At 36.7% G+C, this 72,089-nt stretch overlaps 1 protein-coding gene across 5 annotated transcripts; it reads right to left on the bottom strand.

Annotated features, from left to right (window-relative positions):
• Nucleotides 1–28,374: 28,374 nt before the first annotated feature.
• LOC127806668 (lipid phosphate phosphatase 2-like) lies at nucleotides 28,375–54,048 on the bottom strand. 5 transcript variants are annotated; one of them, XR_008024465.1, is made up of 10 exons: nucleotides 53,810–54,047; nucleotides 52,898–52,955; nucleotides 37,836–38,060; nucleotides 37,633–37,720; nucleotides 37,425–37,534; nucleotides 37,223–37,316; nucleotides 30,874–31,062; nucleotides 30,685–30,768; nucleotides 28,642–28,951; nucleotides 28,375–28,504 (listed from the first exon to the last, which is right to left on the bottom strand). XR_008024465.1 is itself a non-coding variant. In XM_052344088.1 (10 exons), the coding sequence occupies exons 4-10, from the start codon at nucleotides 38,049–38,051 to the stop codon at nucleotides 28,743–28,745; spliced, it is 990 nt and encodes a 329-aa protein (XP_052200048.1). In that variant the 5' UTR covers nucleotides 38,052–38,060; nucleotides 39,787–39,883; nucleotides 52,898–52,955; nucleotides 53,810–54,048; the 3' UTR covers nucleotides 28,375–28,742. The 5 variants fall into 5 exon arrangements, 4 of the variants coding, with proteins under 4 accessions (XP_052200048.1, XP_052200047.1, XP_052200050.1 ...); XM_052344088.1 differs by adding an exon at nucleotides 39,787–39,883 and having other exon boundaries at nucleotides 28,375–28,951; nucleotides 53,810–54,048; XM_052344087.1 differs by having other exon boundaries at nucleotides 28,375–28,951.
• Between the last annotated feature and the right edge of the window lie 18,041 nt (nucleotides 54,049–72,089).

Below are 72,089 nucleotides of genomic sequence, written 5' to 3'. Positions count from 1 at the left end.
GTGATGTGGAAGTTGAAGGTGATAAATTCAAGATAGATATGATCTTGATGGAGATACAAGACTATGATGTAATCTTAGGCATGGACTTTCTTTCTCGATATTGTGCTAATATGGACTGTTTGAAGAAAATAGTGAGGTTGGGATGCCCAGGAGGAAAAACTGTGGAATTCAAGGGACAGTTAGTAGAAAATCGAGTCAAGTTTGTATCAGTATTGGAAGCAAGTAGATTGTTAGAAAAATGAGCGTATGGCTACATAGCTCATGTAATAGTTGCAGATGAGTTAGAAAAGAAGCCGAAAGATGTGGAAGTAGTTAAGGAGTTTATGGATGTATTTCCTGAAGACTTGTCCGCGTTACCCCCAGATCGAGAAGTGGAATTTACCATTGAATTGTTGCTGGGAACAAGTCCAATTTTCATACCTACTTATCGAATGGCACTAGCTAAGTTATGAGAATTAAAAATCTAACTTCAAGATTTAGTGGATAAGGGATTTATCTGACCGAGTACTTCACTGTGGGGAGCTCCAGTTTTGTTTGTGAAGAAGAAGGACGGTAGTCTATGATTGTGTATAGACTATCGAGCACTTAATAGAGTGACGGTGAAGAATAAGTACCCGTTACCGAGGATCGGAGAGTTATTTGATCAATTAAAAGGTGCCAGGATATTGTTCAAGATTGATTTGCATTCGGGGTACCATCAAATGAAAGCTAGGGCCGAAGATATACCCAAAACAACATTTCGTAACAGATATGGTCATTACGAGTTTTTGATAATGCCATTTGGTCTAACAACTGCACCAGCAGCCTTTATGGATTTAATGAATCGAGTGTTTAAGCCATTCTTAGACCAATTTGTAATCGTCTTCATAGATGATATTTTGGTATACTCACCTAGTGAGGAGGATCACCGCGAGCACTTGGGAATAGTGCTGGAAACCTTGCGTAGAGAGCGATTATATGCGAAGTTTTCCAAATGTGATTTTTGGAAGAAAAAGGTGGCATTTTTAGGCCATATGATATCAGGAGATGGAGTACCGGTTGATCCAGCCAAGATTGAAGCCATTAAAAATTGGCATCGAACGAGGTCGGTGTTTGAAATAAGAAGCTTCTTAGGGTTGGCCGGATATTATCATCAATTTGTTAAGGGGTTCTCAAAGATCGCCTTACCATTAACGCAATTGACGCAAAAGAATGTGAAATTTGTTTGGGACGACAAATGTGAAAGGAACTTTGAGGAACTTAAGAAGCGATTAACCATAGCGCCAATATTAACCCTACCTGAGGGGTTGGGTGGATTTGTGGTTTATAATGATGCTTCTGGTTCAAGGTTAGGATGCGTGCTGATGTAGAAGGGTAAAGTGATAGCTTATGGGTCACCTCAACTACGATTCCATGAGAAGAATTACCCCATTCATGATTTGGAATTGGCTGTTGTTATCCATGCCTTGAAAATTTGGCGGCATTATCTCTATGGGGAGAAATTTGAACTGTATACGGATCACAAGAGCCTAAAGTGTATCTTCTCCCCAAAAGAGTTGAATATGCGGCAATGTCAATGGATGGAATTCTTAAAGGATCCATTATCATCCGGGGTGAGCGAATGTTGTGGCTGATACCCTTAGTCATAGGGATCTGACGGTCGTTGCTGGGTTGATGATGCGGGAATGGCAACTGATTGAGATGTTAAGTAGACTAACAATGAGTGTAGTGCCTGGGAACGGAGCATCCATAATAGCAAGCCTGCGAATTCAGCTGGGTTTGTGGGAAGAAATACGACAAGCAATGTGGAAGAACGAAGATTTCGCCAATGGGTGGATGAAAATGGAAAACCAATAAAGGATGGGTTTGAATATAAAGATGGAATTTAGAGAATGAATGGGAGGATTTATGTGCCTAACCGCGAGGAATTGAGGCAAAAGATTTTGGACGAAGCTCATAGATCGAAATACACTATTCATCTAGGGGCAACCAACATGTACAAGGACTTGCGGGAAGTCTATTGGTGGCCGGGAATGAAGCACAGTGTGGCTCGTCATGTGGTACAGTGTGACACGTGTCAACGTATCAAGATCGAACATCAATGACTAGCGAGGTTACTTCGACCGTTAGAAATTCCAGAATGGAAGTGAGAGCACATATAAATGGACTTTATTGTGGGGTTGCAGAAGACATCGAGGAAGAAAGACTCTATATGGGTTGTAGTCGACAGGCTGACAAAGTCAGCACATTTTATACCTATTAGAACTGGTTAAGGGGCAGAAGAACTGTCACGAATTTATATCTAGGAGATTGTGCAACTACACGGAACACCGGTTAGCATTGTGTCTGTAACGCCCCCTCTCCTAGAACTGCTCGAGAAGAGGTGCTATGGGAAAAATAAAATAAACTAACTGATAATCTGAAATCTGATACCATAAATGAATATCTAAATCAATTGAAATAAAAACTATGAGTCAATACAAACTGAAAAGCATAAACTCTGACTAAGGGACAATCCCTCAATTGAAATGTAAAATAGATCTAAACTGACAAAACACTACAAAACTCAACAGACTCCCAGACATCTTTTATCTTGAGCGGCTCCACGTACACACACTATAGACCACTACTGCTAGGCCCCACTTCTGGTACTCCCCCTCTAGGACTTAGAGAGGTGAAGAGTACAAGGTAAGCTACAAAACTCAGCAAGTAATAAACTAGAAAGAATAATTGAAGCTGAATTGAAGAATATCGATACTGATAAATAACTCACTAAACTTGTACTGTATAATTACTGTCTATTTGCATTTATAAAAATGTAATTCACATAAATTGTAAACTAAATGCAAGTATGAAACTTTGGCTCATAGGCCCACATAATATGATAAAACATACCTGACTGATCTGAATTCTGTAAACAGAAAAAAACTGTAAGCACATACTGTGGGCAAAGCCCCTAGCCCCCTGGTCATCACTAGGCGAGTAACTCATAAACTGAGTTATAATTGAAACTGATACTAGTGGGATCCTTGCGGATTAAGCCGCTTGGCACGCATAATGTAATGCTCATATAAATGCTGGCACACGATATGTAGTGCTCCATATAAAGTCATGCTCAATGCTCATACCAAGATGTATGCACATAATCTCATGAAATAATGCTGAACATGCCATAATAAACACTAAACATGTAATCTCATCTTCAATATATTGGAATACAAAAATTCTATGAATTATGTATTATGGTATGGGTATGATTAACTTGTTATATTCTGGCATAAAATTCAATATTTGGAGGTATTGAATATCTTTATTTGAATAAAACTTGAATTAAAACATCACTAGAAGTTCACTTGGATTTCTGGAAAAGCCATCCGGATATTAGGGAGGATATTCAGATATGAGGAAAGACATCCGGATAGAAAGAAGGCTCATCCAGATACGCTGGCCCTCAAATAAGAAGCTATTCAGATATGCTGGGATATATTCAGATGGAAACTAGGACATCCAGATACGATTCTGGACATCCAGATATCTCACAAGGCACTAGGATATATATATCAGGAGACTTATTTGAATATAAAATTCAACTTTGGAGAGAGGCATCCGAATACGGAAGAAGGCATCCGGATATGCTAAACCTATCTGGACAGAAGAAAGGGCATTTGTGTTGGAAATGTATGCCCTAAAGACACGTTTAGTTTAATTTATGGTAATGATGTTTCTTTTATTCAGTTTATGGCACATATATTATTTGCATTTAATTGTTGGAAAGGTGTCCATGCTATTAAGTAAGTGATTCATGTGATGGGTCGTTCTTCACAGTTAGGCATGAATCATGGGTACTTAATAAGCAAGAAAATATTACTCTTGATCTTTTGATAGAACTGGGCATTCTATCATGATAAGATCATTGTGCAATAGATCCTAATGGAGGATGGCTTGCCTTAGCCAGTAAACAGTCCGTTTACTCTAATTGTACAAGCGCATTTGGAATGCGTAGAGTGGACCTGTGATAGAAGCTAATGACAAAGTACTAATTATCATGGAGCTAGTCTATCACTGCTACTACGTGGACGAGTACTCTAATACTTGAGTATTAGTTGGTGGTCTAGTGAACCTAGAGCTATATTCTTAGATTCATTGTAGGTGAGGTCTGTCAAAGATCAATATCCTTTTGAGTTGGGAGTATGGTTTCTAATTAGCTAAGACAGACTAATACAAGATAGTTTCTGTGATTCACCCCCTTGTGATTGTCCAAGAATAATCGAATAATCCAGGGCCCTGGGAACGTGACTTAAGAGTGTGTGCTTCTGGGTAGCTCCCAGTGATAAGCAAGTACATTCGAGTAGTCACGGATTATTGGACTAGTGATCTAAGGATGGTAGAAGTCATTTAGAAAGGTGTTAGTACATTATTCCTTTCTAAATGATGGGTGTTACGCAGAGGGGTATTTTCGTCATTACACTAGTAGGTCAAAGACATGGCATATGCAAAATTATTCGTGGGGTCAGTGTTACCATATGGTGATAATTGGAACACTTAGAATGACAAAATATAGCTACTAGGTAGCAGGGATATTTTGGTCATTTTAGTAGCCGTGAATAATTTGTCTTTTGGTCCCCGGGGTAGCTCGATGTAACTCATGTATTTTTTAATACATTTGGCTTGTTGGATGAATTACATTGAGAGAGAATTATTTTATTCAGAATGGTCCATTGGGCTAGAATAAAATAATAGTTCATTAGGGTTTTTAATTAATTAATTGGGCTAACCCAATTAGAAAATTAATTAAAAGGTCTTGACCCATTAGGGTTTGGCCCACTAGGGTTTTAACCCTAGGGTTCTCCCTATATATATCTCTCTTTAGTTGTTTTTTCATCTAAGTTGTTTTTCATTCTTCTTCACCGAAGAAAGGCCACGAGTTCGAGTCATACTCCGGAAGATCGAAAGGGTGCGTTTGAGTTCTGATGCGACGAAGTCGAAGGCTAGCAGGACAGTCGTCGTCTCCACAACGCGAAGAAGCTCCCATCGCTCCATTCCGTCCGGTAATCCGCCGCAAAAGTAAGTCTCCTAGATTCTTATCAATACGAGGAACGGTTTTGATTTTAAACCGCTTCCGCTGCATGCTTTGTTTCCTCGTTTATGATCCTTCAATCTGGATATGAGCTATCCGGATGTGCGAAGAACCATCTGGATATCATACACAGGGAACTTGGAACTCATCTGGATATGAAAAGACCCATTCGGATATCTATAATTAAATTTGACGAACATGAACACTAACAAAGACTGAAATCTGAAACAAAACTTAATGATTCTACACCATTTTGAATAAAATCTTGGGAAAACGAATCCCAATCGATATGAAACAACTTTAGGATGATTTAAAGATAACATTTGATTGAATCACTATAAAGATCATGCATATATGAGAACTTGCCTCTAAAAGAAATAAAAGGAGAAAGGAACTTGCAACTCAAGAGAAAGAAGAAATAATAGGACTTGCACTCCAAATGGGAAAATGAGTAATAGAACTCACAATCCAAAATGGAGAAGGATTAATAGAACTTGCAATCCAAAATGGATAAGGAGTAATAGAACTTGCAATCAAAATGGATAAGGATTAATAGAACTTGCAATCCAAAATAGATAAGGAGTAATAGAACTTGTAATCCAAAATGGATAAGGAGTAATAGAACATGCAATCCAAAATGGATAAGGATTGATAGAACTTGTAATCCAAAATGGATAAGGATTAATAGAACTTGCAATCCAAAATGGATAAGGATTAATAGAACTTGCTCATAACTTCACTGTTATACGCATATATATATATATATATACGTCTCTTCTTACTGATATAAATCTGAAAACTACAATGAAGAACTGGAATAATCTAAAAACGAAACTAATAAGAACCTGTAATGGAAGGGATTATAGGAAAGATACTTGCCACGATAAATCTTGATCGACTCACACGATCTCAACCAGAAATCTCCTATGCAAAGCAACTTTTGCAACTCACAGACTTATTGGGTCTCTGCTTCTCATACGGCATGAAGAAATCTATGGTTTATGTGCCTTTATATAGAGAAAGAAATAGCCTTAGAAATTCATCTCCTTCTCCTTTTATAATTTGGAGTCCTTATTCTTAATTAACTTGGAATTCTCCTCCTACTACAACTAGGAGACTCTCAATCTAAATCCATCTCACTCATGGATTCTCACTCTCCCTTAAATACATAATCTCACTTAATTAATAATAATACAAAAATTATTATTAAAACTCTCAAATAATAATAAAACTCCAGAATTAACTTCATGCCCTTGCATTTAATTTCCACAAAATAAATGCCATTAAATGCTATTTAAATACTATTCTCTCAATTAAAAATTACTAGATTGCCACCTTGGCAAATTCTTTTAACTCCAAAATTAAATAGAATTAAATACTATTCTTTTTCTTCAAAATATCTAATTGCCACATTAAATAATTAATTGAAAAAATCTCTTAATCAAATACTTCAACAATTAATTAAATAATTCTTGAATAAATACTGGGCCCCCTAATGGGTCGTTATAGTGTCAGACAGAGATTCGAAATTTCTATCTAGATTTTGGGTTTGTTTGCAAGAAGAAATGGAAACGAAATTAAATTTTAGTACCACGTATCACCCTTAGACGGATGGTCAAACTGAACAGGTGAATCATATTTTAGAAGATATGCTTCGAGCATGTGTTTTGGAGTTCAAGGGAAATTAGGATGAGTTTCTACCCCTGGTAGAGTTTTCATATAATAATAGCTACCAAAGTAGCATTGGCATGGCATCATACAAAGCTTTATAAGGGAGACAATGTCGATCACCCTTATGTTGGCTCAAAGTGGGTGAGAAGCGATTGGCCAAGACTGATTTGGTACACCAAGCTTCCGAGAAAATTGAAGTAGTAAGGAGATGTATGAAGATTGCTCAAGATCGTCAAAAATATTATGCTGATCATCAATCTCGGGATTTAGAGTTTCATGTGGGAGATAGGGTATTCCTCCGAGCGTCGCCTCAAAGGCCAGCCATGAGAGATCGAAGACGTGGAAAGTTAAGTCCAAGGTATTTAAGGTCATACCGAATCATTGAGCATGTGGGACCCCTGGCTTATCGATTGGCTTTACCCGAGACTTTAGCAGGAGTGCACGATGTATTCCACGTATCCCAATTACGAAAGTTCATTCCAGATCCAAGATTAGAAGTATTAGGAGACGAAGTGGAGGTTCGTCAAAACCTAACTTAAACAGAGCAACCAATAAAGATTCTGGATAGTTGGGAGAAAACATTGAGAAATAAGACAATTCCCTTAGTAAAGGTCCAGTGGAGTCACCATTCTGATAAAGAAGCGACATGCGAGCTAGAGGAAGAGCTGAGTCAAGAATTTCCTGAATTGTTTGATGATGATGTAATGAAAGTGAGATCTTGTGTATCCATGTTGTACCTATCATGTGTATTAATGAAAGTGAATTTTGAGGACTAAATTCTAAGAGGGGTGGGATGTAACACCCTAGGTGTGAGTGTGAATTAATTAAATAAATTATGAAAATAGAGGTATGTGGCGTTCCAGAATTGTCCTAGGTTGGCTAATGGAAGTTTATAAATTTGAGATGTCTCTAGAAGGACAACATGGTAATTTAGATATTATCCTATTAAAAGAGAATTATTATGGGTGAAAATATGTAAATAAATTATATGTGAAGGATTTAATTTTGATTAACTTATTGAGAAATATTGGATGGTCAAGATTGTGGATTAGGGGCCAAGTACGTGTCAAATAGTGACACTTGGCAAATTCTCAATTAAGAAGATGAGATATTAAAGAAATAAGAAATGTCTAAATTAAGTGTATAGGTGACACTTGGCAAGATCTCATTAAAAGAGAAGTGAGATTTAATTAAAAGAAAAAAAAAGAAAGAAAATGGGTCATTCTTGCCTTTAATGAGAGCCATCATTTAAGGTGTCCATTCAATTATTGTTGAAAATGGGAAGAATTAAAATAAATGGGAGAAAAATTAAAAGTTTAAGATGGATCCAATGGATGAGATGTGGTTCTGGAATGGGAGTTGATCTAAGGGCCACAAATGAGTCTTAAATATTGGCATGGATTGCTAATATAATTAAAATTAATTTTTAAGAGATTAGAATGGATGGTTGGGATAACTCTTGGGTAGGAATCAAGGGCTTGGATGGTGTTCTCTTTAAGCACATGGATTGTGCTTCTTTGAAGGGTAGAGATTCAATCTCCATTTTAAATTCATGGCTAGGATTAAAACTTTTTTTTACCAATGATTGTGTTTCTTCTCAAGGGTAGAGATTGAATCCTATGTGATCAAAGGATGAGATTAAAAGTTTATTAAGCACAGGGATTGTGCTTGTAGTGAATGGTGGAGATTAGTTCTCTCAAACCAATAAAATCCAAGGGTTTAGATTAAAGCTAGGAATAGAAATAATTAAAGAAAAAGGAAAAGATAGGTAATATAAAGAGGAAGAAGGAATAGATGGCCAAATTTCTTGGCCAAGAGTACAATTAGAAGAAGAAGAAGAAGAAGAATAGAAGAAGAGAAAGGAAGGTAAGATTCTTGTACTTGATTTTTCTTAGAAAAGAAAAGAAGAAGTCTTCTTAATCCTTCTCATCTCTTAGTTTTAGAAATCTTCTAATGTTCGAAGAAATTCTCTTTAGGTTGTTGGAAGCAAAGAGGTACTTGAAAACAATCGTTTGAAAAACATCTAAGAGTTAAAGTAAGGGATGACCCCATGGGTGGCGGTCTTGCATATTTAGCAAATGTTTGTCATGAGTTTCATGTGTTTGCAAGAATATATGCATTTGTGTACTCTAGTGGACCTTTGTCCATAAAGAGGGCTTGGAGTTGGGAAAAAGGGACTGGTTGAAGTTTCCACCTTGAAAGGTTGTGAAGGCTAGGAAGACTACCCATATTGCATTACATCTCGCATTACATGGTTACTTATGCTCTCATTTGTTTTGCATTGCACCCTTATTGAGTCATAGCTCATAAGGTCATCTTGGACCTCTTTGTAAGTGGTGAAAGCTCCAAAGGAAAGGGCATCTTAGAAGGGGTAAGAGCTATGAGTATGGAAGACTAGTTGTGTAACCTTCATATTTTGTAATGGTGTTTAAGAGTTTGATGGAGTTTAAACTTGAATATCTATCCTAATTTGGTGTATGTTGTGTGAGTACCTCATGATTGTATGGCCTTATGTTGGGGTGAAAGTGAGGGATTTATGTTTAAATTTATGTAAATTAAATTTCTGGAATGTATGGGATTAAAAAGAAAAGCCAACAGGCGTGAGCGCGATGTGCGCGTGTGCGCGCGGCTGGGTTGCTGCTGCCTTTTGATGTTGTTTAAATTTTTTTTATTTTATTTAAAATATTCCTAGAATTTTTGGAATAAAAGCAAGTTTATGTAAATAAATAAATATGGGTTTGAGCCTCCAAAATATTAATTAAATTAACATAAATTTTGGGACATTTTCAAAAAATTCCTATATTTTGGAAAATAAAATAAAAGAGTATTTTCCTTGAATTTTGAGAAAAATGGATGAGAAAACTTGATGTTTGAATTTCAAAACTTACTCCTTGAATGATGGAAATTTGGGGTAATTTTGAAATAAATAAAGGAAAATAAATAGAGGTTTGGCTAAGGAAAAATTTATTAAATTTTTCAAGAGGAGTTTAACCCAATTATTTTTTAAGGCTATGGAGAATGAGAAAATGGGTTATTAATTAGGCCAAAAATTATTTTCTAATAATTAGGGCCTTGTGCCATAGTTAAATTAAGCGAAGTGTGGTTAGCTTATTTTTGTCGAATCCTAGGAAAGGTCACCCTTGGCTCTTCATTAAGAGCTGAAAAAGGGTAACGCTTCACCAAGGTTTCGGGTTTTATTTTCGTGAGGTCTTTTCAATATGTCCCTGAATCCTTGACTGAAGTAAAGGAAGGGCGAAGCCTAGTTCCGACCTAGGATGTTTCTTATTGAAACATAGTTGTCTCTTCATTATTACCTTAGTGAGTGAATAGTTAGTTGATTATTCTCTAGTAACACCCGTAAGTGGGAGCGGGGCGTTACAGAGCAGGAGAAAGGGAGAGCTGGTTAGAATTTTTCCAACCAGCTGGGGAAGTAAATGGCACCATTTTGAAGCGCGAGGCGGTGCCTATGCACGCGGGCGCGCACGGCTATACACGCGGGTGCGCGCGGCTATAGATGCTAGCCGCGCGCCCCAGGCCACGCCGTGTGGCGTAGCTATGTGCCACCCTTCCCCTCTCTACTGTTGCCACGTAGTAGCCTATGAGGGGTTTCCTTTTGACACCCAGCCCTTGTGTCTCCTTCACTCGAGCCTCTGGCGCCTATAAATAGCGGCATTTTCTACCGTAAACATTGTGAATTTTGGAATTACTGAAACTCTGCTTGTGGATATACGCGAGGTATAAAAATATTTTAAATTTATTTATTTAATAATGTTAATTAAAATTAATTACGTGTTTAGCTAAATTATCTTGTAATGTAGCAGCGATAATTAAAATTAACTGTGCACCTAATTATTTTATTTTATAGTTATATAGAGAATTGAGGCACGGAATCGGCACGAAGGAAGCGACTAATACGTTGTAAGGTTTAATATGTTGTGTGTAAATTTATGTTGGCATGGCTTGTATTAGACGGTTGGGGAAGTGACTTGGCATGGGGCTATAAATTTGGGCCGTGTAAGTCTCAAGATGGGGTCCTAAATGAAATTGGTGGGGCCACCAAAATCCGGACTAGGGTGCGATGGGCAGGCCTACATGCATGATACACTTCACATCTTTCTATAATTGTTATGCATTTTAATTTATAGCATCTCATATTACCTTTACTGAGTCCTCGAACTCACCCCTATATTTCCCCACTAACCGTACAGGCAGCTCGGGGACGAAAAAGGGAAAGGCAGTTGTAACGCCCCACTTTCAATTACACAATGAAGCAATAAGATATTCGTTATATGTTAATAATGACCTCGAGAATTATTGGAAATCCTTTATCAACGGAAGCAATGATCGAACTTGAGTATGCTAAATAGTTAGGATTTCCACAAGTTTAAATAAAAGTCCATCACGCACCCACATATCAGAAAGTTATAACAGCTTCACAAATACATAAATTTTGCGATACAGTCACAGAACCGCACACAAACACCATACATTCTTAAGTATCTTAACTGCTATTTACATTACAATATTGGGATTACATGGGTACACAAATAAATCCAACTCTAAATCAGCCAAGCACCACCTCTGAATCCTTGCTCGCGTTGGAACCTGGAGTACCTAATAAGCTTAACATACCTGGAACGTTGAATGTTCCAGGGGTATGAAACACCCGAGTTAGATTATTACATCTAAGTGAGTGGTACAAGGAAAGAAACTATGCGTGCAAGAGCAATATGCAGCTTTGCCAGGAGACATGCAGAAATAAGAACGAAATCTCCTAAGATCATAGCTCACTGCTAGAGCACGAGGTCTAGGCTCACCGCAAGAGCACGAGATCCCCTGTGATGTCCCAACAACTAGCCACAAATACAAATATCGAGATGCATATAAAATATGCAAGATTTGCTTAAAAGCAATAAAACATGAGATGTAACCTCTCGACCCCCTTACATAGGCACGAGATATCCTCCTTACTTGCCATGTATGAACCCCTCGGCCCCCTTACACAGGCCCTCGTGGTAGTTCACACACGGCAAGCCACCAACTAGCCACAGTCACTAAATGACAAGATGTATAATAAAGCAGAAGGAATATGATATGCAAGCCACCAGCCACATACGAAAGCTGTCAGGGTCAAACCCGATACAACAAAGTAGAAAGGATATGCTCGAATTAAAGGGAACATAAGACGTAAGTAACAAACCATCCACAAATGAAACCAAGAGTGATCATGGAAAAGCAAGAAGCATGCACAAGAACCACTCACCTTTAAGGTTTACCCTAAGAAGCACTGTTTACGACGAGCAGGAATGGTTTTCTCGTGGTTTTTACATCTTTTGGCACGACCTATGGTGGCAGGCCAAACTTTTCGACGAGGCCTTTTCTCCCTTGTTCTTAACGGAATTTTCTCCCTTCTTTTGGGAGTATTCTCCCCTTTCTCCCAAGAACAAGATCCTCCCATTTGATTCCCTCAATTTGGCATAAATTCACCTTAAACTTACTTCGAATGGTTTGTGATCAACCTAGCCCCTATTTATAGAATTTTCTAACCAACCACGTGTCACCACCTCAAGGGTCATCATGAGTCCTTAACTTAGCTTCCAAGTAGTCCAATAGTTGCTTTCCATTTGTCCTTGAAGATAAGGTTTGGAGACTTTTGGAGGCTTAAGTAATCTTGGAAGCTAAGCAAAAGACTTGGAAAAAGACTTAGGGAAGACTTTGAAAAGACTTTGGAAAAGACTTAAAGAAGACTTACTTTAACAAAGACTTGGAGAAGACTTACTTTAACAAAGACTTAGACTTGGACTTCAAAATGATCCAACGCTCCATTTGATTTGAGTTTGAAATCCAAGATATTTTGAAGCGATATTTTAAGGTTTCAACAAACAATACTTCGGCCCAAATTTTTCACGTAACTGCACTTAGACCCTTTACAACTTAGTCCCCGGCCCATTTTTTAATTTCACTTTTTGGTCCTTGGAAAATGGATAAATTACACTTAGCACCCCAAGATTTTAGATAAATTAGACTTTTACCCGACTTCAATATTTACGATTTTGCCACTGGTTCAGAAACTGAATTTTTCCCTCAAAGCTTCCTTAATTCCTTCAAATGACCTATTTTCTCAAGTATTAAAACCTAATAACCTCAAGTATCACCTCATATTTGAGTTTAAAAATCTAGGGTATTACAGTAATGCTAGTGGATGAGACGCCAGCTGGCAGTGATCATGGACAGTGAGAATATGGGTTAATCTCCTGTGTTAATTATGTAATATATCTGTTGTGTAATAACTACGAGTGATGGTTGTGGTTTAACTAGAGGTTGACTCAAACAAGTTAAGGCTCCTACTATGAGTAATTCAGAGTGTGTGTGTGAACCGATCTGTTGCGGTCGGGTTTATAAGATATGCTTGACTGTTAAAGTATTTTACTAAGCAGGCTAGTATTTATTTTATTTGGAGTCGAATTTGTATATTAAGGGCTTAATCGGATACGAGAATCGGGTGAATTTTTGCTACCTATGCATTTTACTCCTGAGTTCTCGATAGACGAAGGCAGCAAAACCTGGACCCCACCCAGGGCGCCCATATTATTTTAATGATTATATTGGCAGGGCATAACCGACCTTCGAGTTAGGTTGGGATTGTAACTACAGGTTATAGTGGCACCCGGTAATGGGGCCGGGGTGGCACAAGCTCCTTTGCCACAAGGTCTTACCCACTAGCTCTTTTGCCACAATGCTTCGCCATTAGATCTCTCGTCACAAGGCTTCACCACTAGTTCTTTTGTCACAAGGTTTTTACCACAAGGCTTCGCCACTAACTCTCTCATCACAAGGCTTCATCACTAGCTCTTTTTCCACAAGGTTCCGCCTTTGTCACAAGGTCTTGCCGCAAGGTTTTTCCTTCACCGCTAGGTCTCACCACAAGGTTTTGCCTTTGCCACAAGGATTTGGTCTTGCCATAAGGTCTCACAGGATTTGGTCTCATCGCAAAGTCTTGCCCCCAAGGATTTGGCCCTGTTGATGCTCAAAAAATGGGTTAGAAGACTCGCGGGAATCTTTCCCCTCGAAAACCCTCCAATGCCAAAGTCAGTCTCGAATCCCAATGACTATTTATCTAAACAGTAAAGATGCATTCAAAATGTCTAAATTTTATCGAAATTGGAAGTCCCCATTAATGTCCTATAGCTGGGTATTTATAGGGCATGATTCTCAATTATGGCTAGTGCTGACACGTGTCGATTACTGAATGGGGTCAAATTCAACATAAAAAATGGGAGAGATTTCCACAAAAATGTCACGAGGCTGGCACTTGCAAAGGGCTGCTGCAGAGCTGGCTGTTAGGTTGGCCATTGTGGCCAGCTTTGTCACAAGGCTGGCACTTGCAACCAGCCATGTTGCGAGGCTTGCCCTTGCGGCTAAACTTTATTATTTTTTTGGAAAAATTTCTCACTTTTTTGCCCCATTTTTTCCTAGCACAATAGAGGACAAAAAAGAGGTAAACTAAACCCAAGGTACATCGGTCCATATGAAATCCTGGAAAGAATTGGATTTGTAGCTTATAAAATAGCATTACCAGTAGCTTTATCCAATATCCACAATGTGTTCCACGTGCCTCAATTGAGGAAACACGAGTTGGATCTTACGCAAGTCCTTTGGAACGAGACCATTGAGATCCAAAATGACCTAACTTACCCGGAAGAACCTGTTCAAATCTTGGATCGAAGAGAACAAGTACTAAGGAACAAAGTCATTCCTTTAGTAAAAGTATTGTGGAGAAACCATAGTGAGGAAGAAGTCAAATGGGAACGTGAAGAAGAGATAAAGATCTCTTATCCGTATTTATTTAGTCCTAGGAAAGAATGATTTCGAGGTTGAAATTTCTTTTTAGAGGGAGAGGGTGTAATACTTGAAATTTTAAATTAAAAGTATTTAAAGAATCTTTTGGGTTTAAATGCAGTTTATCATACTTTCGGGCTAATGTGTAAATTTTAAAACATGAACCAAAAGGTAAGTGACCGTACCAAAATGATACTTAGAGGGTAAAAATGTCCGAAGAGTCGGGGGTTTTCAAAAACCAAGAGATTCTAGGAAATTTAGGATCAAATACATGATTAGGGGCATTCGGGCCAAAGTGCAGAATCTAAAAGTTGACCGAGGGTGGTTAAAATAAGGGTTTATCTAAACTTTCAAGGGTGTAATAAGACATCCTAAACTTGTGGGGTCTAATGGAATAAGAGTGAAATATCAAAAGTTTGGGGGTGAAAGTGTAAATAACGAAAAATAGGTGTAAAACTTGCAAATCACCGGCCAACTTTGCAGTGGTCATCAGTGAGGCTTCCAAGGGGGTCAGGATTGCTTTCCATGCCATCATGACTTGATTAGGCAAGGGTTTTGGCTAGGATCGACGATGATTAGACAAAAAATCAACTTTGAAATAATCAAAAATTTGGCCAAAATTTTAGAGGATTTTTCATCGTCGTTTAACTTGATTCGAGGCTTGTAATGATTAGATTCGAAGCTTAGGGTATAGGAAAACCTGTTATTAGATGGAATTTTGGTGGAAATCGGGTATAAATAAGGTTCACAGGGCCAAGGGTTTCATTCAAAAATTGAGGGTCATTCAAGGTGTTTAAGTGAGAATCGAGCATTAAGAGCATAGGGATTTTGTTCTTTAAGTTCTTAGGAGTATTTCTGGAGAATTTCAGAGGGTTTGGTGTAGGATTTAAAGGGTTTTAGAGAGGTCGCCGAAAAATTGGGCTTCGCCGGAAGCCGAACCTACAACTAGTCGTTCGGAGCTTTTATAGTGGCATTTTCGGGCAACTCAAGGTACCCCTAGGATCGACTTGAGAAAGGCTACAAGGGGATAGGATCAAATTGGTCATCGGAGCATGAGGCGCGTGATCAACACACGCAAACCTCACTCTCAACCATGCACTTGGAGCGTGAGAGCACGTGACCAACACGCGCGGACCTCACTCTCAGCCATGTAGTTGGAGCGTGAGGGCGCGTAAGGCACAATATTTTTTTGAAATTAATTTTAGAATTTTTAGAAAATTATTTTAGGAACATTTATGTAAAAAAAAAAAAAATTGGTTAAAATAGGTGTTATGTATTTATTACACATTTTCAAAGAGAAAGGAAGTTATGGAAAACAAAGAAAAATAAGAAAAATTGAGAAAATTAGGAAAGCAATAAATATTGATTTCCTTGGATAATTATTGGCTAAGAAAGGATCACTATAAAGTATTGGGGTTTTACACACTAATCGAGCTTGACACATTTTTCGAGGAACACGTCGAATTACTATCTAAGGTAAGTGAGTAGTCTCTTCCAAACCTAGTATGACTTATGTGGGTGGTTCGGTTCAAGGTCCGCTTTATGATTTCACCTTGGGGTGGTTGATTTCATGTGGTTGTGCTGCCTTTTTATTTATAAGTATACTATACATATCAAGTTATTTTTACGTGATGCATTAACTAGATATGATTTGTGAAAATGCATGGCAAGTGATTTTCATTACATTGTTATATTTGAATCAAGTCATGTTTTGGTGGGACGGGATAGGCTCTTCTTGAGAATGAGGCAAGGTTAATCTATGTTGATCGGGTGACGATGAAGTGCACCCTGAGGTTAAGTATGTCGTGACAAGGTCAATCCTAACTGTATGATGTGGAATGGATTTTCCACAGGAGGTTGAGTATGCTAAGGAGATTTCTCAAGGTTGACGTGCCGTGTTGTTTTGTATATGCCATGCTTTTATGTTCATACATGCATTCTATAAAACTATTTTTGTCCCATCACTTAGATGATTTAGCATCTAATTTGGGTTCTGCCCCTAGAACATTCAAACATTCCAGACGAGGGTCGCAACAAGAATGAGGACGTGGTTGGATAGAGACGATAAAGTACGAGCAATATAGATGTTATTTATGTTTTTGCAGTTATGTAATCCTTATTTTGTTTAGAAGATGGTTTGTATGAACGGTTGTAGTATCCTACGTTATCAAGTTATGTTATTTCCGTTGTGTGAGGTTATGCCTTGTTTAGTTTAGATTTATTGATTTTAACAATTAAAAAGGTTAAACTGGGGTTCTGGGATTTTGTTACGTGTGTGGATCTTATGTATAGCGAAAATCCCAGTAACTCCTTATAGTGACATGCCCAATGAGGCGGGCTATTACAGGATCTGTCACTCTCGTTGGTAATTGATAGGGTGAACATTCTATGTGATCTACTGTTAGTGTAATGGGACAATCCCTGACTAGGGCAGATTAAATGTCAGGAAAGGAGTTTCCTAAGGTGTCATCTAATCACATTAACGAGGTCAAACACATAGTTATTGAGTTTGTGAGTTTACCATTCCATGGCTCTCCCTTAGTCGGGACATTAGGTGATAGAAGGATTATAGCACACGGTAATCATCAACTGTAATAAATTCACTTGAAGTGAGATTTTACTGCCACCTATATTGTCCTAAACCGCTGCTACGCATTATTCAAGAACTCTCATATTGTCATTAGGATATAGAGAAATTTTGGTGATGGGTCAAGGGGTTGGCCTGTACTGAAAAGGGTTTTGTTGTTATCCGATTTGTAACACCCCACTTCTCCGAAGCGTCAAGTAACGTAAGATTCCGGGGATATAAAATTTTTTTCCAAATAAAAACCCATCACAAAAACCGTTCCCCGAAGATCCCGTTACACCTTCTCAGTATATCAAATATGAACCATCAATAAACTAAGATAGGTACATCATCTCAAATGCGGAAGCTAGATCGAAACCTCAATAAACCATAATCGAACTCACTTTATTTATATTATAAAGTCAACCATAATGTAAACTATCCACTAATCGTCGTCACTCCTCGACGATCCCTTTCCCTTTTGCACCGTTACCTTCACTCGGAACGTTTGAATATCCCAGGGATAAAGTCCATATTAGATTATGAATCATCTAAGTGAGAGTTCGAACACATTTTTCATGAATGAATGCAAGACATGAAATAAACCAATACACCCAGTAAGCCCTAGCCCAAGAGAATCCCAAACGCTTAACCCTACCACGGGAAAAGAGCAATCTCTCTAACAGCTATGCCACCATACCGACTCGACGACAAGACACGATTCTAGCTTAAAAGGGGCAAGCCAACGCATCTCTCCAAATTACGCTTCCACTCTAAGCATCCGGGAACCACCATACAATCCCAACTCCAAAATTTCACATGGACCATCTAGTCATCCTAGTGCAACTTCCCTAACCAAACGACCTAGCACGGAAACCAAAGCGGTTATCCTGACGCGCACACCAATATCGGATACCCCTATTATTCCGTCATGCCCTTGGAGAATTACGACTACACTATCCAGACAACATCCTAGGCTAACAACCCACATAAACAACACAATATGAACCACCTAGTCATCCTAGTGCAACTTTTCTGACCAAACAATCTAGAACGGAAACCAAGGCGACTATCCTGACATGCACACCAGCATCAGATATCCCTATTATTTCGTCACGCCCTTGGAGAATTATGGCTACACTATCCAGACAACATTTTAGGCTGACATTCCATACGTACACACAAAACTCAAGACAATGCCACATTTTACAATTCAAAACATCATATAAATAACAGTTTTATAAAATGCAATGCACGAGTACAAAACGTTTAGGGGCGAACCTCCCTCATAAAACCAACCGTCACCGGTTATCATTTACATGCAACAAAACCATTTGCATGAATAAGTCAAAACCAACTTTTGGGATAGAACCATTCACAAGTCAAAACCAAGTTTTTTGGTAGAACACTCACCTCGACGTATTCGGATTGCCTTGATCCTCGTGTACAACCTTGTTTTGCATGCCAAATCACAAACACTTGAATTTATTCTCAACCTCAAGCCAAGATACACCCTAAATATCATATTTAATTAAGGAAGCATCAAAATCCATTTTCCTCAATTTTTTCCATAATTTCCTCTATTTTTCTCCCATTTTTCACCTTGATAATTCCAAAATAATTATCTCCTCAAACAGTTTTCCAAATATTTCAACATCATAAATCCTAAAATAAATCAATAAAAAATCTGGAAGAGGAAATACCAAAAAAGCCCCTATCATGCGCCTTCACGCGCTCAGCGCGTGGGTGCGATTGAAGGCTGGCGTGTGCAGCCATGCGCCACCGTCTTCCTTGTTGATCCAGCCGCCGACGGTTGCTCCGATGGTAAAAACAAAGGTACCTCCTTGAAGCCCTTCTTTAGTCGATCACAACGCCACCTCTTGGAGCTCGAAAGCTCACCGGAAAACACCTCAAAAGGCGAGTTGTAGGAGCGACGTGGCGGTCCGCCTCGGCTTCTGTACATAATGCTTCAAACAACCACCAAATTCACTCCAAAATGCTTCAAAATGCTCCCAAAATCTTCTCCTTGATGCAAGGATCAAAAGCCCCTTAATCACTCTCTCAAAAACATCCAAAAACGCGACCAATTTGTGAGTAAAGTTTCGGCCAAACCCTTACCCCTTTTATAACAAAATCCGGCTACCTCTCGACCAATCATCAGCCAAGCCTTGCTCCCCAAGCCTCCTACCGCCGTATATGACCTCCCCCAAGCCACCCTCGGTCGTCCCATCATCGAAATCGGCCTCCATGTGCTGTGGCAGTGCGACGACCGTTTTCCCTTTGTTTTCACACTACCAGATTTTAGTTTATTGCATTTTCACCCCCTGATTTCATCAAATCTCATTTTGGCCCCTTCCTTGATACCCCTAATCTTTCCAACATCATCACTAAGGCCCACAAGTTTAGTACTTCTTATTTCACCCTTGAAATTTCTGAAAAATTACCATTTTGACCTCTCTCAGGGAAATTTAGAAAATTACACTTAGGCCCGACTGGTCGATTTGACCTTAAATCCATTTGTTTTAACCCGAAATCACTTAAGGGTTGTTCTATACATAAAATGTAAGTCCTCAAGACACTCGGTTGATTTTTTGGATGATCCCTACGTCGATTCAGTTTTCTCAGCCTAGTCGACAGCTGTACCGAAAACTATTCCCAATCTCATTTCTTTTTATTCCTAACATCATAACTTGTATTACTCGTTGATACTATACCATTTTCCTTAGCTATCTAGGGTCTGGGGTACTCCCTTCGTCTAATTCGGTCACTTAAAGCTGCGTTAGTGTACCCTATAGTCTCATTTTTCTGAAAATTCTATTTATACTCTTCATTAAATACCGTTTATATCCTCAAATCATTCATGGGTATTACACGATTGCTAGTGGGTAATGAATTTAGAAATTCACACACCATTTAGTATTACGTTTGGTATAAACATCTTGTGCCTAAAGCGTCTCAGGAATTAGTTGGTCAAAAGTTGATCAACAGGCCATGAGTCGACTTTTGCATTTGGGAAAGTCGACTCTCGGAGGTAGCGAAAGTCAACTCTCGATGAGGGGAAAGTCGAATTTTGGTCCCCCAACTGCCAATCAATTGGGGTTGCCAGGTGGCGCAAAATTAGAGTGGTTTAAGGGGATAGGCGACAGAATTGAAGGAAGGTTAAATTCAATATAGAGACATATATATATAACTGCTTACTCTCTCTCTCTCTCTCTCTCGGGCTCTGTAATTTTTGTCTTCTACCTTTTTTCTGCTTCTTCTTCTGATTAATTTCAGGTGCATGATTGTCACGCTGAAAAATTAAGATGCGAGTACTGGTGATACGAGGAACCTATGTGTCTAGCATGAGAAGAGGTGACTGAAATGATACTAGATTGCAAACTAGGTGTGGACGGACTAGGACCATCATAGTTTGAGGTGGAATCTGTCTCAATATAGAAACAGTTTCTGTACTCCATCCTTACATCGAACTACAGGTATGCATTTATTTCAAGCCCGCTAGATGTCATCTAAATCTAACATTAGGGCACACAACACTAACACTTTCAACAATGATAACATAAGGAGGGGTTAAGAACCATCAACCAAGGTAATAGTAACTAAAGACCCCAAGATATGAAGATGTAAGAAGAGTGAACAATTACCAGACATATGATTGGTAATAGTAGGTAAAGACCCCAAGGTGTGAAGATGTGAAAAGACTTAATGATTACAAGAGTCAAAGATCCATGAATCAAGAGAAGATAAGGATTTTATAAAGCAAATAGTAGGATTACCTGTGTAAACAAGGAATGCAACAAGTGAAACAGTGTATTGTCCTGCTTAGAATTGAAGGAATTGAGTATACTCTCCCTCAGAGATAGTAACTGGTGAAGAAGCACTAAAGGTGATAGCCTCCTAACCTTCTAAAGCACCAATAGCAATGTGGATAACATTAGCCATTTAAGGTGGGCAACTGTAACACCCCACTTTCTCGGGCATATTATAACTTAAGAAATTTTGGATATTATTTTTTTCTTAAAAATAATCTCAACATCATATTAATTCCCAAAATTTCCCATTTACCTACCTAGCATGAGAACCATTATACATCATAAATGCTAGGCTAGATATTCACCAATAATAGAAGCATGAATCAAACCTAAGCATATATCGAACCATATTAATAATACATAATCATTTCGGACATATTCCATAATATAAGACTATTCATCAACAAAACATAAGTTTTTCAACATGACTTGAAACGTAACATCACATAACCAAATCTTCATGAATAAGCAGAATATCGGATCTACACGTAGAATCCATCGGTTATGTCATCACGTGCCTCGAATCCTAACTTTATCATTAACCATAAATAAGGTTATACAGCATCATTCTTCAAAACGTTCAGAATTCGATCAGCAGAACTTAAACACATGGGGTACATAACATTCAATCATTACATCTTACACTTTGCTAAGTGCCATATTGTGCCTCATTCATCCTTGTTTTGGTTACAATCTCCATCTAGAATGTTTGAATATTTTAGGGGCAAAGCCTAAGTTAGATGATGAATCATCTAAGTAAGGGTACATCATTCATATCTCATGTGTGTATGCAATGCAACATAACATCATTCTTTTCGTTTGAGTCGACCGCACCCAACTGCTACTCTCCATTTGAACAACCTCCTTACCAGGCCAAGGTGTATGGGTGCACCCCTTGGCAGAGTAGCGACGCCAATCCCTAATCCCAAACCCTTATGCATTACATGATCAATAATATCATCATAAACATATGCATAATTCATCATCAATACATGTAAATGTACTCTACATGATGCATAACATAACATAGCATGTCAATATGATAGATTTATTTACATAAAACTGATTTTGGGTTGAACCACTTACCTTTTGTACTAAGTTCAAAACATCTTGAGAAACGTGCATCGCCTCAATTTGCTTGCCCAACCTCAATTTTTGTGTCGAACTTAAAAATCACTTAAACTCGAGCACAAAGATCCTATAAATCATATTTATACATGGAATATATCAATACCTCAATTTCTCAATTTCTTCATATTTTCCTCAATTTTTCTCTCATTTTCCTCTCTAATATTCCAAATAAATACTTTCTTAACCAATTTCCCAAATATTTTTCCACAACAATTCATGATATTCTAATAAATTTAAAAGAAAATTCCAGAACTTACCCTGACACTTCGTTTGCACGCATAACAAGATTGGTCGTTGCAAAAACCAAGAAACCTCAAAGTCAAACACCAAAACTTTGAACACAAACCGCCCCTTATTTTATTTTTCTTGATTTTTTGGGATTTGTTTTCAAATTTTTTCAACATTGCATGCACCCCCACACGCCCCCATGCGCCCCCACTAGTGGGGGCCTTCGGGCGCGTGCATTGCACGCGCCGGTCTTCTTTTTTGACCAGATTCTGGCGGTCATGCACCCAACCTTATTTTTTACGATATCTCCTTCGTTTGAGCTCCATTTCGCCTCCCGTTTAAACCTACACCTTCCTCTGTTCATCCTCTACAGGATTATAGCTTCAAATCACTAGATCAAAGACATTTTTTGACTACTCAAACTGATTTTTTGGCAAAGCCCATTTTTCCAACGAAGCTTCATATCCCCCTCAACTTTCAACGAAAATTGCTCAAATTCTCCAGAAATGATCCTCTGGACATGGGGAACAAAAGCCCCTTATCCATTTTTCTCAATTTTTCCTCAAACTCTTGAATATTTTATTTTAAACTTCTTGAAACATTCGGCCAAACCTTAAATTCTCTATTTATAGGCAACCCCGAGCTGTCAAATGCTCATGGTTGCTCAACCCAACGCCTCTAAGGCTTCTACCTTCCCCAGATCGAGCCAAAACATCATCATTCAACCCTCAAATTATGCACCAAATTTCAGCCAAAAACGGCCGAAAAACATGAAAAAATTAGCCACATTTGCAACTAATGTCAGCCTAAGCCCGACCCTGAGCATCCCTTATCACCTTCCTCTAGCCTCCCATGGCCTAAAGCAGCTATCGGCGACTAGAAAGGTGGCTGGTCAGCCATGGCAGTCACTTCACTGTTCAAGTTGCAAAAATTACACTTCAACCCCTCTACAAATTTTCAATTTCACTTTTGTCCTTTCTTTAAAGCCCCTAAGCTTCCCTATAGTTCCATTACGACCCTTGAACTCTATATCTTTCATTTCATCCCTGAAGATTTGAGAATAACATCCTTTCAACCTCTCTCGGGCATAATTAAGAAATGACCCTTAAGCCCGAATCTACGTTTTGATCGTAATCCTTTTCGTTTCAACCCAAAACCACTAAAGGATTGTTCTACATACTAAATATGAACCTCCTTGAGGTTCCGTTGATTTTCTAAAAGTCTCCTATAACAATTTAATTTTTTAGACTAAATTATAGCTATACCAAAAATTGTCTCTGACCTAATTTCTTTCGATGCCATAAATCATGCCTTGATACGCTCGTCATTACCATATTATTTTTCTTAGACATCTCGACTCTAAAGTACTCCCTGCAGTCAATTCGGTTACTCATAACTATATCGAAATTACCTTATAACCTTAATTTACCTGAAAATTGCATTTTCGCCTAAGATAAATTACTCTTGAGCCCTTTGAAAATTCTTGGGTATTACAGCAACCATGTAAGCTATAGCAGGTTTCTGAAAATGACCAATACAATTGTAATAAGAACATCAAGGCTAGCATGTCTACCATGGCAACCACCACCATGACATCTACCTAAGTTAAACCCATCACTAGGAAGGGAATTGGCCTGGGCAATGGTAAGAGCGGAGTGCTCTCCAAGTAGAGAAGGGTTATAATCAACAGTAAGTGAAAAAGCTCGAAGTAACCAAGCAAATACCTCTGTCAACAGTGGAAGAAAAGTACAACCTAGAATTTAGGTTTTAACCAGCTCAAGTTTTGGATGAATCCCATTTTGACAAAGAACGATGAACATCTTATCTCGTTGCTCTTGTTGTTTTTTCACATCAACATCAAATGATATTAGTTCATTAAAATCAATAATGAAAGCTTGGAGCTTACCAATATAGGTGGTCATGTCTAAATCATTGATAAAATGGAGCACCGATCACATCATATATACAAGTGATGTCACTCATACACAACTCATAGGCATGAGTCCATAGGTCACATAGGACCAATAAAATCGATGTGCCAGAGCAACAAAGCAAATCTATAGGCAAGAAATAGTCATGACGAGTAGAGCAGAAACAGTCATGGCAAGTAGGGTTGGTGAGGACATCAGTGTCAGTGAAGTTGAAAACTTTGGTGAGCGAAGTATATTTGCAAATTTGTAGGTGTGAAGCAATAAGAGTTATAGTGAGCAATAATGGCCTCGATGGCAACAATGACAATACTAGTTAGGTTTTTAGGGAGTAATAAAATAATATGTATTTTCTCTAAAATGTATGACAAGGTATATATACAAGAGTATACTAAGTATCCTAATTACAATAATACCCTTTACTATATACTTATACATTTCAACAAAGTTAATATATAAACAAAAAGGAATTGGAGACATACATGAATCATCTAATATATATTTATAAATATATATTTAATATCAAATTACATTGTAGTTAACATTTTTAACTCATGCAAATACAAGCATTATGTTACAAGATAGGAAATTTTAGAAGCTTTGGGGGTACGTGGTAAAATTTTAAAATTTAGAGATATATGAAAAAAATTTAAAAGTTTAGGGAAGCATTCTACCATCTGCCCCTAATGGTTAATGGTAAGAAATTAAGGATGAGACTATCATTACATATGTATTAGGTTGGGAGTTAAAATTTTAGTCGCCACCATACATAGATGATCCATCATTACAGATCAAGGTTTATATGAAGAGGATTGATGATAATGCCAAACATAATCCCTACCACAGGTCTATAGGATGGTTAAAGTATGTTGTGGAAGAAAGGTTTTGACAAGAAGGCCTTGAGTCCCTCCATATTCTTTTTATTGTGAAAAGAGGTATAAATACACACACTAGTTTCGGACGATTGGTAGAAATATAGAAAATCGGGAACACGTGGTTATAAATTACTCCCTTGAGTATATTATTTGGTCTTATAAGTTCATAAATTATATTTAACTAGCACTTTTGGATAAAGATCCATGGTGTTAATAGTGGTATCAATAGAGAGTAAAATAAAAATATAAAAATAAAATTATTTTTTTACTTAATAACTTAAGCTTTTAGATGTAATAATAATTAACAATTTAACATAATATTAAAACAAGCAAAGACTCTAAATTCAAACTTTATAGTGAATCCAATATTTAAATTGTTACATGCTCGAACACACATGAAAGTGCATGTTCAGAGTATGGGATTTTTGGCCCTACAAGGACACTAGGTGTTGAAGAAGTAGGTGCATGTGACGACCCAATCCACTCTTTTTTCTCATTTTTAACTTAATCCCATCACCATTTAATCTACCTTCCAAACGAGTTCAGTTTGTATATATATATATATACTAGAGGAATAGTTCATACTACGTATATATATACAAAAAAACTAAATAAAAATTTATCATATGGACTTCAACAATTGCGCCTCTCCATGCGTTTCTATGCGCCTCATAAGGGATATTCTTATTATTGGTACACCTTTGTGTAATACAAAATGTACACAAAAATATACCAATAACATTATTCTTAGTTTTTAAACAATTTTAAACAAAATGATTCTTTGTGCAGTTATACAATTTTTTGAAAAATTAATTATTAGTTAAAAGTCATGCGTTTAAATCAAGTTAATATAGATAATTTTTATTTTGTGAACAAAATACATAAAAAATATATTTTAAAAGAGCACTTTATTGAAAGGGTCTCGTACTATCAAAATATAGCGTTCGTTTGTATTATAGATATGTTATAGATAAAATTGTCCAAAATAAGAGTGTCTTTTAAAATTTCTATCATCCTAATACCCAAAACAAGGGAAAAAAACCATAATCAATTGGGCTAGTAGTAATATTTAGGGGTGTGCATTCGATTATAACCGAATTGACCCGAATCGACCCGACCCAAAAATACTAACTGAACCGAACCGACCCGCATGCGATAACCGAATCGAACCGACCGACTAATCTCAGCTAACCGAACTAACCGAAATCTAAATTGAGTTAACTGAACCGATAGCTGAAACCGAAAATCAATTATGCAAAATCAAAAATTGATACACAAATTGACATAGAAACAAATTGATTTACAACAACAGAGGAACAATGTTTGTGCAACCTATTTGTGCAAACGAAGGAATACATACAAGAGAGAATACAAATCCATTTACAGTGAAAAAGAACAGAAAAATGCAAACCCATTTACAATGCAGAGCAGCAAAAGAACAGAAGAAATACACAAGAAAGAATACAAATCCGTTTGTGGAAATACAAACGAACAACCCGTAGAAGAAAACATCAAGAAATTAACCCAACTGAAAGTCAAAACAATTAAAAAATCTTACAAACCCTAACCTAACTGTTGATACTAACCTAAGTGCTCGACGGTCGGTGGTCGTTGGTGTGGATCGATCGTCCAAGCACAAGGAATGAAAGGAAGAACAGTGATGAAACGACGTTGGTATGGGTCTGACAAAGGAGACGAAGGGGACGGCCGGACCGCGAAGCGAAAGGCAGGAGCGACCGACTGGCAACGACGAAGGCGAAGGTGACCTTCATCGATGGCGACGCACCGACGAACACAAAATCAATCGATTTGTGCGATCTGTTGGAGGCTCTCTCTCTCTATCAGTCGGTCTTGGTCTCCAGATCCAAGTGAGTGGCTGTCTCGTAAGGGGGGGGTGTCACTGACCCAACTTGGGTCGCGGACTTATGGGCGAGTAATATCTTCGGTTCGGGCACAGCACGGGGGGGGGGGGGGGGGGGCACAGTCACGGGTAACTCGGTTATTCGCTTATTCGGTTATTTTTGTATAAATAATCGAACCGAATAACCGATTTTTAAGAAAAAAATATAACCGAACCGAATTATTTTTTTAAAAAAACCAAACCGAATCGACCGAACTTGTCGGTTTGGTTCGGTTAATTCGATTTACTCGAATTTCTGCTCACCCCTAGTAATATTACTTGGTATCATCGTTAAGAAAACATAACTTGTTTCTCACATTTAAGACAAAAGAGTTGCATAGGTATATCAAATCTTGAGTCAGCTACACTTAATATTAATTAAATTGCTTTGGAGATGTTAGCCGATGACAAAGTTCAGTGTAGAATTCTGGCACTGACGAAGTCTTAACAGAATAGGATATAGGTTTGTAAATTCAATAAGAAGCCAAATATGACTTACAAATTCAAGCCAAAACAAATTCCCTTTTGCAGATTAGGTTAGGTTTGGCTGAGGATTATCGGAATCTTTGTCCTAAACCTATGGAAGATGCCAAAAGCTCTATCTGCAGCCCAAATTAATATCCTAAGCTCCCGGATCTGTACAAAACAACCCAAGATTGACCTTTTCTTATGGTTAATGCTTGGTTTCTCAAGCATGAGATATCATCCCACAAGAAAACTTTGCATTATTTCTAAAATATCACAAGCAACTTCAACAGCCAAACGGCAAGAATCATGGCTTTCTCAAGTCTCAAAAAATCATAACCTTCATCATCAACCTCACCAACTAGAACTTATCTTAACCAAGTTAGGTCGGTGGCACCACATGACATTTACAGTGTCAATAGATTTCTAAAAGACATATTGACAATATGAATAAAAAAAAATGTGACAATTTTAGGTTTGGATACCCTTCTTGAGACAATTCTTTGACAAGGGAATCAAAAGATGAAGTTTCAAGACTATCTTCATATAGAAAAGTTTCATGTGACATGAGGGTGACTATAGAAAATTGTCACGATTGTATTCCATCACATTGTTGGTATTGTGAAACCAACCTATGCAGTAAGAAAACACAAGAAGACAAATCAAATCATAACCTTCACTTAAGGAAAAATCCTTGTGACAGACAGAACTCTAACTCATTCATTCATGTCAAATACTCTGACCAAAGCCAATATAAAAGCACTTGTTCTCAGCCAGCCGTATTAAGTTGACTGAATCTAGAAGTACAGACTTTACAGTACTGGTCTAATTGTTTTTTGTATAAACAGCAAATAAACAATTCAACAACACCAAGGATGATAGTTGCTACGTTAAGGTACAGTGTGGACAAAGCTTACTTGCCAATAATCCATATACGTGCAACATCTGAGTTTCATGACAACCACAAGGTTTTACAAGAGCCTATTGCATGGTTCAGTACATCAGTATTCCTGGGTAAAAACCCCAATTTGGTCTTCAAGATCATAAAGAACAAAAGAAACGAAAAAGCATGATCATATATATGAAATTGGAAAGTCCTCCACGGACCAACCAAGGCTATGCTAAATGTACAACCATCGAAATTGACCTAGGAGTGTTTGAGGTGCATACCTGCTAAAGGGAATTAACACACCTCGACTGCTCAACAGATCTCACACACTATGCACATCTGCTGTTATATCCTTTTGTTCTCTACTAATAACAAGCTCAAGTCAGTGTCTTCTCCCACTTTCAATCTCATTTAGCATTATGTTGGTGTCCCTCGAATTGACTTCTGAAATTGTCGCACCTTCGCGAGATTGGCTATACAGATTCCCGGGTTGTGTTGGGTGTAGCATGAGAAAATTGGTGCTGTTGGATGAGGATTGATTAACATTTCCAGACTCTGCTAACATTTGAAAATAAGCACGCGGACCCCAACCTGTATCCAAGATGAAGACGGAAAAACCTAAGACATCAATTGAAAGACTGCCAGATGGGCATGCAACTTAAATAGAGGGCAATCGCAATTGCAGGACAATGGTCATACATGCAGACAGAAACTGGTTTTTAGCCAAGTCAAAAGATGATTAATTATGAAATATCTGCACCAGAAATGCAATGGTGGAAAATCTCAGGCATGTGAGAAATCTATGCAGTCAAAAGAATGGACAAACTATGACATTATGATCTGAATTTTATTACAAACATTTGATATTTCGGTTATCAAGTATGACACTCTGAGGGTCTGTTTTGTTTCCTGCTATATCATCAGGAAGATACGGAAGAGAGAGAGAGAGAGAATGTTTTCCTCACCTTTCATGTATCTTCCTTTAATTTGTATGGTTCAACTAGTACAAAATTGATACTACAAATGTAAGGCAGTTTTTCCAGTTTAAAAGTGGTCCCAGTTAAGGTGATTCTGAGTACATGCATAGACGCATCACAGAGAAAAACATAACTGAAAGCCCATGGAATCATAGTCCAAGGATTATTATGTGACACTATGCTGATACTATGGAATATTTGACAAAACATTATTGCAGAAAATTAAGGGAAAAAACAGCCAATGGCAGAAACAGTGAAGTAGCAGTAGCTCTAACAAAAGAAATTTAGTTCTGAAGGGAGAACAGAAAGGGGTCCCTGGTGAGCAGAATATTGGGTACTTTATTTATAATAAACTAGCATGCTTCAGAATGAATTACAGCACTGAGTTCAAGACTCTCCTAGTCATAAGCTAACTAGGAGAAACGTGGAAAAGTGTTGTCAAAAGAGAAGATTTTTAGCTATGGAAATTGATCCATCTGTTCTCTGAAGTAATGATGTCACACCCAAAGAAGAAAGATTATCAAATTAGTAAAAAGGAAACGCAGAGAGAGAAAAAGTCAAAGATTACATTCTCAAATTCCACAGTAATTCACAACAAGAAACACATATACAAACAAAAATTAAACTTAAAATAGAAAGGAAATTTTAAGATACTAAAGATAGGTAAATTTTTTGCACTGCCCTTCCATAGAGGCATAATAGTCAGAGATTAACTTAACAACATATGCAACAAGATAACCAATAGTGGTTGAGTATAAGGACTAAACCAATTCATGATTAAAGAGACAAATACAAAAATTAAGAAAAATCAACAAAGGACAACTGGTGCAAAGAAACTTGGAAAGGGAAGACAATCTGATTACACTATATAACAACGAGGTTGTTTTATTTACTTAAAGCCAATTTCATCTTAACCTTTAATTTGGATGATTGATAGCAAATTAGAGCCCTGATACAAATGATACAAGTTGGAAGCTTGACTAGAGTCTAGACAACCTACATATATATATATACATATACAGATATAGATAAGGTTAGTATCTATATATATATATATATGATTGGAAGCTTGACTAGGTGGGGTTGCTACATGAATTTTAGGTGAGATCGCCACATGAGTTCTAACTTTCCAATCATCTCTACCCATGGCTGTGAAAGAACAGGTGTAGAAAATTTCTAATTCAGCTGTATATTTATACGGATAGATCAAAAAAGATGCAAACATATTGTTTTCCTATGATGCCTCAATGTGTGGAATTTACATTTAATGCATTTTGATGTAAAATTCCAAAAGTTGTATTACAGGCCTATTGTGGTCAAGTGATGGTGCAGTGCCAAATAACTGACCAGTATGGAAAGATAAGAAAATACCATCCACGTCATATGGGGGTGGAAAGAACTGCAAGTAGCAAAATGAAGCAACAGTTAATCCTGCACAAAGAAGTTCAAGACACAACATGAAGAAAAATAGAAAAGCAATAAGTATAAACAATGTAAAAAATAAGGTAGCAAACAGAAGATTTATCAACCACAGACCTAGTAGACCTCCAGCAAATACATCTTGCCAATGATGCCAATAGTCATCCACTCGTGAAACTCCCACCAGAGCTGCAAAGAGCAATGGCAGAACAACTATACAAAGATTTGCAACATGTCCCCTATGGTCAAATGCTCGCATTTTCCCTGACAAATACCATGACAGGAAACCCAAACCAGCAAAAGACCCTACACATACAACAAAAATTCCATTAACAAGGTGCTTTTCTTCCCAAGGATGAGCTGTAAATGGGAAGATTTGGCAAGTTCATCTGTGGAACATTTTGGGTGAGTGAATGTAGGGCTTTCAATCGGCTAGTCTCACATTTGTAGTCTTTTATGCTATGTTTGGAACTAGGGTATATGAAAGGAAAAGAAAATGGATAGAAAACAATTATTCTTATGTACGTGTAAAAATGAATAGACAAGTAATCTGATTTTCTTTCCATTCTCCTTTCTGCTGAAAAATGCACCAACACATGCAAATATGAGTGTAATGGAAATGAGGATATTATGATTGATATGCAACCATACAAGAACCGATAGAATTAGAAATGAGATTATTCTTAACGAGGTCCAATGTGGCTCCTATTAAAGATAAGATATGTGAGACAATTAAAATGGTTTGGTTATGTGAGAAGAAGACCAATAGAAACTCCTATGAGAAAAGTGGATGGAAGGCAGTAACCTTTTAAGTACAGAAAGACCAAGAAAAACTTAGTGGAAAACTTTTAGGTGATACAAGTTATAAGGGCATCACAAAAGACATGGCCATAGATAAAAAATCATTGACGAGTTAGAATTCATATAGCCAACCCCACCTAGTAGGATGGAGGCTTGATAAGTTGTTTTGTTTTGTTGTTCTCCTTTTTAAGGAAAAATTTTAGTTTCAAACATAACCTAAGAGAATCATTATGATTTCTCTTTCCATTGGAAGCTTGAATAATCCAACTTTTATTTATCTTCTTTTGTTAGTTTTTTTACTGAATTATACATGCCTAAAAATACAGGAAGTATATTGCGAACTTAATAGGGTTTCACCCCTGATGCAAAACCAAAAAGAGGGAAAGGAAAAGAAGAGGAGGAAAGAAAAGAATGAACCTGCAAACCATCAGGAAAACAGAGAGAAGAAGCAAGCAACAAGGAGAAAAGAAAAAATGTGGAAGGAAAGTAAGACTAGGGAGAAGAGAAAATGCAAAAGGATCCATAGTGAAGCAAAACAGCAGAATTGGTAGGTAAGGGAGAAGAAAGGAGGAGGAGGAGAAAGAGCTCAGCTCTACCAAACAAAAACGTATCATTCATCCTTCAAAATGATACTTTCAGATTATACTAACAAAATATATTAATAGGCTAGATAAAACAACTAGAACTATTCCAAAATCAGTCCTATCTAACCAAATACCACTTAAACTATACCACAATCTATTAAAAGTCTTCATAAAACTAACATACATTTCAAATAAATTAAAGAATCCCAATCCTCTAAAGTTCCTGTACAAATAAAATTCTAATATAACTAGAATTATAAAGTACCAAAATAATTAGACCTCCAGTCTCTGTAATCCCCCTTTTTAAGGTGTGTTCTTTATTAAATTTTGATTACATGAAAAGAAACTCTGTTTTTTGCATCTAACCTCTATAAATGGAAGACAAACATTCGACAATAACTGATTCAAAGTTTGACTAAATAAATATATTCTCAATGCCTTATGGATGAGGATGGAAAAACTAACATAGAACTGATATTTCCAAGGTTTTTTATATAAATCACATAACTTATTATGTGTTTAGTGTTCTTTTGCGTCCTATTACATTAGCATGTGTCAATCTTCCATGCAACAAAGTGGTCCATGCTCTATATAGAGTGTTGAATTGTTAACAACCATCTCATCTAAAAGCTTAAACCAAACAATAGAGCGTTAACTTGTCTTTTATACTATTTATTGTTACTTTCAACACATCCCCTCACATGTGGCCAGGTTTCATTGCATAATTGACCCAAACATGTGCAACTAATTAAACATTGGGTTAGTAGTGAGATTTGAACTCAAGACCTTGCTTGCTCCAATACCATGTTGAATTATTAACCACCATTTCATCCAAAAGCTTAAGTTAGATGATAAGAGGGTTAACTTATCTTTTATATTAGTATTTTTACTCTCAACGGATAGAATGCATGCAATGCCCTCCCTTTTGGAAAGTACCTACAGCAAGAAAATCCTCAAGCTACCCTCGTTTAGAAAAATGCAGCTCTCATACTGAGGTAGGTTGGCTTTGTTTGAGCACAACCTACTCTAGCTCAAATACACAACCATCTATTGAGTAACTTTGAGCGTGAACCATTCTCATACTTTCCACATAGTCGAAGGCCTCACCTTTGCATGTAGGAGACAAAAAGCAATCTACCACTTAAAAAGTTTTGCTAGACATTCTCCTTACTATGTGCATAGATTGAGAAAGGTAGGTAGTTCTCTCTTGACATCCCAAAAAAGTTGTGGATTGAAGCTAAAGTTCGAGCTCATATCAATAAACCTATCCTTCTTCAATTGGCACTTCACCAATCAAAGAGAGAGGGGGTTGGGACACCTGTATGCTATGGGTACCTCTCCCCTATCAAAGACATGACAATCTCCAATATGGCATAAACTAACAAAGCTTGGCTACATGTCACCTTTTGAGATCATATTGAAATGTAAGAATAATTGTTGAATAAAGGAAATGGACACAATGCCGTCCTCTAGGTCAAAAATGACTTTTTCCTAGCTTAGCTAGTAACCTTGTTTGAGCTTGATTTCCATTCCCAAGCAAGCCTCCATTTAGCTCAAAGTAATTCACCATAGGATAAGCTCCACGTTTAGGCTCTTCATTAGCTTATCTTGAGATCTAGTGTCATAAAGCAAAGCATGACACCCTTTCTTCAAAAACAGTAACAATCAAGGTATTATGTTTTTTGTCATGTTTAAGGATGTCTTACCAAGTTTCTTTGGTTTTTATCTACCTCTTCTACTATAAACTTCCTCTACTTCATCCATGTGTCTCATAGTTGTGTCTTTCTGTCTTCCTATTATTTTGCTTTTTCTTTTTTTTTTTTTTTTTTTCCTCTCTCTACCTCTTTTGCTACAAACTTCCCCATTTCTTCCACTCAACTTGCATGACATCCTTCCTTCATCAAGAAAATTTTTCACCATTCCTATGCTAATAACTTTATCTTTCTAGGATGTTCCACCATAACTTGTTTGTGGTACGTATAGGGATGCCTTTGCAAAACCCCAAGGGAGGACTTTTGGATAGGAGTCAAAGGTTTAAGGATCAATCAAGGTGTTCATTCCTCCTAGCTCAAGAGACCTTTGCTTTGACTTGTCATGGGCATACAACAAATGGGACAAGACAACTCTTCACGAGGATTTGTACCCATTAATAGCCACCAAATGGAATCTACAAGGGTGGGATAAGGGGGGATTATTTAACAACTCTGAGGTTAGTGTTTGCCCAAATTCTCTTTTACATATGATGGTTTCATGACTATTCAATGCCTATAATTAGTCCCCAGAGGGATATCTCTACCTAGTACATAGTGCTTGTCTACGACCTACAACATCTATAGATACCATTTAACCACACTCTAAGGATGATGGCTCAATTGACACTTTCTCATACTTTCACTTTTTCAATGCAAGGAGGACGAGTCATTTGTCTTCCTGGTAAGTTTAACCCCAAAGTCCTAGCTTGCCCCCAAGAGTCATACAAGTGCACCATATAAGGTGGACTGCTCTATTTAAAATTACTACTTCCTCCATACTTCAGCTGAGAGCTTCCTCTCTCTCTCTCTCTAGATTGTTAGACCTCTTGCATCCCTATAAGTTCCAATGACTATTTAGCCTACCATGACTCCCAAAAGGTCCTAGTAACCAACTCTCAGTTTCTCATTATTCAAGTTGCTAAATCATATGCTTACACCCAATATATTAAGTTGGTTGCTATAGAGAAAATTTAGAAGCCTTAATCCTAATTATTATATAGGTTAATTTTCTCAATCAACTCTACCAAATGCTCAATTAACCCAAGGCATTTAAATCCTCTCTAACCAAGTCAACTCATACTTCTTAAGGCTTCATCTTGACCTCTTATCACTCTCAACTTGGATCATAACTCTTTCTTATTAGCAAGTGTCATCAATGCAAGCAAGTCAACTAGGGTTTTCTATCATAATATGTTTAGTTGGAAACAATTACCTCCTCAAGAGTGCAATTCTTTCATAGAACCACTCATTTGTCTCAAGATCTTCACTTGTGTGCTCAATTTTTCATGGCTTTTTATTGCCACAATTATGCATCTTACAACATGGTGTCCTTATTCCTATCCTATAAAACTTTCAATTTAATTTAATAAGAACTCTAAACCATTTTAGCTTTCCAAGAAGCATGCTTGTTGGATAAGTCCTCAAATCCCATATCAGATAGGAAAAGGTTTTTCAAGAAACCAAATCCAAATAGGAAAGGGAAACCAATTTTAGGTAAGAATAGAAAAACCTAAGGTGTTGTTGCCTATAAATAGGCCTCTTAGCATAAATTTTTGTGTAACACACTTCAAAAGCCAAAGTTATTTGATAGAAGATGTAACTAAGTGTTATGGTCCATTGCAAGGTATAGGACTTGTCCCACATTTGTAGCATAGACCAGCTACTCACCTCTGCTCCATCACTCTGGTATCAGAGCCAGCCCCATGGCTCTCAATGCAAGCGAGCGGCGACGGAGGTGACGTCGGCATTGCAGTGTTCGCCCGAGACTAGCAGAGACTAGTACACAGCCTTCCGTCGTGGGCGCCGAGCTGCGGAACATGGTGGTATGTTATGGTCTATTGCAAGGTATGGGACTTGTCCCACATTGGAAGTTCAAGCTTCTGGTGTGGGGTTTATAATCTCTTGAACACCCTCCCCTTTATAGCTAGCTTTTGAGGGTGAGTTCTACCCGAGAGTTATAACACTGAGTTAATGGGATAGTGGGAGAGAAGGTTTACAATTTTGTCTGTCCAAGAGTTATATCCATGGTGCTTAGTGGATTATCTCTTTTGGGACCATGGATGTAGGTTTATCGAGAGATCAAACCACATTAAACTTTGAATTCTTTTTTTTTTTTTTTTTTTTTTTTAGTGAAAGATCAAACCACACTCTCTCTTTCTTTTTTTTTTTCTATGGATGGAATTTGTTTGATCTAATCCTAACAATCTTTTTAATTTCAAGTCTTTCTTTTTAATTTGATACCACCTCAAAAGAGGCAACATAACAAAATAAACAAATAGTGTTGGATAACTCCTCAAACCCCAAATTAACTAAGGATTGGTTTTTTAAGAAAAAAAGCAAGGGGAGATATCACCCATAAATAGACCTCTTTGTATGAGGAAATGATATACCATACCACACTTCAATCATCTAAGAGGTTGGAGAGCCAAGTTGTTTTTGGAACAATGTCAAGTCTATAGGGTTTTACAATTTTATTTAATCAAAATATTTGTCATTGGTAATTAGTGGGTTATCCCTTTCAAGAATTTTGGACCTAGGTCCATCTAGAGACCAAACCTCGTCAAACAATCGCATTCCTTTTTGCTCTTCTTAGTGAATAGTTTTTCTTTGATTTCATGTGTATCCTAAAATCCAACAAGTGGCATAGAGATCTTCAATTTGTTCTTAACAAGTAGAAAAGATAAAAGAAAACGCAGAAGCTATCTATAAGCAAAATAAATCATTTAGAAACTACACAAAAGAGAATAAACAAAGAGGAATGTCCTCTCTAAGACATTAAAAAAAAAAAGAACAAGAAGGATCCCCTTCAAGTAATGAGTTAGCTGGCCACATCTTCCCCAATCTCCTTTTCCTCGGTGATGAAAATTCAAGATTTCAAAAGTGGTCATGCTTAGGCATTCTTGGCCATCAAACTGTCATGATATCATTTCATGACAATTTGCTTACATGTCATTTCATATATTCTATTTTAGTTATAAATAACCTAAAATCCTAGGTTCTAACATATTTCCAGCAATAACTCATGAGTCCAATCATATTCTAGTTTTGTCAACTAAAATTCCATCAGTAACAGTAATGAAGGAAAAGAACTGACAGAGAGATAGCAGAAAATATGTGTCCATGACTTCTATAGAATGGTTTTGGCTTCACTTAAACAGGAAGGCAAATGACTATTAAGAAAACCATATATCTTTTGTTTGTAGGGGCATGTTCATAACCAAGTAACTCCTTTATATCTATAAGATATTTTCAGAAATCAAAGCTATCACAAAATCAACAAGACCATATGTAAAATAATCAAAAACTGTCAAATGTACGTTTGCAGCTTACAAGAGGTATGCCCACTTGGGAAACTTTTATGTCCTTCCTTGATGACACTTTTCTGGCCAGTACACATAACATTCCTGGTGACATTCTCAAACACCTAACCATGGCACACACATGCAGTATTATCTCACCTAAAAGTCCTTTTTCACATAAAACTTGAGTAAAAGCACATGACAAGATACTAAAGGAGTTGATGAGGTCTCACCCCTTTGCCATCAGGGAAGCAGCGCCAGAAGAAGTCAGGACGAGGACGGCCAACAGCATCTTTGACTGCATCTGTTATGACTCCAGTTATAAATACAGAAAATAGAAGACCTGGGCATTCATATAAAATGGAAATAGACATCAGTTGGGTTGCAACCACACAAACAGCTAAGCCAGCGTATTGAAATATTTAATGGGAGTATTTATACCCAATATTGCATGATGAAAATCATAAACATCCTTCCGAACAAAGTAGTAGACAAGAATGACTGTAAAAGGCAACACTACAGCGATCACCTATAATAGGAAATGAAGAACATAAAATGATTATAACAGTTTGTAATAGAACATATCATGCACCATTTGATGGATAAAAAATTTCCATGAATAGAGCCCGTTAAGGTACACATACCGGGACAGCCCAAAGTGGGACAGTATTGTCTTTAAGTGGGTACTTTAGGTCAGTCAACATACCCTCTCCAACAAAACGATGAAATGGTTCTATAACATTCAAAATTACTTCAATCACCACAAGCAACAGAAGAATCAGCCAATCACGCACATGTATCCTTGCCAAGTGAGCTCCATGGGATCTAATGGTGTAGACACCTAATTGATTATCTGGCATTTTCACCAACTATAAGCAAAACAAAATGTTAGTTTGTAGAATGGCACATAAGCCACTTGAAGAAAGGGGGAAGGGGGAAGATAATAGATATAATGACCTGCCCTTTCTCCTTAAATGTTTACCAACGGCAGGTTATTTTATTCAGTCTGCTAGTTGCAAAGAGTATACAAATGAAAGGTAAAAAACAGCTATAACATTTGTGGAGTATAATCCCAGGAGTGCAAGTGGAACTTCATAGTATAAGGTCCAAAAATATCATGCATTATATCCATCTAGTGAAGAATGAAAAGAAGGGAGAAATGTTTTGATAAACATGTTAATGGCTGTAGCCCAAAAATGGCTATCCAATGACTTTATTTCCCAATAAACTTGCAAGTAATAGAAGCCTAGTATCAGCAGAAGAAAGGAAGATTGCTAAATAGAAGTCAAATGCCAATTAATGAAAATGCCATAGAAGGACTGAAGATCAAAAAAATAAAATCATGGCGTAACTAAAAAAGCAACCGATGAAATTGAAGATCTCAAAGAAAATTTAGTCAACCAATAATGTAGCTACTTGATGCAAGATGCATAATAGACAAGAACTATTAGTTAGTTTAGTAAGGAAAAGGAATTCTTATGTTTTGATTTGACTTCTTTAATTTGGTTTTATAGTTTGGTATGATCATGACAATCTATAAGTACCTCACTAGTGTAAAAATTATTCAAATTTGGATTATTGATTATTAAATACATTTGTTGAGTAAAGATTGTTTAAAAAAAAAAAAAGAGACAAAAAAGTGCATTATTTTATTCATGTGTGAGGTATATATACTACTCTATAATGTACAACATAAGAAAGCTAATAAGCTAATAACTATGTACAAGCCTAAGCATGTACAACACCATAAAGCTAACACTCCCCCTCATGTGAGCATATAAATAATATGTGCCTAGCTTGGTACAAATGTAGTCAAGCAGTGGACCTCGAAATGCCTTTGTAAGAAGATCAGCCAGCTGGTCATGAGACCAACAAATGAGGTACTAATTTCTCCATAAATCAACTTTTGTTTCACAAAGTGATAGTCTATCTCTATATGTTTAGTTTGCTTATGAAAGACTGGATTAGAGACAATATGAAGGGCTGCCTAATTATCATAAATAAGTTACATAAGCTCTAAATTTCCAAATATGAACTCTTTAAGAAGTTGCTTGAGCCAAACCAACTCACATGTGGCTAAATCTATGGCCCAATACTCTGCTTCTACACTAGATCCAGCCACAACATTTTGCTTCTTACTTTCCAAGACACTAAATTACCTCCAACCAAGACACAATAGCTCAAGGTAGAGTGCCTATCCGTGGGACAACAACCCAATCTACATCTATATACCCTACAACCTGTTAGTGTCATTTGTTTTTAAATAACAAGCCTCTACACCAGGAGCACTCTTAATGTACCTCAAGATATGCACGCACTAAATGCCAGTGGCTATCACAAGATGTCGAAGAACTAATGCATCACACTAACATCAAAAGAGATGTCGGGTCCTGTAATTGAAAGGTAATTAAGCTTCCCAACGAGTTGCCTATATTGCCCAAGATCCTCCAATGGCTTCTCATGTCCTGGTACAAGATTAATATTAGGATAGATAAAAGTATTCATAAGTCGAGAATCAAACATGCTAGTCTTATCCAAAATATCTGAGGCATACTTTCATTGAGAGATGTACACAACATGTAAAGATTGAGCTACCTTAATGCCAAGAAAATACTTTAACTTGCCCAATCCTTGGTTTGAAAATGCAAGTGCAAATGAGTCTTCAATTACCCAATACCAACCTCATCATCACCTATAATAAAGATATTGTTGAATCAAAAAACTTGAGAGAGAGAAACCCTATTTGGAGAAAATAAATTTCTCACTCAAACAATAGATTGTACACCTATATATACTAATACTAAATAGATCATGACATAAGCCATGACATAAAGATAAATCTCACACTCCCCTCAAGTTAGAACATATATATCATATGTGTCGAGCTTGTTACAAATGTAGTTTATCCGAGGATGTGTGGGGGTGTTGTTGTAGAAGACGGTTGCGAGGAAGGAGGCGGCGACAATGGCAGATCGATAATCCAATGACGATGCGAGATCTGTGCGATGCATAAGATCCGGGGAAGAGGCCACAAGATCTGAGAGAGCATCAATCTGAGAGTCATGCTGGAAGGAGAAACAAGCGCGATATCTGAGGTCGCGTCGATGATGGCAATGCTTCGACGCTAAAGAGAGGCCATCGATCGACTAAGGAGATGACGCCAACAGAGAGGAGGTGGCCCGACCACAGAAAGAATGGGCCAACAGTGGAGTTGGAGGGATAGATTGACGGCGAGAGGTCGCGAGCAGATGATGAGATCTGAAACTAGATCTGAGATATCGACGTTGGAGCGAGATCTAGGCCGGCTAGGAAAAAGATGGCTAGATCTAAGGGATTGACGATCGGATCTGAGAAATGATGGCCGGATCCGAATGATTGACAGTTGGATATGATCGAATTTGAGGGATTGACGGCCAGATCTAAACGACGACGGCAGTGGCAGCTCGTAGATCTAGGCTACAACAACCAATTTAAGAAGGCGGTAGCCGGCATTAGGGCGGCACCAAACCAAATCTGAAATAATAGATCTAAAACCCAAATGACAACAGCCGGTTTAGGAAGACGGATCTATGACACCGGCAAGCAGTAGCAATGATGAACAAAAATTAATGTGTCAGCGCCAACTGATGACAAACGTCGGACACCGGAGATGAGCTATGGAAGAGGGACGTTGGAGATGCACGCAACCGTCGAGACAAGATCTAAGGTGATGCAACAGACATAGATGGTAACAGCGACAGATCGGCGATGGAGCAGATCCGACAACGGTGCAGATCTAGGCTAGAGCAGTTGGATCTGGGTGAGCTAGGCACAGATCGGAGCAATGGCAGCTAGGTCTTGGTGATAGTAGATGGAAACAACCACGAGATGTTCCAGATCTAAGAACCGAACAGCCACACGAGCAAGATCTGAGAAACGGCCGCAAGAGATAGCGATGGCGACAACAACGACAGAATAATGGCAACACAAGATCTCTCCCAGATTTGAGAAGTGGCCGCAATCGGCGATGGCAATGGTGACCGGGGAAGGGAGAAACAACGGTGGCCGCGGATGGCAGTGACGGTGATTGCACGCAAGGTAGACAGCGATCGCAAGCTGGGGAGGAAGCGGCCACTGTTGGAAAGAAGGCCAGAGGTGCATTGAACGCACATCGAAGCTAGTGGAAGAGACTGGTAACGACGTGGCAAAGGCAACGTTGAGGCAGCAAGGAGGTCGTAGCTGCAACTATGGTTTAGATGATGGCTCTGTTACTATATTGAATAAGAGAACATGAGAGAGAGAAACCCTAATTGAAAGAAATAAATTCCTCACTCAAACAATAGATTGTACACCTATATATACTAATACTAAATGGATCATGACATAAGCCATGACATAAAGATAAATCTCACAGATATCATCCACATACACCACCAACAGTATAGCTTTACCACTAAAATGGCAATAAAACACATAATGATAAACTTCACTTCTAGTCATACCAAAGGACTGAATGACAAAACTAAGGTGACCAAACCAACACTGGGAAGATTGCTTCAGACCATATAAGGATTTTCGTAGGTGACATACCAATCTAGACTCACACGAAGCAAGAAACTTGAGTGTGGTTACTCCATATAAACCTCCTCCTAAAGTCACCATAAAGAAAAGCATTCTCGATATCTAGCTAAAAAAGAGGCCACTATTGAATAGTTATAGCAAGAAAGACAATGACATAAGCAATCTTGGCTGCGGGGAGTATATATCACCATAATTGAGGCTAAGAATCTGAGTATAGCCCTCTGTAATTAATCAGGTTTTCAGACAATCAATAGTGCCACTTGACTAACCTAATAGTAAACATCCACCGACAACCAATAGTAGACTCTCTTGAAGGGAGAGGAACAAGCTCCCATGTTGCGTTAGCGAGCAAGGCATGCATCCCCTCCTCCATAGTAGTGCAACACCCAAGGTGAGGAGAGCCTTTGCACCAATCTTAGGAATAGAAAATGTGAGATTTAGCTTATGTCATGACCTATTTAGTATTTGTATATATAGGTATACAATCTATATGTTTGAAGGGGGAATTTTATTTCCTCCAACTAGGGTTTCTCTCTCTAAGTTCTCTGATTCAACATGATATTAGAGCCACCATCCAAACCCTAGTTGTAGTCGTGGCCTCCTCGCTGCCTCAATGCCACCTCTGCCATGACGCTGCAACTGGTCGCCGCCAGCCACCATCAACCACACCTGCCACTCACCCAACCCACGGCTAGCAACCTCCGTCGTCGCTTGACTGTCACGGCCTACGCCATTGCCAGCTCACGGCTCCCAAATCTTTCCATCAACCTCCTAGATCTTGTTGTCGTCATCACTACCGCCAACCATCGTCGCCAAATCTCACTGTTGGCTTCTCAGATCTATTCCGCGCCAGTGAGTCCGTTCATCTTCTGCGACCCTACGCCTTGCCGCCAGCTACTTCTTCCTTCTTCAGTCTATTGCCAATCTTTGACTGTTGCATTCATTCTCCAGTTGTTGTAGCTAAAGTCGTCGTTACCATCAACAACTGTAGCCGTCGAGCACTGTCACCTTCAACCCGCAGCTTTCAAATCTGTCGTTCGCTGTCGCGTGCTCGCCCCACGACCACTTCACCGACTAACGCCACTACTACTGGCCACATTGTCCGTCGACAACGCCTCCAGATTTGCAGCCCCCAGTCATCGTCGTTGTCGACGCCATTGCTGTTAGCCACCATCGTGGCCCTTGTTTCGCTTTACAGTCACCATCGAACGCCTCTGGTTCTTGCGCGACTATCACCAACTGCCACGGCCATCGTCGACTTTGCTCTGCCATCTGCCATTGTCACCTTGCTGCATCTCTGATCCTTGTCGACCAGCTCATCCTCGCCGGCCATCTGTCTTTCGTCGCCATCACTCGCGACCCATCCTACTCTTGGTCAGTCATTGAAGCAGCAGCCAAGCTTGTTGCCCAAATCTTGGTCCATCTCACCCAAATCTCAATCCGGATCTAATCCAACCCAATTAATCCCTCGGATCCGACCGTCAATCCTTCAAATCAAGCCATCATTTCTCAGATCCTGCAGTCAATCCCTCAGATCTGGCCATCTTCTTCCTGGCTGGCCCAAATCTTGCTCCAACGCCAATATCTTAGATCTGGTTTCAGATCTCGTCATCTGCTTGCGACCCCTTGTCTTTGATATGTCCCTTCGACGCCACTGTCAACCCGTTCTTTCCATCGCCGGGCTGCGCCTTCTTTGTCCGCGTCATCTCCTTGGTCAGTCAACGGCCTCTCTTCAGCGTCGGAGCATCGCCATCGTCAACATGACCTCAGATCTCACGCCTATTTCTCCTTCCAGCATAGCTCTCAGATCTCGCGACCTCTTCTCCAAATCTTATGCATCGCACAAATCTCGCATCACCGCTGCATCATCGATCTCGTCATCGCCGCCATTGCCACCTCTTTCCTCACAACCTTCTTCTACAGCAACGTGCCCACGCGCCCTCGGATAAACTACATTTGTAACAAACTTGACACATATGATATATATATGTTCCATCTTGAGGGGGAGTGTGAGATTTAGCTTATATCATGGCTTATGTCCTAACCTATTTAGTATTTGTATATATAGGTGTACAATCTATATGTTTGATGGGGGAATTTCATTCCCTCCAACTAGGGTTTCTCTTTCTCTAAGTTCTCTGATTCAACAGAAACAAAAGAAAAGGCAAAGACAAAAGCAGAATAAACTAGGACAAACGATGACACCTCACAAAAAGTACAAATGGGATGAGAATTCTGAGTGGAATGCATATCGTGATGAATTGGAGCATGGATAGAACCAAAGGGAGACTGAAGAATGGCACCATCTGGAGAAGCATTGTCGTCGTAGTCTCATCAAATGGGTGTCTCAAAATTGGTCACGACTAGTGGAGTGAGAAAGAGGCACACCAGAGAGATGTGACCATAGTTGGAGAAAAATGATGATAGAAGAGAAAGGGAGAGAGGCACACTAGAGAGATGCAACTGACTAGGGAGAAATGGACAACGGGCGAAGGATAGTCGTGACAATGGCGTGGAGGTGGTTGACTAAGGGCTAGGATCTGGTCACCGGCAACAATGACTAGTTAAGGACTAGGCTAGGTTTAGGGTTTTTACGGCTCTGATACTATGTTTAAAAAAGAGACAAAAAAGTGTATTATTTTATTCATGTGTTAGGTATATGTACTACTCTACAAGGTACAACTTAGGAAAGCAAATATGCTAATAACTATGTACAAGCCTAAGCATGTAAAACACTATAAAGCTAACAAAGATAATAATATAAAAGATAAAGTTAACTCTATCAACCAGCTTAAACTTTTAGATGGGATGATGGTTAACAATTTAACAAAAACATTGCAGTCTTTTTTCTTAGGTATTCATCCTCTATTCCTTTCCTCCTAGATTCTTCTTCTCTTATTTCTTTCTCTCAAAATCTCTCTTCTTCTTGTCAATGTTTCATCAACTTTGGGATCAGTAGATTCCAACTAAAAAAATGAGGGGAAAGGTCAAAAAACTTGTTTTCAAGATAGTAGATGTATTTTACCACTAGAGCCCCAAAGACTCCTTTTTTAACTAGACGAAGGAAGATGATTGGTATTTCTTTAAACCTTTGATGTGATGCCAATTTATGCATTGTTTCAATCCTAGACTATTTGAGTTATAGCACTATTTTAATTTTCTAAAGTAGAGTTTTACTTTGTCAAAGAGAATGACAAAGATTTTAATTACTTTACAATTTTAGCTATTTAGATTCATAATTTGTTAGCAATTGAAACATTCTTCTTACTTATCTATCTTATCTAAAAGGCATTGCACACAATATGATCTACAAGAAAGAAAAAGTTGTTTGTCCACTTTCCCAGATGTAACTTCACCTACGGTAAGACTAATATGACATTCCTAATTTATTCCAACATGAGTTTATGTTCTGCTCTTCACCACCGCATAATACCTCCACAAGGAGAGTTTTAGGACCCCCCCCCCCCCCCCCCAAAGACCCACAAAGTATTAGGAATTTTAGTTACTTGAAATTTTGTTTCCTTTTCTAATTTCAATTCTTAGTCCAATAAGATTGTGAGTTTAGATGCCTCACGAGTGCAAGCATCATTTGAATTTGGGTTATTGATTATCAAATACAAAAATTGGATTCTTCATTCTTGGGTATTCTTCCTCTCTGCCTTTCCTCCCAGTTTCTTCTTTTTTTTTTTCCTTCTCATATCATTTTCCATTTTGTGTTTGCTCTTCATCAAACTCTCTGGAAGTTGTAATACTTAAAGTGATTGCTCATATTAGGAGCCTTTTAGATCATTGTTGTATTCATATAGGATTAAATTCATTCACCCCCTAGTGGTTCAAGAAATTATAATTCCCCCTGTGTATCGTTTGTGGCATATTTGCCCACCATTATGGATGTTTTTATGTATGTTGAATCATCAAAGTGCTTAGTGAGATTGGACGTATTTAGAATTTGAGTCAAGAAATGAATTGTTAGATAACTCTAATTCAACATCAAATAGGAATGGGTTATTCAAGAAACCCAAATTCTCACATCACGTAGGATAAGAAACACAAAGAGTTATCTATAAATAGACCTCTTAATATAAGGTAATAGTGTAATATGCTTCAATATAATAGATCCCAGTCAAAGCTTGATTACAATTGTAAGTAGATAGAATTCTCTTAGGGTGACAATAAACCACAAAATGTGGATGAAAATATTCACTACCCTTCTTATTGAATCTGATAGAATTTAAATACATAAAGTGTAACCACTTCTAAACTTAACATCACGATTTCTACAAATAAGGAAACAACTACTTATTGTTTAACATATGGAAAATAAATAGCTAATAATTGCATGATGTGAATGTGGGCCAACAACCTAGACTATCTTTGACAGCACATTACATGTACCTTGGATTTCTAACAAGAACACATTGTGAACGTCTTGGCTAATCAATACCCCCTTCTTTTATTGGGACCTTGTCCCCAAGGTCCATACTAATGAACCTATCTCGCAAGTCTTGAGCATTCTCCCAGGTGGCATCCGTTTCAGGAGGCATTTCCATTTAACCAAGCTTTCTTCGACAAAGGGAGACCCCTTTTTCACCCAACGAGTATCCAAAATAGCTTCAGGTTCGACAATAATTTCTTCGTCAACAGTAATTGGCAATAATTCAACATTGGCATTCTGTGTCGCTCCCACTTTTTTCCCGAGCAATGAAACATGGAAAACGGAATGAATTTGGGAATCTTCTGGAAGCTTGAGTTTGTAGGCCACCTTGCCAACCCTTTTTTCAACTTGAAAGGGTCCATAAAACCGGTTTGCTAATTTCTGATATGCCCTTTTAAAAATTGATTGTTGCCGATATGGATGTAATTTAAGGAAAACCATGTCTCCTTTTTGAAATTCAATGTCCCTTCGCTTAGCATCTGCTGCTTGTTTCATTCGATTATTCGCTGCATTCAGGTTGGCCTTAAGTTGTCGCAGTAATGCATCTTGTGATGCTAGGCTTTGGTCCACTTCATTCACTGGAGAAGCGCCTAGTTGGTAATCTGGAATGGTTGGTGGTAAACGACCATATAGGGCTTGAAAAGATGTCATTCCTTTAGAGGCGTGATATGCCGTATTGTACCAAAACTCAGCCCATGGAAGAAGTGAGCTCCATTTGCGAGGCTGTTGGTGGACAAAACATCTGAGGTACTGCTCAACACATCTATTAACTACCTTCGATTGTCCATCGGTTTGTGGGTGATAGGCAGAGCTCATTTTCAATTGAGTTCCTAATAGCTTCAAGAACTCACGCCAAAAATTACTAATGAACACAGGGTCTCGATCACTAATAATTGTTCTTGGCATACCTAATAGTTTCACCACGCCTTCTACAAACTGTTCAACCACTGTTTTTGTGGTGAAAGGATAAGCCAATGGCAAAAAATGAGCTGACTTGTTGAGGTGATCTACCACCACAAGAATGGTGTTTTTGCCGTTAGAGGTTGGAAGGCCTTCAATGAAGTCTATGGTGATGTCATCCCATACCTGACAAGGAATTGGTAATGGTTGCAAGTGTTTAGCTGGAGAAAGAGTTTCAGCCTTGGCTCTTTGACAAACATCACAAGAAGAAACATATTCTTGTACTACCCGGTGTATGGAAGGCCAATAGAATTGTTGTACTAATCTCTTGTATGTTCGCAACACTCCAAAATGTCCACCAAGGTGAGAATCATGAAACTCCTGTAAGAGTTGAGGAATGATGTGGGAATTTGGAGGGACGACCACTCTGTTTTTTGTAGAGAATCAGCCCATTGTGCCAAGAATATGGAGCCCCTGAATTTTCTGTTGCCATCTTGCCAATTCTTTCCATATAAGAATGCCCAACCGCTGCCTTTTTTATTTCTTCCTATAGTTCAACTTGTGGAGCAAACAAAGCATCAAGACTTGGGCTGCCTACCACTCTTGATAGTGCATCAACTGCAGAATTCTCGTGGCCTGGTTTATAACGAATTTCATAGTCATAACCAAACAACTTAGCCACCCATTTTTGTTGTTCTGGTGTTGCAATGTGCTACTCCAATAAATACTTGAGGTTGCGTTGGTCTGTTTGAATAAAAAAATTTCGTCCCAATACGGACCCAAGTCCGTATAGCTTGGACAATGGCTAGCATTTCTTTGGCATATGTGGACCACAACTGTTTAGACACTCCCAAAGCTCGACTCATAAATGCAATTGGTTTGCCTTGTTGAGTGAGAACCGCACCTATCCCTTCACCTGGAGCATCTGATTCAATCACAAAAGGTTCATTAAAGTTTGACATAACAAGAGTTGGGGTGGAAGTCATCGCCTGTTTAAGAGCTTTGAAAGCATGCTCGGCTTCTTCTAGCCATCCAAATTGGCCTTTCTTCAACAAATTGGTGAGTGGTCGAGCCAAGAGGCCATAATTGCGGACAAACTTCTTGTAGTAACTTGCGAGACCTAAAAATCCACGCAATTCTGAAACATTAGTAGGTCTAGGCCAATTTAGCATTGCCTTGACTTTTCCTTGATCCACTTTTACTCCCTAGGAAGTAATAATATGGCCCAAGTATTCTAACTCTTGTAGCCCAAATGCACATTTACTGATTTTAATGAAGAATTGGTGATGCCTCAATATTTCAAAAGCTATTTTAACATGTTCAAGATGCATGGTCCAATTGGGGCTATAGGTACGGGCGAAAAATGGAATTCATAATGGCTTGAAATGTAGTTGGGGCATTACAAAGACCGAAAGGCATAACTAAATATTCATAATGGCCATTATGAGTACGAAATGCAGTTTTAGGAACATCTCTTCGATGCATTCGTACCTAATGGTAACCGGCTTTTAGGTCAAGTTTTTTAAAGTAAGTTACACCATGAAGTTCATCTAACATATCTTCAACCGTAGGGATGGGAAATTGGTCTTTGAAGGTCACAACATTAAGGGCTCTATAATCAGTACAAAAGCACCATGCACCATCTTTCTTTTTAACCAATAAAACAAAAGATGAAAAGGGGCTGGTGCTTGATCTTATAATCCCCAATTTTAGCATGTCATGAATTTGTTTTTCAATTTCAGCATTTTGAAAATAGGCATAACTGTAGAGTCTCACATTGATGGGCTCGATTCCTTCTTTGAGAAGAATGCGGTGATCTACTTCCCTTGTTGGAGGTAATTGTTTTGGCTCTTGGAAAATATCAACAAACTATTCCAATAGCCACTGCATATCTGGATGGCAGCTGTTGCTATTTTTCCCCAAGGTTGTACGCAAATAGCAAACATGGAACTCTCTTGCTTGAGTTCCTTTGAAACCGCTTTCAAGGATGCAGCTTGAATGGGCTGTTTATTGATCCCTTGTAGCCTTTGAGCTTGATTCTGCCATTGGGACTCCATAGTCATCTCCTTCCAATTACACACCACAGTCCCAAGTTGTTCTAGCCATTACACACCTAGTACCAAGTCCAAACCAGTTAATGGTAAAGAGTAGAGTGTAAGGGAAAAAGGAATACCCTGAAGTAGGATTTGCACATGCTTAAATCTCCCTTGGCATTTTAATGGACTTCCGTTGGCTACTCTCACATTGAAAAGCTCGATGGGAATAACTGGCACTTGTAACAAGTTAGTTATCTTCTCAGTGATGAAGTTGTGGGTAGAGCCACTGTCAATGAGCACCACGACTTCGTATTGTCCAATTCTCGGCGACACTCATGGTTTTAGAGGTTGTCCACCACCCTGTTAAGGCATGTAAGGAAATTTTGGGTTCAGGTTGAAACGCAGTTGGTGCTTCCTCTATTTCACCCATCTACCTCTTCCTTCAAGGTGTCCCCTTCTAGCAATAGAAGGTGTGGATCGCTGCATTTATGTCCTGTAGTAAACTTTTCATCACAGTTAAAACTAAGGCCTTGAGCTCACCTTTTTTTGCATTTCTTCCCAAGACAGGCATTTCATTGGAGATGTCAGTTTTGTTTTTATTGGAGTTGGTAGCTCTAACAGTGCTTGATTGAATGGTGGTGGCCATGTGATCTTTCGTTGGCAAGTTACCTACTCATCCCGCATGCAAGCAAGGCCGATTACCTCCTTTAGAGACTTTGGCTTAAACATTCAGTTGCTCTCAAATATTTCTGGTTTGAGCCCTCCCATGAAAGTCCCCACCAATGCTTTCTGTGTCCATCCTTGCACACGATTTCCTAGTTTTTCAAATTCCTTTTGGTTATCCCATAGTGAGCCAACCTGTTTTATCCGCGATAAAACTTCATCAAAGTCTTCGCACTTAGTAGGTCCGAATCGCACCCACAGCTCTTCCTCAAAATCAGCCCATGTCACCACTTTCTCTTCTTCATTGTAAGTTCGGCGTAGCCATTGCCACCATTGATTAGCTTCTCCTTCAAGGTGGAATGAAGCCAATGATACTTGTTGTGCTTCTATGGTGCCTTGATATTCGAAAAATTGGTTAACACGATTGAACCATTATGTTGGGTCATCACTCGAATACCTTGGAAACTCAAGCTTAGCTATCTTGGAGGAGATCATTGGTCTGCCTCCTTCCATACCTTCTCTATTCTCTTCCTTGTTACTACTGGATTGGCCGTTGTGGTCACCGGCACTGCTGGATCCTGTTTTATTGGTAAGCAACACCGCAGACAGCTTGCTGATGGTTTCTTCTATATGGCACAATCTTTCAGCTACGTCGCTTTCCATTCTACTCATTCCATCTTGGAGTCCCCCTGGCCCAATCTCTAAATTTTCGATTCTTTCTTTGTTGGATGTCATTGTAGTCACGGCTCTAATACCAATAATAGGTCCCGGTTAAAGCTTGATTACAATTGTGAGTAGATAGAATTCTCTTATGGTGAGAATAAACCACAAAATTTGGATGAAAATATTCACTGCCCGTCTTATTGAATCTGATAGAATTTAAATACATAAAGTTTAACCACTTCTCCTAAACTTAAGATCACGATTGCTACAAATAAGGAAACAACTATTTATTGTTTAACATATGGAAAATAAATAGCTAATAACTGCATGATGTGAATGTGGGCCAACAACCTAGACTAACTCTTTGACAGCACATTACATGTCCCTTGCATTTCTAACAGGAACATGTTGCAAACGTCTTGGCCTATCACAATACCCAAGGATATTTAAAGAGGATGTAACTAGGTTATTAAGGTGGTTTGAGTTAACAGAGGGCTTTCAATTTTTCCATTCAAAAGTTGTAAGTATGGTAATTAGTGAATTATCCAATTTAGGGATCATGGAAGTAGATTTATTGAGAAAGCGAACCACATTAAAATATTTATGTTCCTCCTCTTTTCTGTAAGTGCAATTTTTCTTTGATTTTATATCTATATAAATCCCAACAACTGATACAGAAATCCTAGATTTTTCCCTAACAAGTAGTGTAAAAGCAATGGAATTTCTGCTAATAGTTCCTTTTAATAGTTGTTGATCAATGACCAACATATCTGGAAGTTTTTAACATTGTGGATTAGCAAGCTATCAAGAAAGATTCTAACACTAACTAATAACCAATATCACATCTAGATAATATATAAAGCAATTAAACAAATAGAGAATGAATGTGCAAGATAAATGAAAAACCAAATAACGGGAGAAAACCCACAAAGGTCACTGGACACCTATGATGGAGTGGCCTCCTGCGGTTGATGAAAACTGCCTTGATAGACAGACTAAGGATAAAGGTCTTCCATTTCTAAAATAGAAGTTAACACTATCCTTGAACAATGAACACATATTAGATCTTCAAGCTCTCCCTAGGTAACTTGTTAGTGAATTCACTTTCTCATTATGGTCTTCATTTTCCTCCCTCCCTAAAAAAAGAGGGAGAAAACAAATAGAATTCACAATTAGACAAAATATAAGACAAATACGTGATTTCAGTCCAAAAAATTAAGAAATAACTGCAATATGTAGATTGGAATTTGGCATTCAAAGAAAACTGATCAAAAAATCAGCTCTCTAAATCTCAATCCATTCAAACAAATCCATTAGAATAGGTTCAAATCCCGTCTATTGGGTTGGTTCAGATGGTAACTTCACTCCCTTTTCACCTCAGATGTATTGGAATTTGAAAGAATCAATGAAAGACACAAAGACATGATTTTTAAGTCTTATTTAATGTTGTTAGAATTAGTATAGTTTAGGAGCAACAAACCATTGCCAAGGTGTTGAAAGTATCTCAAGTCAAAACTTTGTGTTGCATTTTATTATCATTTTGGTCCAAACTTTATTCACTTCTGTGAATGGATCAACAGTGAGTTGAAAAGAATCACAGTAGGAGTCACGCATACATGTATTATTGGATCTAGGACGGGGGAGAGCTAGATAATCACCAAATAGAATATCAAGGTGCAACTCTGTCACCTCACAAAGCTAACACTTGGTGAAATATCATGAAAAACTCAATTACCAGAGTGACAAATGGAGGACTTAATTTCCCAAGGGTGAGATTAAGGATATTCACGTATGATGTGTCACCTCACTTGAAGATATATCATAGAGAACTCAATCCACAAGGGGAGAGAATGCAAATTCATATGAAGACTCGATCCTTTTAGAAATAAACTATGGAGATTGGCTAGTTTACATGGAAGTGATCTAACATGCCACCAAAGCCACAACTTGTACGTAATAAACTTGTATGCTTGTACCTTGAATTGAACCACTTTGAAATACACATTAAACTCATTTCAAACATCTATTTATTTCTCAACCAAACTCTAAAGATTAGTTGAATTACAACTTGAATTGGTCATGTGAACATAAGGTTGCAATTTAATTGAGCTCTTTCTTCAAATCTACTGAAAGAAAGGTCTATCTTTTTTGTACTTCCATATAAATGTGAGCAATTGTCTTGCATGTGCATCCAAAATGGTATTTCATGGATATTAGGATTTTCTAGTAGCCAATCTCTAAAAAGAAACAGCTTGTTCAAAGATAAAAAGTGTGCATTAAGAAACAGCATTGGTACAATTAGTGTGCTCTAAAAGCTTCTGTTTCAAGTGCTAGAGATTGAATATGCTAGCAAGACAAGTTACAAGAACATGTAGGAAGTATTTGTTATGTTAGCAGTGAATATATTTTCAAATTCTTGATAACCATACATAGGAAAATAGAATCAGACCTTCCAAATTATGAAATCCTGATAAACTGCCTGTCACTGAAGTTCACTCCTGCATTGCCTGTAAGTTCACAGTCACAACAACCATATCAATACAATGTCAAGATAGATCCAATTTCCTAGAACAGCAACAAGAACAACCAAAGTAGCTAAAAATGCAATATGTGTGTTTCTGAAATACGCAGAATATAAGTTCTTCTTTGCAGTGATTTAAGGAAAAGCTAATTACCATTTAACAGGGAGGGGGAAGATAACAAAAGAAAAAGAGAGTAGGAACTCGTTCTAAATTTATGGAATTAGACAAGATCAGGAAATAAGATCAACGAGTTTAATTTGACTATTCTGTTCTAGACAAACCGAACCATAAAAGACAAGAACATGAGAACAAGATGGGCCTCGAACACATGGTCATAAGATGACCATAATTGCAAGTATAAACAACAAGAGAGTATGATCGCTTTAGGACTAAGCTACAGGTAAGGAACCCTAACCGCAGTACACAGTATACAAATAACTTTTCGCAGGTGGGTATTGAAAACTGGAAGTACGGCAGTACCAACAATGAGGAATTCTCAACCCTTCATGTTCCCGAGAAAATGAACGTGAAATAGGAAACTAAAAGCGATCGAATAAAAAAACTCAACCCAGTACTGTTAATCCAACAAGATTCCTCCTGATCATCTAAAAAAACAATTCATTTTCGGCAACTGGGAATGGGTTTTTGATTTCTTGAAAATCACAGGAAAACACGCGGTTTAACTAACCGTTTGCCCTTCATCTCTTCCAGCTAAAAAACAATTATGAAACAATCATCAAAAATTTTAAAAAAAAAAAAAACAGACTGTCAGTTTTGTCAGACCAGATTGTAAAGGCCCCAGAAAAAATTGCCACGAAATGCGTTCCAGAAACACCCACCTGCAAGAACCTGCAGGAATGAGAGGAGACCGTCCACAAAACTTTAGGCAGAACGCGAGAGAAGAGAATCTGCTAAAAATCGGAAGCTTGAAAGAAATACTCAAGACAAGAAAGAAAGAGGAGGGAGAGAAAGAGAGTAACTTGATGGGGAAAAAGACAAAGGACAAAGGCAGAGTAGAGGAAGAAGAAATTGGCTCATTGCACGGCCTTTTAGTCTACAAATTCCAGAGATGGTGACAGAAAGCTAACGGATATCGAATTTAAATGAGTTTGGAAATGGAAAGCCCCAAAACTCTTTCTTTTTAATTTAATAATAATGTCAGTACCATTGCCTTTCTTTTCCTATCCATTCGCTTAATGGCTGGTTTTATCTGATTTAAGATTAAAGTTAGGTTTAAGTTTGTTGATGTTTTAAGAAAATAAAGTTGAGTTCTCTTTAGCATTTTTAAATTATTTTTAATTTTTAATTTTTTAAAATAATAAAAATACGTTCTCTTTATTATTTTTAAAAATATATTTTTTAAAAAAAATTATAAAGAAAACTCAAAACAACAAAAAATTATTTTGAGTATTTTTATCCAAAACAAAGTCAAAACTTAAAACATATTTATTTATTCATATTTTATTATTGTAATGGAAAAAATATTATAAAATTTATTAACTTTAAAATGTATATATATATTTTAATAATATATTAACATTAAATATTTATAATTTAATTAATAATCAAATTTATTGAATAAAATATCATTAAAAAATATTTTCAAAATTTCAAAGAGAACACGTTTTCTAATTTTCTATTTTGAAAAATAATTTTTTAAAATGACAAAGAGAACGTGTTTTTAATTTTTTAAAAACAGAGTATCAAAATAGAAAACTGAAAATAAATTTAAAACTCAAAATTGAAAATTAAAAAGTAAAAAGAACACACCCTAAGTTTATGAAAAGTTTATAAGAGATTGTATGAAGATATCAGAAGTTGTTTATTCATAAGTTTTTGATTTTTTAAAAAATTAAAAATTCATAAAGTGTTGTCACTTTAAAGATGATTGAGTTTTTTACTCAAATATTTAAGATTTTTAACAGACTTTTAGCAACATAAATTAAGTGAAAAATTCGTATTGAAGAAACCTTTAACCCTTGGTTGAATGATTATATGTTATATTTTAATATAATTTAAATATATTAATGTTAATTTTTATAATTATATCTAATTTTCAAATTATTTACTATTTAATTATTATCATTTTACAAATACTTATGTCTTTTATTATCAATTTCTAATTTAAAACAGACATCATTTTTAGATTTAGAAAATAGTTTTTTAAAAATATAAAATCACTTGTTAAAAGATGAAATATTGGTAATAAGGCCTTTACATAAGCCTTAAAAATTAATAAAATTATAAAATACATAGAATTTGAAATACCATCAACTTTTGAAATTTCTCATATTATCGAAATTTTATAAATAATAGAAAATTTTATCCAAAAAAATAGGAAAAAGGGTTTTTCTTTTCTTAAAAAACACGAAAAGGGTTGAGATGGGTTCTTAGTTTTGAGACCTCATGAAAAGGCATATATAAAATAAAATTCTTATAGGCAATTATAATGCATTTCTAAAACATAAAAATAATGTTTATATTACCAAAGAAATAGAGTTATTTTCCCATTCATAGCCCATTATGTTAGTCTTAAAACTCTTCATTTTTTGTAAGACAAATGCAATAAAAAAAATTTGGTGATTCCATTATATGTATTCATTGTGGTTTGCATAAATAATAATGAGGTTAATGCTTAGGAAGACAGCGAGAGTGATGTGAGGACAGTTGCATGATACTCATAGTTTTAGTGACTTTTACGGGAAATGGGATTGGTGGGTCAAGTTTTAGCGTTTCCAAAGGGCTAGTACTACATCATGGCTTGTAGTGCAAATTAATTAATCTCGCAATTTTCTTGGTTTTGTTAACTTGGCAATTAGGGTTAAAGAGGGAAAAAGTTTGGCTCTCGAATTAATCGAATTTAACTGATTGAATAGGTAGGTTTGGATTAGTTTTTTTTTTTTATCAATTTGATTCAATTAATTTTTTTCAAAAATTTAGTTTTTGGTTTTGTTTTTTATTTTTAATTTAATTTTTTAGTTAAAAAAATTAAACTAACTGAACCATCGATTGAACTTTAAAACGATATTATTTTAATATTTATAAAATAATATTATTTATTTTTTAATTTATGTATTTTTTATCGTTATTTTGATTTTTTTCAATTTTTTTATGTTTTTTCAATTTAATCGATTCAGTTCGATTCAATTTATACTATTTGAATTCTTGGGTTAATCAGTTGATTCGATTCGATTTTGTTTTTATGCTCAGTTTAATTGGTTAATTGATTTTAGTTGGTTCGATAATCGAATCAACTGTTTACACACTCTTAATTAGGGTAAATTTTTTTTCATTTACAAGATATAACTAGCTTAAGACCCGTGTAATGTGCAAGTTATTCTATACAAAATTTTTATAAAAGAATTTATAATAACAATAATATTAGGCTAATTAATGTGCTTAGTACTTTGTTTGTTTTGGTTAATGTGTGAGTTTACCTAATTATAATTAAATTTTAATTGACTATGTTATTTATGTGTTAACTATGTTAAAAATTGTTACAGTTGAATTTCTAATATTATAATTATTTACATCTTATATTACTAACTCATCCAAAATAAAAATATTAATTTTAAGATATTTCAATATTCCTAGTAGATTATTATGATTCTTCTTCTATAAAAAGTATTAAAAATCATAATTTTCATTTTCAATTTTTGTCAATTATTATGAATATCAATTTTTGTTACACTACTTTTTATTAAAGATTAAATGTTTGATAGCTGCTTGAATACAACTTATCATTTGTTTACCATTTTTTAATTTTTTTTGTTGTTGTATTGTATAATCATTATAACAATTTCATTGATTTTATTGTTTTATTAATCTACAATTAAATTATTTAATAGATAAGTGAATATTCTTCTTAATAAATGAAAGAACTACTCCCTAATAAAACAAGAAAAAAATTAAATTCAAATTCAATTTTTTGGTTATTATGATTAGGGTTATTTAAAATATTCATCATATTATTATGTATAATATATAATTCTTTAAGATATAATAATTTATCAAACTATTGACAAGCTAGTTTACTTATTATATTATCAAATAAAAAGGATAATTATAGTTAAACAAACAACACAACACAACAAATATTTTGAGGATTCAAAGAACATTTCTCATAACATATTTCATACTAAATATTGGGGACAATCATCTATAGTTAATGAAAATTAACAAAGTAAACATCATTTGATTGCCACAAATGAGGTCATACTCTTTACTACAAAAATACTAACATCCTCAAAATCATATCTTTCACTCAAGAACAACCTAATGTAGTCTAGTCAACCAACAGATTTTCCATGAGTAAAATAAACTTCTTTAAATTCGGACTCAATTTCACAATTAAATCAACTTTAGCATTTGAATGACCAGTTTCGATATTTTTTTTGCTTTTTAACTATTGTCGAGAAATCTCCTCCAAACAAACACACAGTCACAAGACTAAGACCAAGACAAATACTAAAATCTATTAATTTGAATATAAAATGAACAAAACGAATAACACAATGTGTAAGGCCCGCTTCCGAATATTCGAAAGAAGATCCTTACATAGATGATGTAGAACAAAACTGAACTCAATTAACAACTCATTTCATTTCTAGTAGCGAAAATTAAATTAAGGTTCAATTACATTTTTAGAATCTCATAACCCTAGTCTCAATGGCCATACAAAATAATAAGAGACTCAAATGCCAATAAACATAATAGATTCTCATCACTAAAAATCTCACCAAATCACTAATTAGGATTTTTGAATTTAGGACGCGTCTCCGTACATCACTATCCCTGGACTGCAGTCCTACTGGACTTACCCCCAATAACAGTCTTTCATTTACCTAGAATGACAAAGAAGATCAAGTGAGCCACAAGACTCAGAAAATGCGAGAAACAATGGACAATATATAGAATCCAATAACATGATGACACCAAAAAGAGTAATCAATAACTCCACAATTATATACAAGATTCATAATTCATGAATTTATCAATTCAACTTACTACATCATGTCACCATGTAGCACTATGTAAATGCGCATAAAATTTCAATATCATTATCAATTCTCACAGGCTCGCAAGCCATCAATCAATACATGCAAGAGTGCATAATGTCATTATCAATATTAATTTCCCCGGCTCTCAAGCCATAAATCGATGCATGCAAAAGTGCATAAGTTCCATAAAATCTTACAAATAAATATAGAGTCAACCTGCCGAGCTATAGCCACCTCGTCCTGCACCAGATGTTCTAGGGTACCATTTCTCCCTCCGCGCAAAATAATAGGTGCACAAAACATATATGTATATGTCACATGTACATGTATGAATTTGCCAACCACATGTATTTAAATTCTTATTTCTCAATATTCATTCTTTCAACACCATTTACCCATACCGAGTATTTTACCATCATCAAATAATTCAACATATCTTATTTCATAACATTTACCTCGATTAAGATGTAAATTATAACACATAAATAATTTTGGGAGATGCTATTTAAGGTTAAATCTTGATTCACCATTTGAGGAGTAATATAGATTTAATATGCTATCTTTCCCATCACAATAATCTTCAATGATTCATTTAATAATTATGCTAAATTGACATTGATATGTATTTTTGAAAATTAAATAGGGTATTTGGATTTTAGCATATATATTCAAATATGGGAAAGTGTATTCGGATGGGTTATGGCCTATTCGAATATGTTGGATGAGCATTAAGTGATATCCAGATGGTTGAAGGTGTATTCGGATGTCTCTGGGAGTGATTGACAATGATATCCGGATGCTGCAGTAGCACATCCGGATATGGGCTAAGACATCCGGATGCACCATGTTTCAGAAATTCAACTTCGACAAGGTTTCGTATTTTGGGCATAACTTTCCCGTCCAAACTTCAATTGAGATGATTCAAGATGATATGAAAATCCAAGAAAAAGATCTACAACTTTTATTTTTTGAGTTTTCAAATATTCGGGTTTAATGGAGGTCTAAATTTGGCTTGAAGTTTGCTGCTATTGCGTTATATTCGAATGTGAATATATAGTTCGATAGCGTTTCGTATTTTGGGCACATCTCTCTCGTCTGAACTCCGATTGAGATGATTCAAAATGATACGGAAATCCAAGAGAAATATCTACAACTTTTGTGTTTTAATTTTTCAAATAATCGGGATTCATAAAGGTCGAAAATGGGCCTGAAGTTGCTGTCATGGTGAACTATCCGAATAAAGCTATCTTTGGAGGGTAGTATTCGGATGGGTTGATATATATATCCAGATGAGACACCCACTCATCCGGATGTCACTCATATGGCTTCTCAAAACTCATTCGGATAAGCCATTTTCTATTCGGATGACTGAGAAACAATTCAACAACTTGTTTACGAAGACGACGATTTATACATATATATATATATATATATAACACAGGCAATACCTATGGGCTACCCCATTCTGAAAGAAGATTGGGGAAGACAATCCCAATGGAAAATAATGACAATTTGGGGTGATTCAAAGCTAGGTTAGAAGGAAATATAACTAGGTGTATATATGTATATATATAGATATGAACAGTAAATTTACAAAGAATGAAGAAGAAGAAGATTAGTTCAACTAATCATCTAAATGCATAAAAGAGTGGTGTGAAGAGAAGAACTTGCCTGATGAAGAATCCTTCGTTGAAGCTCCAGACGCAAAACAAACAATGGGAGAAGAAGATGAAGGATATGAAGAAGAAGAACGGCTAAAGAAGAAGTTGAAGGGCAATGCAGCAGTAGGGGCCAAGGAAGATAAGCAAATTGACACTAAAATGGAAACAAGCACAGTGCACAGAAGGAAAAGGGCTGCGACACTAGCTCTGTTCGCCAGTTTTAGAAAGACTCAATTGTCCCTACTTTGTTTTTATAACAAATAAACTTTTTAGGGCATTTATGACCTTTGACACTTATTTTTTTTATTTTTCATTATTCTTTTTCTTATTCACACAAAGTTTTAAATTCCTTCATCATTGGACCCAAGCGCAACCCAACAATTATACAACCCACCTGATAAACCCATAGACTCATTAACTAATTAATTGAGGCTTATTTCATTATTTCCAAATTTATTAAAAATTATACCCATATACTTATTTTCACGATTATATGAATCACAAAATAAAATTATATAAATCTAAAATTATTTCTATGCCATCAAAGAGATTTATCATCAAGTATTAAAATACTTAGACCCACATTTAAAATGCCATTAAATTGCCATCAAGTAATAAAACACTTAGACCTATTCATAATATAATTAAAATTCTAAACACATCTTAATGGCCCAATTCATTTGGACTTTTCCCACATTTTTGAATTCCATTTGGATGGGCTACCAAATTCTTATTTCCACTTACACTTTATTCCATCAATAAATAAAAAAAAATATATCTTCAATCCTCAATTAATTAAAGCAAAAATTTTGAGTCCGAAATAAAATACTTGAAAACGCCTAGACCCTCTAACAAGTTGTTACAGTTTCTCCCCCCTTCAAAGAATTTGGTCCCCAAATTTGCATCTGACCACACGAACAATTGGAAAGGAAATGTCTGAGCTCATCCTCAAATTTTCAAGCAACCTCGCCCTGATTGTGACATTGCCACCGGCCATTACAAACAGATTCAATCTATACTCCTATTCATTCTCTTATCATTCTGGAATGTTCAATGACATTTTCTCATGTCACACCTTGCGCATGACTTTTATAGTCTAAAGAAAAATCAATCACATGCTAAGGATCCATCACAAACTTTCTTATTGTTAATACATGCCACACCGAATGCACATTGGCCAAACAAGGCTAATTTATCTGTTAAAGGTCCAATTCGCACTAGGATTCTCGAAAGAGTCAATAGGACGAGGGTTGGGTTTTCCCTCGAGCTCTAAACATCGCACGCTCCTCATGGCATCACCCTTAATCATACATGGTCTCACATCTCAAATTATGAATCCCAGTATTTTCGGTCTACATAACTTCCCTATCTATCTTGGGCCGTTCTCACCTAGGCCCTAACGATTCTGATTTCTAAAATGTTTTTCTAATAACCCGGGGCCCCAATAAGACCCGATATCCATCCTCCTCCCAACACGCTGGCATCCTACATGGACTACTATAAAACGCCTTATAAGGTGGTGTCCCAATACTGGCATCTTAATCACTTTCATAAATGAACTCCACTGATGGAAGATGATCGCCCTAACTACCAAGGAAATCCAACACATGTGCCAATAGCATCTCCTTCATTGCCTAAAGAGTTCTCTCTTTCTATCGGTATGTCTGTAGATGAAATGTAGTACTGAACTTCCACTTAGTCCCTGAGGTAACATATGACACTTCACAATATACTTGACAGAATACCATTCAGTCATACTATTTCCTTAATATACATCTCTGCCCAACGATTTAGGAAAAATATTTTCTTATTTATCCAGGAGGGATTGATTTAGTCATCCCGACTATGAGTACCCCAAACGACCTCGTTCTCTTCACCATCCTAGGCAATCCCTACGCAAGGTCCATGGGTGCATTATCCCACTCCCACTTCGAGTTGATAACAATTGCCATAAATCTGAGAGTTTCTGACGCTCGGCCTTAACTTGCTGACACATTAGACATTGCAAAACAAATCTCGCCATGTCTCTCCTTAAATCGTTCCAGGTGAATAATATAATCAACCTTAAGCCTTAAATAGGGTCCATAAGGAAACCATTTCCTTCAACCAAATTCGCACTTGCTAACCATAGCATACATTATGTAATTTTCCATTGTGTACAAGTAACCCTTAAGTATTCCCGATGAGTCTCTTCACTCGATGAGTATATGACTATTCCATCGATAGCACTATAATATCCTCCTTGAGATGACTTATCTCCCATCTTACCATTTACTGATACCATCCTAACCACATGCTAATCTTAAAAGATACATCGCCTCAATATCTAATCCAACAATTTATCCACTCATGGTGGGGGTTCTTACTCGTTATAATTATTTACTTCGAGTGCCACAGTCTATGCACGTTCTAAATCTCCCACATTTCCTCCTCATAGAACATTAGGACTTTCCCCTAAAGAATACACTTGAGCAAGCACTATTCTTGTCTCGAAGTCTTAAAATTTCATTATAAGCTCCTATAGCTTCATTTCTTCCATTACATCATTCTCATTTAACACGTTTACTTATCCAATCTGATCGTAGATCCTTCACTTCCTTAGTCACTATCGCTCATCGATCAACGTTTGATTTTCCTTTCCCTAAGTTAACAATAGTGGATTCCCTCTTAATTATGCATTACTATATGTTAACCCATGTAAACTCGGTATACTACAATATTGCGAACCACATGAATTCGTATATATATATATATATAGATAACTTTATTGTAATTATTATTAATTCCCGTGGCATTAGAAAACCAAGTCTAGCATCAACACAGTCACTAAACGAAAGAAACACTGGCGACAGTTCGCGACCGGTCGACAGCTTCTTACCATCTGTTGTTAGCTGCTATGCTGAATAAGGCTCTCACCTCATTGCTTATTTCCCCTTAGCCATTCACTGGCCTACTGTTTTCGTATTACATTTTTCCTCTTATTATACGCTAACCTATATTTTACATATATACATAATTGTATGCGTATGTACTCTCAATCCAAAATCCCAATTAGTTATTTCCATGAGTAATTACACGAGCCACTCCTAGGGTCCCAATCCTAGCTTTTCATTAATACAGCTACGTACTCGCCCTGGTAATTCACTTCTGGGTACTATACTTCCCTCAAAATTTTCATCATTTATTACTAAAATATCTCCTACTCACATGCTTCACAAGTGTCTACACCTCTCTAATTACAGTTATTCTGTCCATATGCCGCATCCATTAGCTCTTGATAATAATTTAATGACTTCCAATTCCTCAAGCCATATTTCTCACGAGAGCGGTCCTTTCCCCTTTTAAGGCCTCGAGAATTAACATAACACCCTTAGGTTATGCTTGCTTCAATACATACCCATCAACAAAGAATATCAGCTATCCAACCCAACACCACGGGAAAAGCTTACGTCGAAAATACATCAATACCATCTCCACATAAAGAATCCCTTAGGCGACTTAAACCCTTAACTATTAAGCCTTAGATGCTCACATTCCAGGTTCTAATAGCTCGCTCCCATCAATTTCCTCCTTTAGCTTCTCGTTTCTTTTTTTTTTGGTCCATTTGGGGTCCTATACCCCTTTTCCATATAGCTTTCTTGGCTATTTAACCACTATCACCTTCACTCGAGGCTTCTCCCTTATCTGTTATCCACATCGCACATCCCAAAACTCCATATATAGACAACTTTCAAGTTTTATCTCCATTATATTTTGTGACGACTTCCTCACCGTGCATCCTTAAACCTATCGGCTCGTCTAACTTGACCACTTATCTTAAGTTCATCAATACACAATACCCAAGTTCAAATTTACAGCCATTCCTCAAATTTCTTGTAATTTAAACTCCTTAGAATTGCAATGCAACTTGTTTCCATGTCATTTGTTCTCATTTTGTACACATACATATATTTATGTGAACCGAAATAATGAACGCCCATTAAATTTTCCTAGGTCAGGCCACTTAAACTTCCCATTTCATGTCATAATCAGTCACATCTTACAAATATGCATCTTTCAAAAGTTACATAGTAACAAAAACACTTTTCCATTACATTCCCAATTAGAGCAACAAACTTTCACTCCTGCTATTATAGACTATAGTAGCACCCTCACTATGCAATGCTTTCCTCATCCCCAACAACGTGGGATATTACCTCATGTGCTAAGCAATCTAGGTATCCATCGTTGCCTACGCTTGATTCAGGTTCAATAGTTTCCTTCCTTTGATAAGTCGGTCCCCACTCCCCGGCCTCTAATGGAATTTCCCCACAAATGGTTTTGCCTTCGGCGAAGTCATGAGGTAGGGTCTAACAAGGTTCATATAGCTCGGCTTGCTGCCTCACTGCGCCAGCAAAATCATCATAATGGAACCGAAGATGCATATCCATCATTAGGACTTTAGTAAGCTATCCCAACGCTTCATTCATGAACTTCCTTGTGAAGAAGACATGCTTCTCCGAAAGGCCCCATAGGGGTTCACGTGTACCCAATTGAAATACTGTTTCTACTCAATCCAGGTAACTCACCACGGGCTCATCCTCTCGTTGCCTTCCTCCATGTACTAAGAGTAGCTCTTCCTCCCAGCGATGCCAAAGCAAATTTAGTTCCCCAAGACTTGGGTCTGGCATTCACCATCTCGGTTCTCCAGAATCCATGCTAAGGTGTTCCCAAAATCTGCACGAAAGGTTGAATGTCAATTTCCTTACCAAAGTAGACCACTCTTCACCCAAGCACCATAATTGGAACACATACGCCTAATTACTAATACCCTTCTAGCCATTCCTACGGGATGACAAGGATACTTACATATATATATATATATATATACACGTATATAAGAGGGGTGTTCTAACCTTGACCTCAAGTTAGGGGCTTCTTGCCACGAGCACCCCTTTTTCTCATTCCTAGCCATTTTTGGACATTATTCAAATACACTTCGAAATTTTGGACTACTAATCATAGTCCTAACTTTACCCATCACTCCTAGGTGTACAGAGACTCCATTTACTCCTAACTTACGCTCTGATACCAAAATTATAAGGCCTGCTTCTGAATATTCGAAAGAACGTCTTTACATAGATGATATAGAACAAAACTAAACTCAATTAACAACTCATTTCATTTCTAGCAGCAAAAATTAAATTAAGGTTCAATTACATTTTCAGAATCTCATAACCCTAGGCTCAATGACCATACAAAATAATAAGAGACTCAAATGCCAATAAACATAATAGATTCTCATCACTATAAACCTCACCAAATCACTAACTAGGATATTTGAAGTTAGGACGCGTCTCCGTACACCACTATCCCTAGACTGCAGTCCTACTGGACTTGCTCCGAATAACAGTCTTTCCTTTACCTAGAATGCCAAAGAAGATCAAGTGAGCCACAAGGCTCAGAAAATTCGAGAAACAATGGACAATATATAGGATCCAAGAACATGATGACACCAAAAAGAGTAATCAATGACTCCACAATTATATACAAGATTCATAATTCATGAATTTATCAATTCAACTTACTACATCATGTCACCATGTATCACTATGTAAATGCGCATAAAATTTCAATATCATTATCAATTCTCACAGGCTCGCAAGCCATCAATCAATACATGCAAGAGTGCATAATTTCTTTATCAATATTAATTTCCCCGGCTCTCAAGCCATAAATCGATGCATGCAAAAGTGCATAAGTTCTATAAAATCTCACAAATAAATATAGAGCCAACCTGCCGAGCTATGGCCACCTCGTCCTGCGCCAGATGCTCTAGGGTATCCTTTCTCCCTTCGCGCAAAATAATAGGTGTACAAAACATATATGTATATGTCACATGTACATGTATGAATTTGTCAACCACATGTATTTAAATTCTTATTTCTCAATATTCATTCTTTCAACACCATTTACCCATATCGGGTATTTTACCATCATCAAATAATTCAACATATCTTATTTCATAACATTTACCTCGATTAAGATGTAAATTATAACACATAAATAATTTTGGAAGATGCTATTTAAGGTTAAATCTTGATTCACCATTTGAGGAGTAATATAGATTTAATATGCTATATTTCCCATCATAATAATCTTCAATGATTCATTTCATAATTATGCTAAATTGACATTGATATGTATTTTGAAAAATTAAATAGGGTATTTGGATTTTAGCATATATATTCAAATATGGGAAAGTGTATTCGGATGGGTTATGGCCTATTCGAATATGTTGGATGAGCATTAAGTGATATCCGAATGGTTGAAGGTGTATTCGGATGTCTCTGGGAGTGATTGATAGTGATATCCGGATATGGGGAGATACATTCGGATGTTAGAAGTTAAGAATGTGAGTGATATCCCGATGCTGCAGTAGCACATCCGGATATGGGCTAAGACATCCGGATGCACCATGTTTCAGAAATTCAACTTCGACAAGGTTTCGTATTTTGGGCATAACTTTCTTGTCCAAACTTCAATTGAGATGATTCAAGATGATATGAAAATCCAAGAAAAAGATCTACAACTTTTATGTTTTGAGTTTTCATATATTCGGTTTTAATGGAGGTCTAAATTTGGCTTGAAGTTTGCTTCTATTGCGTTATATTCGAATGTGAATATACAATTCGACAGCGTTTCGTATTCTGGGCACATCTCTCTCGTTTGAACTCCGATTGAGATGATTCAAAATGATACGGAAATCTAAGAGAAATATCTACAACTTTTGTGTTTTAATTTTTCAAATAATCGGGATTCATAAAGGTCGAAAATGGGCCTGAAATTGTTGTCATGGTGAACTATCCGAATAAGGCTATCTTTGGAGGGTAGTATTTGGATGGGTTGATATATATATCCAGATGAGACACCCACTCATCCGGATGTCACTCACATGGCTTCTCAAAACTCATTCGGATAAGCCATTTTCTATTCGGATGATTGAGAAACAATTCAACATCTTGTTTACGGAGACGACGATTTATACATATATATATATATAACACAAGCAATACCTATGGGCTACACCATTTCGAAAGAAGATTGGTGAAAACAATCCCAATGGAAAATAATGACAATTTGGGGTGATTCAAAGCTAGGTTAGAAGGAAATATAATTGGGTGTATATATGTATATATATATATATGAATAGTAAATTTACAGAGAAAGAAGAAGAAGATTAGTTCAACTAATCATCTAAATGCATACTCTTATGATCAAAAGAACTCTCGAATGGAATAACAAAATGAACATAAAAGAGTGGTGTGAGGAGAAGAATTTGCCTGATGAAGAATCCTCCGTTGAAGCTCCAGACGCAAAACAAACAGTGGGAGAAGAAGATGAAGGATATGAAAAAGAAGAACGGTTGGAGAAAAAGTTGAAGGGCAATGCAGCAGTGGGGGCCAAGGAAGATATGCAAATCAACACTAAAATGGAAACAAGCATAGTGTGTAGAAGGAAAGGGGCTGTGACACTAGCTCTGTTCGCCAGTTTTTCAAAGACTCAATTGTCCCTACTTTTTTTTTTTATAACAAATAAGCTTTTTAGGGCATTTATGACCTTTGACATTTATTTTTTTTTATTTTTCGTTATTCTTTTTCTTATTCACACAAAGTTTTAAATTACTTCATCATTGGGCTCAAGCCCAACCCAACAATTATACAACCCACCTGATAAACCCATAGACTCATTAACTAATTAATTGAGGCCTATTTCATTATTTCCAAATTTATTAAAAATTATACCCATATACCTATTTTCACGATTACATGAACCACAAAATAAAATTATATAAATCTAAAATTATTTCTATGCCATCAAAGAGATTTATCATCAAGTATTAAAATACTTAGACCCACATTTAAAATGCCATTAAATTTCCATCAAGTAATAAAACACCTAGACCCATTCATAATATAATTAAAATTCTAAACACATCTCAATGGCCCAATTCATTTGGACTTTTCCCACATTTTTGAATTCCATTTGGATGGGCTACCAAATTCTTATTTCCACTTACATTTTATTCCATCAATAAATAAAATATATATATTTTCAATGCTCAATTAATTAAAGCAAAAATTTTGAGTCCAAAATAAAATACTCGAAAATGCCTAGACCCCTAACGAGTTGTTACAGTTTCTCCCCCTTCAAAGAATTTGGTCCCCAAATTTGCATCTGACCACACGAACAACTGGAAAGGAAATGTTTGAGCTCATCCTCAAATTTTCGAGCAACCTCACCCTGATTGTGACATTGCCATCGACCATTATAAACGGATTCAGTCTATACTCATATTCAATCTCTTATCATTCTGTAATGTTCAATGATATTTTCTCATGACACACCTTGCGCATGACCTTTATGGTCTAAAGAAAAATCAATCACATGCTAAGGATCCATCACATACTTTCTTATCGTTAATACGTGCCACATCGAATGCAAATTGGCTAAACAAGGCTAATTTATATGTCAAAGGTCCAATTCGCACTAGGATTCTCGAATTTCATTAGACACGAAAATTTCCTAATGTTCTACCTTAAGACTAACAAATTTCCACCTCAAACTAAACATCATCAGTTAGTTCAGATTCATCTAATACTACAAGACTAGGCACACATCAACATCTAGACCTACATCAGTTTTAAAAATATTCAAAGATTTTTCACTCCTTAAACTTTTCAAAAGATTCACTTTTACACCTAAGGAAGAATACCCAAAATCTCTCCAAAATATCCACCAACAAAGAAATAAATATCAGGTCCTAGACAAAAAATAGGAATCACTAGAACAGACCCCAAAAAGACAGAGAAAACAACCTACAACCCATGGGAATCAACTTTAACACAGGCATCTATGGAAAACCTCCAACCCATAACATAACATAGGATTCATAAAACACTCTAGGTTACCAACCTAACCAAATCCATTAATGCCTAACATGCTTGACTTTAACAGCCATCTTATGACCAATTGTGCCCTAGCCTTTTTATGCCTAGACTCCAAAAATAAACAACCCTACCAATATACAGAGACTTAACAATTTACTAAGACTTTTAAGTTATTCCATACCTTCTCCTCGGGCCTTCTTTTCTTCTTTTTGTTCTGTCACATGCTGAAGTTTCCATGGCCATTAAACTCTTTAAGTTTCACCTTAATTGATACCATCTCCAGTTTGGTTCTTCAATATCTTGCAAAGGAAAAATAAAGAACCAACAGAAAAGCAAACGCATAAAACGCAATAGAAAAATAGGAAACAAGCCAGGGGAAATGCAGGCCAATAGACAGTAACACAGAACACATACAACAACAGAAATGTAATTGAGAACAGTGAAATGATTAGATTGCAATGCTTCCAAAATACACCAAGCAATTACACACAATCAACCTCACAAACTTTCCCAAACAGACAAGTGATTTATACTTCCAACATGGAGTAATTCATGCTTCAATCCCTAATTAATCTTGCAATAAATCACATAGAAACATGAGGCAAAAACAGAAAATAGATTGAAGAGAAAGAAAAAAAAATGGATGGATTAATCACTATTCTTTACACTTTCACAACCCTTGCAAAAATCAACAGGAAATACCCAACAACAAGGAATCACGGCCTATGCTAATAACTCAACAAAAAAACAATCAAGAACAGCAACACAGGGGCATAACATATATCACACAGCTACAAGAATAGTAACTAAACACCGCAACGATGAACAGAACCAACAAAGCTTAAACGAAAATTTTAAAGCATACAATTGGACTAACAAAATTAAAAGAAAGATTTCATTCATTTGATCTTTATTCTTGATTATTAGATGCCCTCAGGTTGGAAACAAAACAACACAAAAATTATGTGGCAGAAAGTCAACCCAGAAAAACAAAACCAAAACGATTCAAGAGTCATAGCTTCAACCAATCGATGGATAGCACACCACGATCCAATCAGTATATTGCAGATCAGAATCGACACCAACGAATTGAAAATGCCATTCGCTGAACATCATGGCCTTCGGATCTACCGAACACCTCTGTTCTTGATCTCCATTAGGTCAAACACGAGTTCTGGGATCGTTCCCGAGCTTCTCTATTCTCGGACTTCTCCGATGGCTATTTTCAGTGTTCTTGGATCTCCTTCAGAATCTATCTTCGAGTGGCTCTGATACCATTTGTTGAGAAATCTCCTATGAACAAACACACAGCCACAAGTCCAAGACCAAGAGAAGTACCAAGATCCACTAATCCGAATATAAAATGAATAACACAATGTATATACGTGTTCGGATCAAATTGATCCTACTCATGACAAAGGCTTTGCCTCTAGTCAATCCACTAGAGATTTTGGTGATTACAACAACAAGATTACAACCGAACCCACAAGAATTGAACTCTTATAGTATTGTAAACAGAAGCAAAAACACAAGAGTACAAGATCGTTCCAAGAATGAATTAAAGTAACAAATACAATACTCTAGCTTCTCAATACAAATCTCACACGCCTCAAGCGATTTCCAGAGATTCAAACACAAGACCTCGCTTTGTTCTTCTTCTTTGGTTTCTTGCTCCTCCTCGGTTTGATCTCTCTCGCTCTGTGCATGTTCTTCTTGCCGATTAGGGCTTGCTATATGATTTTCCCAAATCATTGCTTTATATACATGGGTCAAGGGATACGATTGAAATTAACATAAAAGAGCAACAAACTTGGGCTTGGGCTTGTTGGCCTCCGGACACCAACGACCCAACGCAGCTTCTGTATACCTCTCATAAGAAAACTGGCCCATTTTACATATTATAAAATGATATGCAAATGCCCATGAAATTCAAATATATATGATATAGAAATATAAATGACAATATTAATACATTTTGAATCACAAATCCTAAGACCTACATTGTCAGCATTCCTTTACATATTAACAAAATAATCTTCAACTAAAAGTTGCAAATTACAAAATTTAAATTATTTATCATTCAAATAAACAATATAAACCATTCCTTTGCAAATTGTAGAACAATAAGTACCTTAAAACAAAATTCTCCCAACTGTTTAACTTTCTCATCCAATTCCTTCTCCTGTTTTGTTACCAATTCTTTCCTTACTTCGGTTTCTTTTTCCTTTTCAAGTCCAAAATATGGCTCTTGACAATGCTATATACAAAAGATGAAAAATAAGTTATTCAAATAAACAATTGTAAAAACAACCAGGATCTCAATTCAAAAAAAAAAAAAAATAGTTTTACTTAACAAATTTTAATAAAAAATTAAATAAAAAATTGTTAGCTAAATAAGATTTGTTGGTCCCTTAGGGTATGGTCACTCAAGAGTGGTAATGAATTGAGTGATTAAAATTTTTAACAATTTTAACGAGAATTCTTAATTAATGATTTTATTAGAAAATATATTTAACAAATGTCTATGAATAGTATTTGTGATTGATAGTTTATGCAAGTCACAAGATATAGAAAAAATAAATAAAGTGAGACAATAGACAATTTATAGTGGTTCGGTGTCTCCACACACACTTATTCCACTCTCCCAAGGTATAACCACCATTAGAGTTCTACTAAACCAATCTCACCAAGGCTTTCTCCTTGACTCACTTTGAAAACTAGATACACTCCCAAATTACAACAAGTTCTAGGCAACCACTAACACCAAATTTTTCTCCCTAACTCACATTGAAAACTAGTTACACTCCTAAATTTAATGATTCTAAACAACCAATACAATCCACAATAAAAGTTTATGTGAATACAAATATTTGTCCTCACTTGGACACAAATAAATAAGGAATTAAAAAAATATATACAAAGCAATGTAAATAAATAAATAAATCAGTAACCTCAAGTTTGGTGGAGAAATTTATAGTAGACTTGAAGCGTTTTTCTCCACTTGCCTCGATGGATGAGCAATGATGCTTTGAAGAGCTTTGGTTTACTTGGATTTTTACTTAAGAGCGTTTGAGAGTTTTTGGATGCTTTGTATGTGTAAAATGTATAATTAATGATCTTCAAAACGAGCTTGGGGTATTTATAGGCATTTGCTAAAAGTATTGTAGTATACTGTAGTAATGGTCAAAATACTTTTAAATAAATTTTTATTTTACTAAAAAAATAATTTTAATGAAAAATACCAATTTTTATAATACATATACTATGTCAAAATATTTTATAAAATAATCAAAAATAATTAGGTACTACAATTAATATATTTATTCAAAATATCATTTTTGTTTAACCATCAAAACTTAATTAAAATTTGAATAGAACAAGTTGGCTCAACAAGATTTAATTGGGTATATGGTTTTCTCACTCAATAAGTTCATCCTCTTGTGTCTTATTTTTTATGGTTGACAATATTAAAGATATGAGATCTCTAAGTGTCATCTATCTTTCCTTCTCGAAATTTCAAGCTTCTAA

The sequence above is a fragment of the Diospyros lotus genome, chromosome 7 (assembly GCF_014633365.1).
Source record: "Diospyros lotus cultivar Yz01 chromosome 7, ASM1463336v1, whole genome shotgun sequence".
NCBI lineage: Eukaryota > Viridiplantae > Streptophyta > Magnoliopsida > Ericales > Ebenaceae > Diospyros > Diospyros lotus.
This window is presented reverse-complemented; position numbering and strand designations above follow the sequence as displayed.

Excerpts from the sequence above, each read along its gene's own strand:
- LOC127806668 (XM_052344088.1), bottom strand. The coding sequence starts at position 38,051 with ATGCCAGATAATCAATTAGGTGTCTACACCATTAGATCCCATGGAGCT. Across the intron at positions 37,721-37,835 it reads TCCCACTTTGGGCTGTCCCG|GTGATCGCTGTAGTGTTGCC; the intron begins GTATGTGTACCT and ends TTCCTATTATAG. Across the intron at positions 37,317-37,424 it reads GCTTCCCTGATGGCAAAGGG|GTGTTTGAGAATGTCACCAG; the intron begins GTGAGACCTCAT and ends TGCCATGGTTAG.